The sequence below is a fragment of the Sorex araneus genome, chromosome 2, assembly GCF_027595985.1.
Source record: "Sorex araneus isolate mSorAra2 chromosome 2, mSorAra2.pri, whole genome shotgun sequence".
Lineage (NCBI taxonomy): Eukaryota > Metazoa > Chordata > Mammalia > Eulipotyphla > Soricidae > Sorex > Sorex araneus.
Genome location: NC_073303.1, coordinates 370364079 through 370436167, shown reverse-complemented (window position 1 = coordinate 370436167; position 72089 = coordinate 370364079). Strand labels below are relative to the sequence as shown.

General features: G+C 43.8%; 2 protein-coding genes across 4 annotated transcripts; both read right to left on the bottom strand.

Annotated features, from left to right (window-relative positions):
• Positions 1-23816: 23816 nt before the first annotated feature.
• Positions 23817-40950, bottom strand: SERPINB8 (serpin family B member 8). 3 transcript variants are annotated; one of them, XM_055126604.1, is made up of 7 exons: positions 40787-40950; positions 34986-35169; positions 33206-33343; positions 31217-31334; positions 28550-28692; positions 26203-26355; positions 23817-24340 (listed from the first exon to the last, which is right to left on the bottom strand). In XM_055126604.1, exons 2-7 carry the CDS (start codon positions 35151-35153, stop codon positions 23936-23938), a joined length of 1125 nt encoding a protein of 374 aa, XP_054982579.1. In that variant the 5' UTR covers positions 35154-35169; positions 40787-40950; the 3' UTR covers positions 23817-23935. The 3 variants fall into 3 exon arrangements, with proteins under 3 accessions (XP_054982579.1, XP_054982577.1, XP_054982578.1); XM_055126602.1 differs by lacking the exons at positions 33206-33343; positions 34986-35169; positions 40787-40950 and adding an exon at positions 32404-33125; XM_055126603.1 differs by lacking the exons at positions 33206-33343; positions 34986-35169; positions 40787-40950 and adding an exon at positions 32404-33125 and having other exon boundaries at positions 28550-28611.
• A 6194-nt stretch (positions 40951-47144) lies between these two features.
• On the bottom strand, positions 47145-68121 carry SERPINB10 (serpin family B member 10). The gene is made up of 7 exons (XM_004601688.2): positions 67954-68121; positions 66482-66547; positions 63910-64047; positions 61853-61970; positions 53371-53513; positions 51268-51423; positions 47145-48075 (listed from the first exon to the last, which is right to left on the bottom strand). The coding sequence occupies exons 1-7, from the start codon at positions 68119-68121 to the stop codon at positions 47671-47673; spliced, it is 1194 nt and encodes a 397-aa protein (XP_004601745.2). The 3' UTR covers positions 47145-47670.
• Positions 68122-72089: the final 3968 nt, after the last annotated feature.

Sequence of the window (72089 nt, the reverse complement as noted above, 5' to 3'; positions counted from 1 at the left end):
CTAGGCCCTCCTCTTGAACAGAGACAATGGCAGCAGGTTCCAGGGAGTTGTCGTCATATTGTTGAAATAGACAGTAATCTATGTCCACATCCTCGAGCAGAAAATGAGACACAAACGGCATTGAGAGATGAAGAGAGTGACAACCTGCATAATATCAACTTGTGTTCTTGTGAAGTGTTTCAGGGTCAGGAGTCATACTAACTTTCTTCCCACCTCTGAGCCTCTGGAAGTAGAAAGACTTCTCCACCAAAAAAGACAAAGATGAGTGAGTTTCCACTCACTTGTTCTTGGACATGGCTACTACAAATAGCACTGCAATGAAGATAGGGGTGCAGACCTGCAATGAATATAGGTGTTCACGTGTCTTTCTAAAGGGAGTTTGGGACCCTTGAAGCATAATATACACAAAGGAATACTACTCAGCTACAAGAAAAAATTAAATCATTCAATTTGTGTCTACATGGATGGATCTGGAAAGTATCCTGCATGAAGTTGAGTGAAGTTAGTCAGAAAAAAGGGGCAGATCCACATACCTCATATGTGATGTATAAACTAACAGCATAGAAATAAACACTCAAAGGCAACAGAAACTGAGAATATTAAGCAGATTACTGCAGGGAGGATTGGAGAATGGGACAGGGGACACTGGGATAGAGTGAAGGGAAGATGACACTAGAGTGAAGGGTATAGAGTGAAGGTTTTTGCATGAAACCTTTTGCATGAAACCTGCTATTATCAATATTGTAAATAATAATGCAAAAATAATTTTTAAATGATAAATGAGTGTATTGATACCATCCTGGCCTCCATTCTTGGATCTTTTATATCATTATCTCTGATTTTCAGTCATAAAAGTGAGGATATTGTTAAAAGTCTACTAATAAGGTTGAGTGCAAATGGTACCTAATTCAAGGTTACCAAATTGAAGATCTGGAGGTTATACATTACCTGCTGACCAAAATTCAAGAGGAATGAGAAGAAGAGGTTCATCCTGGGGCTAGGATCCAAGGAAGTTGGTGAACTTTTCCCAAAATGAAGACACCTTACTCCCAGGCTAGCGTTTGATGATTATAATGGCCTGGTGGAGGGAGAGAGAAAAGTAGAAAATAGGGATGAATGGTATGAAGTAAGCCCGCAGCATCCTGCTGAGGATAGCGCCTTGAGAAAGCACTGCTACTCTTCCTTGTACAATCTAAGATGGCACCACTGTCAACATTAACCTTCAGGGACCCTTGTGACATCATCAGACATCAGCCCACGTGACATCATCAGGCATAAGACATTGTTGTTGCTGTTTTCTCTCATCTGTGACTGGCTCCTGCTTAAATTTTAAACACAGTTAACAGAATCATTTGTTCACAGTAGAGAAAAGGCAGAAGAAAATTCTATTAACTCTTTGGGGAAGAAATGGACTTTCTAATAACTTGTATGAAGATTAATTCCATTATATCTCATATGTAAGATTCACTCACTAAGTTTCAAATATTACATGCATTATTTTCTCATAATTCTAGTTATTCCGTATTTGTATATTCCCATAAGTATCAGCATATACACGAACCATTTAATAAACATTGCTCCTCCTAAGAGGGTCTATAGGTAACAGGTCCTAGGATATAGTGATAAATAAAGCTCCCAAACTTCATCACTTCTGCTTCAGAGGAGAGAGTGCTATTAAAACACAGCATGGCCATGGATCTGATTTTTAAAAAATGTGTGTATATGTATATATATAACATATATATGTATAGCAAGAGAGAGAGATATGAAACACAAACTTATTCCAGTGTTGGGAAATGGAAGGCTTTACGCAGGAAGTAGTATGATAATGTGAGAGATGAGAATGAAAGGCTGTAAAATACTTAGAAAAGTAAGATAATGTTTAGATTGTGAAGTATCATTCCAACAGATTAAACAACATTTCTGAAGTTTATAATGAAACATTCATAGCAGACTTCTGGAACTTCTAACTGGCCAAAAATATGATTCTCTATGTAAGGAAAGATGAGGCTGAAAATATTGTGCAATCAGATATTGAATGGTTTTGTACAGCATACAACAGAGTCTGAACTTTCTCTTTGGGGCAAGAGCTGATCCTAAGGATTTCTCAGAAAGCTACAGCGTGATCCTATCAATGGCCCATCAACCGTGTAAACCCATCTATGGTGTAATCCCATCGACAGTCAACATCCAGAGACTGTAAAACCAAACTCCCAGAAGAGAGCGACGCAGAGTCTTTTGCCTCTGCACCTGGCTGTCTTCACCAGGGCCCCTCATAGGGAGTGGGTTGAGTTTCCCTCCCACCCCAAGCAGAGCCCCCGTAGCCGAAGACCTCCAAAACCCAGCCATAGCCATGCTCAAGACCCCTCTCTACACATTCGGATGAGCCTCTTGCATGAAGGAAGCCGCAGAGGAACCCAAGTGTGTGGGACCTGGGACTGAGATCTCCAAGCCTGCTTGGATTGGGACTGGGCCTCTTCTGCCCAGATTCCCCAGTTTCCAGTAGCTAGGCAGTCACATCCACAAACTACTCCAGTGCTAAGTAATCCCATCAATGGCCAACATTCAGAGACTATAAAACCAAACTCCTGACATCTTATAGCCTAGTTCTCCCTCTTGGAGAACCTGTCAAGCTACTGAGAGTTTCCTGCCTGCATGGGAGAGCCTGGCAAGCTCCCTGTGGTGTATTCATATGCTAAAACCAGTAACAATGATGGGTCTCATTCCCCTGACCCTGAAAGAGCCTCCAATGAGGCACCGTTGGGAGGGACAAGTAAAGAGAGGCTGCTAAAATCTCAGGGCTAGGATGAATGAGACATTACTGAGACCGCTCAAGAAAATCGATGATCAATGAGATGATGATGATGATGATAGCATGATCAAATTAGTGTTACTTAGATCCGAATGAAGGCTTTTTCAGTGTTGATAAAGTTTTATTGTAACAGTCACATGAAACTACAATTTTTGTTTCTGCTCTACAAGAGCAGAACTGAGGAACCATGACAAAAACTCTCTGAACATCGTTCCCACTGCAGCTTTTACCACAACTTGAAAAAGTTGCTATGGGGCACTGACCCAAAAGTTGCCCACTCCCAATGTCAGGAAAGTGCAGGGGTCGGAAAGATAATGCAGGAGTTAAAGCACTTGTCTTACATTATCCTAACACTGCTGGTTTAAATCCCTAACACCGCATAGGGTGCCCCAAGCACCACCAGGGGTCACTCCGGAGCACAGAATTAGAAATAGTCCCTGATTACCTCTGGGTGTGGTATCTTTATTAAGGCTTAGCTATGAAGAAATAACCATATTTTCAATCATCACAGCTTAGGGTAACAGACATAATGCTGCAAATATTAACCTTACAAAGATCTCAATTCAACACATAAATAAAACCTCAGTACTTTATCAAAATTCAAAATAGTATCCAAATATTGTTTTCCTAATAAATGACTGTCTGTACTTTCAATGCACGTACACTGGCATCAGAAGCATCCATCGAGGACCTGATGATGCAAGTGCAGATCAAGTACATCATTGGTCTGAATGAAATGAGAAGGCATCGATCACATCACGCCATTTTCGACACTGGAGAAGAACTGTTCCTCAAAACATGCGACAACAGAGGCACTGGTGGTGTCAGTGTCCTTGTCAACACAAACTTGACAATGAGCATTGATTCATTCAAATGCATAACAACCCGAATCAGACAATTACGCTTGAATAGATGTGGCTCACTGCTGGCAGTTTCTATCTTCATTGTCTATGCACCAACATCCAACTACGATAAAGAAGAAATTGAGAAGTTCTACATGGAGCTGGAGAAGTTCTATAAAGAAGACTACACTTTCTACAAGATCATCGTTGGTGATTTTAATGCCAAGATAGGACTGAGAAGGTCATCAGAAGAACTCCACATTGGGACTCATGGCCTAGAATGGAACGAACAAGGTGAGAGACTGTCTGAGTTCATCATGTTGATCAAGACCATCCATGGTAACTCACAGTTCCAGAAGGCCGAATCTAAATGCTGGACATGGGAGTCTTCCTGTGGACAGTTCCACAATGAAATCACCACACCATATTCAATCAAAGGTTTTGCCTGATTAATGCCATTGTTGTCCCAAAATTCCAAATGGGATCAGACCACCGTCTCCTTTGTGCAAAATTCTACTTCACAGAGTGGGAGAAAAGACTTCAAAGTTTAAGTTTAAATGGAGAACTCCCAGAATGAACACCTACTAGGAGCTCTTTGGCATTATTGCAGCAACCTGGGAAGATGCAATCATTGACAACATCGACGAGAAATACGATCGACTGGTTTTGCACCTCCATGACTGCGTGAGGAATGCCGAGAGTGGGAAAGCCACAAACAGACACTTGTCTTCAGAAACTCTCAAACTCATTCACCAACATGGTTTGGCACGAGCCTCAGGGAACCACAAGCTAATGTCCAAGCTCACAAAGCTGTGCAGAGAAGTGATAAAGGAAGACCTTAAAGAGAGAAAAGCAGCAGTGTTGGCCGATGCAGCAGAAGCCGGGAAAAGTATTCGCATCACTTGCCTGTCCTTTACCAACTACAAGATCAAGATGACTGCCCTCCGACATTTTGATGGATCTATCACATCTTCCAAAAGGGCAATGGAGAGGATTATTCACAACTTCTACTTGGATCTTTTTGACAGCCACGTCCACCTGTCCACATAACCAGTTCCACAGGATGGATATGTTTATCCAACACACCATTTTGTTGATAAAGACGGGTATAGCACCCGGTCCAGATAAGGTCAGACCCGAACACCTGAAGAATCTGCCGCCATTACTCATCAATACACTTCACATGCTACCTGTCTGAATGCAAGGTTCTATCCCAATGGAAAACCATCAGGACCGTTCTGTTGTAAAAGAAGGAAGACATCCAAGACATCGGCAACTATCGCCCAATCTGCCTGTTGTCCATCGTCTACAAGTTGCTCACTTGAATCATCATGAATAGAATAGACAGAAAACTAGATGAAAGACAACCATGCGAGCAAGCTGGGTTCCAAAAAGGATTCAGCACAACCAACCATATCCACAAAGTTACCAAGCTCATTGAAGTTTCACGAGAGTTCAAGATGCTGCTTTGTCTAACATTCATCGATTTAAAGGCCTTTGATTCTGTTGAGAATGAAGTGGTTATTGAAGCCCTAGCCAAACAGGGTGTTCAAACTCTGTACATCAAGATCCTCTGTGAGATGTATTATGGATTCACCATCAGGATCTCACCATTCTACAAGGAAGTGATCATTGATGTAAAGAGAGGGGTTTGGCAGGGTGATACCATTTCATCGAAACTCTTCAGTGCCACCCTTGAGAACGTCACGTGACAACTGGAATGGGAAGGAATGGGAGTGAAGATAGACGGTCACCAACTACACCACCTCTGCTTCGCTGATGACATCGTTCTAATAACACCAAACATTAACCAAGCGGCACAAATGCTGGCTGACTTCAACCATGAGTATGGAAAGGTTGAAGGTTGGACTGCAGTTGAATCTCACCAAAATAATGTTCATAAAAAAAGAACCAGTCCCTGACATTCCACTTGCTCTCAGTGGAATGGACATCTCCGAATGCAGCAGCTATGTATACCTGGGTCAAGAATTCAACATGAGGAACGACTTGGTGCCAGAATTGAGCAGGAGGAAGAAAGCTGTGTGGAACGCCTTCAAGAGCGTCAAAGAAGTGGTTAAGAGGACAAAGAACCTCCAGCTCTGGGCATATCTTTTCGACTCCACCATTTTTCTTGTGCTAACAGAGACCTGGGCCCTATGAAAACAGGATGAGAATGCTATTCAGGTATCCCAAAGAGGAATAGAAAGAGCTATGCTTGGAGTATCATGTTTCACTCAAGTGAGAGAAGGAATCTGGAGTTCCAACCTCCATCAATCATCAAGAATCAGGGACACTGTCTCGTTTGCCAAGGCATCGAAAATCAGATGGGCTGGACACGTAATGTGATTTAGAGATGACCGCTGGACTAGAGCTGTTACGGACTGGATTCCACGGGATATCAAAATACTGCATGGCCGCCTACCTACAAGATGATCAGACTTCCTCTTCAAGACCCTTAATGAACAGTTTGAGGTTTTTTGTGTTCCTGGATTGAGTGGATACCATTGGGCTACACTAGCATGCTACAGAGACGAATGGAGATCAACGGGATGACAAGTGATACAAGGTCAGATGGTTCAATATGAGGACAGCATTGGTTCTATAGTGTTGGGGGGCGTCAGCTTGGGAATTATGGGAATTATGCATCTTAAGGAATCAAACGAGGGTCCTTTGCATGCAAAACACGATCCCTTGTTATTTCCTAGTTCTTAAAGATCTTTGTTTATTTGTTTGTTTTTGAACCACACCCAATAGTACCCAACGCCTTACTTCTGACTGTCCTTAGCTATCACTCCTGGCTCCTGGCAGTACTCCATGGGATTCTGTGTGGTGCTGGAGATTGACAAGAGGCTAGCTATGTGCTAGGCAAGTGCTTTAATCCTGTACTACCTCTCAGGCCCCTAATTCTATTATTTAAATGAATTTCATTGCTGTTGTATTAACTCTGATCTTAGGCAAATGCACCAACTCTGTTTGCTTAGCTGAAAAACCACTGTTTTTGTTATCCTGACATCTATGATTAAAGGTCTTAATGATTCCAAATAATTATAACTTTTCAATTAATTTTCAACAAAAGAAAAAAACAAAAAGTAGGTGGAGTGGCTGTAAATCTAATTGGGAAATAAGACATTTCAAGAAAAAGCCATTTTGTAGGGTGATATTATCTAGCTATAGTGGAAAATTCCTTTAAGAATTCTCCCTAGGAGACACATGCAAAAAACAAAAATTGAATGGAAGATAACCCTATAGTTAGTGGTCCTATATTCTTAAAAGATTGAGAATGTAAATCTCTCTTTAGTGGTCTTTCTTTCTGCATTTTCAAATACTTCTGATGCCATGATGACTCATGTCTCTCAAGAAGTTCCATACAATGACTGACTTGCTTCTCTTTAATATGTAGAACTAGTCAGTGAAACTGTCCTGTTAAGTGACAAATAAGTTTACTGGCAACCCTGAAATGTGTCACTCAAGATTTATACCTTGATACACTGCTTTAATTCTTAGTGTTCTAGGGAGTTTTCATCCTGAAAGTTCCCTCCATCTTGTCTTTTTTGTCTTGGTCAAAGAAAAGAGGAAGAATCTTTTGTGGTATGAGATATTGTAAAGAAAATGTTAGTCATTCAGAGGAGGAAATTGGGGGAGCCAAATTTGTGCCATCCATAGTTGAAGCATTGCATTAGCTATTACTTCAGCATTTAGACATTTGCATTTAAGTCCCAGAGCACAAATACTGTGTCAGGATCAATTTTGCCTTAAATCAGTTGGGTAGATTCAGAGCCAAGGCACAGTGGCAGCCAAGGTACCTGTTAAGGGAAATGATGAATTGAGTCCTTAAGTCCTTGGCAGAAGATCTGACTTAGAGATAAGAGATAAGAAAATTAGTTTGCAATAGAATCTTGAATGATTAGTTGGGATGGAAATCAGAAGGTCTGCGTCCTGATTGCATTTTTTAAAAAAATATTATTATCTTGGCAACTTATTTGGTTGATCAGCATATTTTGCAACTTTCCTTTCTCGGTCCCTTCAGTACCATCTTTTGCTTGAGTGAGCAGTGAATAACAAGGAGAACTAGGAACAATTAACTATTATTGTTGTCCTATGACTAATGAAAATTTGTACATTGTACTTTGGGGAAAAATGTACTTATTAACGTGCCTGCAGGAGGTAGGTTAATGTTGCTATTTTAACTTTACTTGGGAGAAACTGAAGCAGGGTAACTTACACAAGGTTATCCACTGGCTAGGACAGGAAGGGCTGTTCAAGCAGAGCTCCTCCCATTAGTGGCCCCAAGATACCTGGTGAAGGAAGTTGACGGAACCTGCCACATCTGCTTGTCACATTCCAGAGCTGTCTAAACATAGAAACTGTCTTTGTATTTGTGAAGCTCCTTAACTAGCAAGTAAAACATGCATATTAATTTAGCAAGTCAAGATACTACCAAAGCTTTTCACAGGCATTCATAGTCATTGATTCATAGGAGTCACTGTACTAAGCGGACTTGAAGATTTCTAAGACCAATAAAAAGGTCAGGGCCCAAAGCTCAAATTTCACGGTGATGTAACAAATTGATAGGGTTGAGTGGAGAGGCCACTAGTCATCACATCACACTGCCACTAATTTCTTTATTAATTCAGTCAAAATTTATTGACCACTTATTGGAAAGTTAAGTGTTGTAGTGCAAATCTTAGTAAGCTAGTGTCAAATAGATTGCAGAAAAAGAAGATATTTCTTACATGACATGAAGAAGAGTATTTTATTCTATTGGTAATGGTTAAGTACTGGAAAGTTCTGATCTGGCTGTGATTTAATGGAATTCTTTAGATTCTTCTCATTGATTCTGGCAAGATCTGAAGAACGGAATAGAAGAAACTGGGGGAGAATTTTTATATGAGAAAGAGGAATAAAGAAATTGATCATTGGTCAAGGATATGAAATGTTGAACAGAGTTCCTAGAAAATATCAGATATCACAGGACATAGAGGTAGAAAAAAGAATGGAGTGGTTTATGAAGTCATATAGACTGAAATCATAGGGAAAAGTCAGGTGGGGACTGGCTGGGGAAGTGTTGCTGAATAGCTCGGCAACCGCCAAGACACTCAGAAGAACAAGGCAAAACCAAATATACTTAGCACCAAACAGGTCCAGGGGGGCCAGCTCCAAAGACCGACTTTCAGGTTACACCTACAAAATGCAGAACACATCCCAGCGTTGGGAAGGGTCTGTATTAGAACCTGCGGGCAGTTACACATGACAAGGCCATACAGCACACACGTGTCTGTGCACAGATGGGTAAAAGCAAGACCAGGAACCAGGTTCCCCAACAATGATGATACGGTGCGAGCCAAATACAGGAAGAGGAAGCAGACCTCCCTTCACGGGAATCAAACCTCCCCTCCGAGAATATACAGGGATCAGCCTTCCCTTCACGACACAGCAGAGGCAGGGATGAAAAATAACTTTATGTTGAAATTCACTGACTTTAAAGAACCTAAGGCTGTAGAAGACAATTTTCTAGGCAGTCTACTGTGCCAGCCCAGGTCCCAGAGCAGAATCCTGACAGCATGAAACGTTCAAGTCCCAATGGAGTTTTCACTCATGAGTCTTATCTGGCCTTAAATCTTCACCCAGCTGAAGCTTGAAGGAAGGTGATTATAGCCCTTTAACTGGACATCCTTTTGGACATAACATTTTTAAACACTGAACAAATCTAATGATTTTAGCAAAAGTTCTAAGAAAAAGCTGCAGATATCAAGAATATGTCTAATAAACTTTGATATACTTTTATCAAGCACAACAGGGGATATAACTCATAGACCTTTTCTCTTTTTTTTTAATTGTTTCCCTAACTATTTTGACGTTTGCCCTCTGCCTCATGGGAGTCATTAAGAGAAAACACTTTGTAAGCTGTAAAACATGAAACAAAACAAAGAATTAAAATGTTAATAACGATAGAGATGGTGAGGATTTACAGGTGTGAGTCAGTGCAATGACACCATATCATAAATATCCCATAAATATATTTTTCTTACCTGCTTCAGTGGATTCAAGTAATTACAATTTCAGCCCAGTAAGACACTAGGATGATACTAATAATCAAATTTTGAAAATCAGTTCTAAACATTCCAATTCACTTTGCATTGATTTTCCTGTGACAAAATTTTAAGTGTTTGTTTCTTGCCTTGTTATTTCTGCTCAACACACCAAATTGACTTGGTATGATAAGTGAGGCTTTTATTTTTAATTAGAGATTTATTTGATCAAGAATGTGTCTACTGAAATAAATATAAAGTTGATCGCTATTAATTTTTGAAAAATAAAATTAAAAGGAAAGAATTACAGTTGAATTATATGAAATCTATACCAGGTTAGCCCAAAGTGTTTTTTCAAAAGGGTCAGGGTGTTATTTGTCTAGAATATGCATAAAGGCAAGTCTCATTTAGTCTAATATTTACAGATTAATAGCGACACCAAGTGGTAGAATATGAAAGAATGTTCCTAGGTCTGTTTTTTTAAACATCTGAAATTACAACCCAGGAAAATGCCTATGACCAATATAATCTGTAACCTGGTTCTAAGTGTGTGTGTGTGTGTGTGTGTGTGTGTGTGTAAAGTGTAACAACCATTGTTTCTGCAATGAAAATTTTGTCTCCAGTTCAGCCTCACAGTCAAGTAAGAGCCACTACGGACAATTATGATTAATATATGAGTGAGCAAAGGTAATTTTGCTGATCTTCTCCGAAAGGAGGAAGTACTGAAAGTGCTGTGAGATTTTCGCATCGTTCAGTGTCTTGGTCCCCCTAACTATGGAAACATCAGTGGGTAGTTCAACCAAATAAAGTGAAATTCTTCTTGTGTATTTTGTGTATAATTTGTAGGCCATTATTTTTAATACCTCATCATCTCTTCCCCATCTCTATACTGGGATGTTCTAGCTTCATTAACTTTTGAGAAGATTCCACTGGCCCAGGTACCAAAAGCATGAAAGCAGAGTCTAGCCAAGAAGTTTCTGCTGGAGGGTACCAAACTTCGCTCTGCTTATCGGCATCATTATGAGCCAATCAGAGTAATGGCTGGATCCACTCCCTTCACTGACAGAAGAGAAACAAAAGCAGGCTGAGCTCCAGGGAAACCATTGCTTAGAATTAGGACTGGTCTCTGCACAGTCTTCTCCAGTGTTCGGGAATAGATTCAAATACCACTGGACGCACAGAGAAAGTCCAACATCAACCGAAGGGAAGAACTATGTCATCAGAATCTAGAGTTCGGCAGCCAGGCCCTCGATTTGTAGTGAAATCCAGAACAGGACGGAGCAGAAAGCCTCTGCCCAGACCCTTCACCCAAGCCCCCAGCTGCTGGGAGCCTCCCAAGGCAAAAGGGTGGTGGAGTATTGGAGGCGCATCTGAACCCTGCCTAGCTGCTGGCACACAGCCCACGTGGGAAGGCTCGTGGTCCCAACCTGCTCGGTTCTCGTCCATGCAGTTCTTGGAATTCGCTTGCAGCATTAAAATGGACAATGGTCCAAAGAAGTGGCGGGTTGTGCAGGGTGAGGTCTACAGGCAGAACGGGAGCTCTCTCGGCCCTCATCTCCCCATGGTGCCGCTGTCCAGCGCCAGGAGCAGTGTGAGAGAGTGAATGAAGGCTCGGACAAAGGGTGTCCACCTCGCTGGCAGAGGGAAGAATCCTAGAGTAGAGGCACTGAGGAGAAGAGCAGTTTCACATTCCCGCATTACCCCTCTCTCCCGGGGCACAGCTCAGAGCTGAGAGATGCCCCAATGGCCCCACAATTTCTCCCACGGGGGAAACACCACGAGAGCCTGGCTCCCCTAACTATGCCAGGGAGACCCATTTCCAGGAAACTGGCCCTGGCAGAGACATAAAGAAAGCGTTCCTTAAGCCGCTGCTGCCAAGCTTTGGGACCCACAAGCAAGGCTGTTCGCAGCAGTTCATGGACTTTAAGCCTTGCTCAGCCCCCAGCTGTGCTTCTCAGCGGGGTAGAGCTATTGCTGCCATTCCACTGCCCCCAACCCAGGCCCCCCAGGCCTCCAGGCCCTGAGCTGGTAGGAGGCACAGTGCTTTGTGAAAATAAATAAGCGTCTTGCAAACAGCAGCTCTAGGGCAGCCCAAGTCACCGAGACTTGCAGCGGGCAGTTTTTCCCTCCAAACCTTGATCCTTTAATCACACACTTTCTTCCTTCTCAAGAAGACAACACCAGCCTGGGACCTGGCTAGACACCGCAGCAGGGCTGCCCCCGTGCCTTTCTCTGGCACAAGCAGAAACCCCGGAGAGCCAAGAGCGACAACCTTCCATCTGATGAGAGAAACTTGAAAGGCCCCAAATGAAGGTAGGAGTGTCGCTGGAAACGGTTGAAACGACAAATAGCCGTCTTTCCGCTGACAAAAGATGAAGATGAAACACACGTTCGAACAGAAAACATGATTTCATGTTGCCGCGCTCTCCCTGGAAATGATCATCAAAGTTTTTAACTGAAATGAAAAAGTTATTGATATAACAAGCCCGCTAGAGCCAACTCAGATTCCTAACAACGAAAATCATCTTTGAAATAACAAAAGCTTACCAAGTAATGAAAAATCTCAATACAGAGAGTCAAAATCGCGGCCCAAAATAGTCTGTGCTTCGCATCTGTCAGAGAGTGTCAGAGCTGCAGGCTGCTTAGGGATCAGCTCCACGGAAGCTTTCATGTCACGAAGGAGGGGACGCTGAACCCAGAGGACTTGAAGCAACTTGCTCAAGGTCATAGGAAACTACTCAGAAACTTCTAAATTGTTAGCAATTGCCTTCTCTGTATCCGCTTCTCAGATTGGCCTGTGAATTCATGTCTGGCCAATTACGGACGGTGCCCTAGCCCAGGCAGGAGTTCAGGCTCCCCAGATGCGACTGCTAGGATCTGTCTTTCCTGTCTTTCATCCTTCCTGTGTTGTGCTCATTGAGTCACAGACTCGGTGAGAACTGCCTTCCTTCCACGGCCCCCACTGCAGATCTATAGGGCTGGGCCATCTGTTATTCAGTATTTCTGATGTACGATACAGGCAAGGCCGAAGGCTGGGGATTCCAAAAGAATTCTACATGACCAGGGAAAGCGTGGGGCATCCTACACAATAGTCTGCTAACTTCAATACTTTAAAGAAGGTGAAATACATTTTTAAATCTCAAAGGCAATAAAATACATTATTTGTTTTTCAAACACTATCTGGTCTGATCCTACAGATCTGCCGATAGAAGAGACATTCTCATAAGTTACCTTTTAGAAATGAGGAAAGTATAATAAAATGGCACTCATCATTAGATTATAAATATTTTTGTGATATATGTCATCCAACTTCACCCAACTCTGTCCCCTCGTCTTCCTTTATCTCTACTGCGTTTGGCTCACCGCTGCATCCCAACACTAGCAACATTTTGGTTCTCAGTCAATAGACATCATTCAATGTCATGATTTCCACATACTACTTCATCCTGGAATGCATTTCTGTTAGTCTGCTCAGGTAACAATTACTCATGATGTCATCTGAACTTCCTTACAAAAAGATCATTGCCAGCCAGACTAAAGTAGTCTCCTAGGTTACTCTGATAAGAGCCTTAAGTTCTTTTTGTAGCACTTAGCATAGGTTTAAGTTATGTTGTTTTCATTTTTTTTGTAATTTGTCATTATAATCTTTTTTCTCTTTTATTTTTTTATTAATGAATCACCATGAGATACAGTCACAAACTTATGAACTTTCATGTTTGCATTTGGTTTACATCCCTCCACCAGTGCCCATTCTCCTCCACCAATGTTCCCAGTATCCCTCCCACCAACCCCACCCAACCCCCCACATAATATTTGCTCTCACAAGAAGGAATGGTACAAATAGACAATCGATCCACACAGAGCTATCTTCTGATACACCAAAAGACTATGTGCCTGCCCATCCCCTCTCTAACTCTCCTCTTTAAATAACTGTATGGAAAGAAAGGCAAGAAACCAAGAAGGATGGGAGAGGTTTAATGTGGATAGGAGATGTGGGTTAATTTCTGGAAGTAACAGAGCATATGGCAGAGTGCTGACGGGTGAGCTAAGGCGAAGGAGCACACAGCTCAGCATATGAGACGGTTGAGGTTTGGGTTCTGTCTGGGGTCAGAATTCCCAGGCCGACTTTGAACTCTGCTCAAGGGAGGCGCAAGCACAAGAAGGTGGAGTTTCAATGGCTCCAACGGGCTCCAACCTCCTACTCCTGTTTACAAAGTGGTCAAAATCCAGGGTCTCTTCCTAGGAGAATAATCTTAAATTGGAAACATTTTCTCTAAAGAAATTGTATTTAATATAGCTTTAGAAAGGAGGAAATTTTAACAAAAATACTAGAGTCAAAGAGTAGAATTCATCTTAATCTGAAATGCGAGAGTTTGGGTAGCAGGAAGGGAGAAAGAGGCAGGAGGGATAAAGGGACCAGGTACCCCAGAATCTCAATTTATACACCCTCTGCAGGCTGACACACTTCCCCCTAAAAACAGATGTCTCTGCCAATCCTGGTTCAATCTCCAGCACCCCATGGTGACTCCAGAATTGGAAGGGGTAGTCCTGGAGAAATTCAAACACCATCAGGGTGGCCCATGTAATTCCCCTAACTCCAAGGCCCCCAGCTGCAGTGCACCCTTACACTGAGTCACCTAGCTGAAAATTCCCAGGAGTGGTCCTGATCCCCTCATCATTGCTTGGGAGTCTCCATCTTTAAAAAGTCTCTAACTGAGCATACTTATTGGCAGAGAAGCCCATGGAGGAAAGTAGACTTACATATATATGTATACCATGACAAAGCTTGCTGTTTACATCAATAATCAAAATTATTCATTATGAGACAGGAGTGGAAATTATAGTGTACTAGGAATTTTGATGAATATTAGTTTACTCAAGAATAACCAAGATGAGATCCGGAGCAGCCGCGCACGAAAACGGCCCCTCTGCTCCTTTAAAGACTATGATCCGGGAGGTCTACTAACCCATGTTGGCACCCAGTGGCTTCTTATAGAAATACATCTAGGGGGCTGGAGCGATAGCACAGCGGGTAGGGCGTTTGCCTTGCACTCGGCCAACCCAGGTTCAAATCCCAGCATCCCATATGGTCCCCTGAGCACCGCCAGGGGTAATTCCTGAGTGCATGAGCCAGGAGTGACCCCTGTGCATTGCCAGGTGTGACCCAAAAAGCAAAAAAAAAAATGCATCTAGACTGTGAACTTAGCTAAAATATCAGAAATCCCAAAACCGCGCGGCCGCTGTCATGGCCGTGCAAGCTTGTATAATCTTCATTCTCAACAATGAAAACAAATTATCAAATGATGCCTTTTCAGCAGGTTTGATTGTTGGGGGAAATTTCCAAATAATAATAGTGAGTTCTCTGTTGAAATATTGAAAGTATTCAAAGTATAGAGAGAATAAAGTGAAGATCATTAGCCACTCAGGCAAGGGGTGGGCATGGGAGGGGACGTATATTGGGGTTCTTGGTGGTGGAACATGTGCATTCGTGAAGGGATGGGGGTTTGATCATTATATGACTGAGACTTAAACCTGAAAGCTTTGTAACTTTTTTCACGGTGATTCAATAAAATAAAAATTTTTTAAAATTAAAAAATAAATTTAAAAAATTAACCAAATTGGCACTGGTCTGGGAGAAACAACTGAAATGAAAATATAATTTAGATGAAAACATTGCACATTCCATATAGTATTTTTGGCTACTTCAAGAAGTTCTTATTAATGAGTATGGGTACAAACACACAGAAAGAAATAGGATTGACATAAAGAGAAAGAAATCTTCAAAAGGCAAGAAAGCATGTTTTTCAAATTTAAAACCATATTGCCGTCACCCACCCCACCAAATCAATAAACTGCCTAAAAGAAAAATAAAGCAGGAAATACCTAAGGATTAAAAAGTAGAAAAGTTGAGCAGTAGATGATCGATTCAGAGGATGTTGATACTCGAAGAACATGCATTCTAGATAGTAAAATGGAAAGGAAGAAATAATCCAATAAATTGAACTGCATTTTTCAAACCCAAAATGACCTCAGCTCCCAAATGCATCACTATTTCATGTATCACTAAGGAAATAAAAGCTCAGTCTATTGAATTACGATACAATGCCTTAATGCACTTGAATTTTTATCTTACAATATGTGAAGAGTTCTTTTGTGTCTGTTTAAATATTTATTTTCTCCCATCATCATTTCTGTGCAAAATAATCATTTGCAAAATAACAAGCACATTCAGACTCTTCTCAATCATCACGAGACTTAAACATACAGATATCTATGAGTTTGCTCACAATATTGCTTATTATGTCATTGAGAAGTTTGGTAGAGGAGCATTACCGAACACTATCAAACACAAGCAAACACAGCACTAAGGCCTCTGTTGTTTTCTTCAAAGAATCTGACCTCCTGTCTGAAACTTTGATCCTCACATGCAGGGGATGGTTCTAGAGCAGTGCTTTTTATTAGGTCCCACAAAACACATGGAGACAAAGCACATCAATCATTCATTAAGCGTAAACTCCAGTTTCTCTAATATCAAAGCCCACGCCACATTTCACTTCAGCAGTTTTCACCATCCACAGTAATTGTTTTAAGTGCCAAGGAAGAATATGATCTTCACAAAAGAAAGGCAACTATACTCAACATATAGAGTACCAACAATAATTTTTAGTGAAAAAAATAGGTTTGTATAGCTAAGTGTAAGCGTATATAGACATGACAGTGACATAAGACAAAACAATTTCAGAGGTATGAGCTGAAAATTTATTGTACTACTGATGTTTATCATGTTTTGTTACTTTTTCTGTCTTCTCTGTATTCAAAGAGGTACATTAGCTTTTAAATTTCTCTCCAATAAGAATTGTTTTCTTTATCCAAATCAAGTAACAGCATTTCTCCTTTTTAGTTTACTCCTTTAAAGCTTATTTTACTGGTACTAATAGCTCGACTTCTGTTGTTATATTTTTCCAGATCTATCTTTGTTCATATTTGTTTGAGATATGCTCATTGAAAACCACATGTGGAAAATACTCTTACCATTTTCAATCTATAAGGTTTTTGTCTTTCAACAGTTAAGGTTTTTGATTATTAAATTTACAAGATACTGTCTTTTATATCTTTTAAATATAAAAGACAGTCTTTTATATTATCTCTCTTAGATAATTATAGTTCTTGTCAGATCATATTATTCCCTGAGTTCTCAATTCTTGGCTTAAATTTTGCTTTATTGTGAAATGAAGCACAGATTTCATCTGTAACATACATCACAATTGCTAGATGTATGTTTATTCAAATATCAATATTATATTGCATAAGACTCTAATATCCATTACCCACCTTAAGAAACAGAGTATTGTGAAGAATTTTGAAGTTATTTGTTTTTCCCTTTTCTAGATTTAAAACTATCCTATGTCTTGGATTATTGGGATCAGAGAAGTGGTACAGAGGTTAAGGTGCTTGCCTTGCACATAAATAAGCTTGATTTAATCCCTGTTACTACTTATGGTCCCTCAAATATTGCCAGACGTGCTTGCTGAGCTTCAAACTACGAGTAAATCCTGAGCACTACTGAGTTTGTCACACCCTCAAAAAATTAAATAAAACTCTATATTTTGGATAACTGACTTGTTTTTTGTTTTCTTGATGCCTTTGAATACAATGACCAATTTGCCCATTTTTTAACTTTGTGAAAATGCAAATTAACATTTGTTGTTTTTTAAAATTATTATTACATATTATGCTGGTAGCTGTGGTTGATTCATTTTTTTCTAATACATAATATTCCTCATAAATTTGCACACCTTTGGGGAGACATCAGTTACTGTGCTCTAGGAAAGGTGTGGCAGTGTGAATAGAACCTCAGGGCTTGAATTGCAAGAGCAGAGCAATAGCCCTGAGTCCCCTACATGAAATGAACATAATTTCTTCACTTTAATAATTCAGTGGTTTTCCTAAGTTTTTGTTGCTGTTTGCTTTACCTTTTTCCGTTCTATGATGAACAGTCTTGCTGTGAGCATTGTTCTGACTCTTTCTAAAACCTACACCCTAGGTTTCTAACGAGGATACAGTATTTGATCATAGAATATGCTTATCAGAAAAATCAAATAAAAATGCTTAATTTTATGAAGTAAAGACACATTGCTTTTCAAAATCACTTCACCATCTCTGCCTCCCAATCTTAAGCTCTGGATAAGAGTCGTTCTTGCTCTTTGCCAAGATTTGATATTTATAGATATTTTTTAAAATCTTGAAACTAAATTTCTAACTTTCGCTTTCTGGAATGAACTCAAATTTATTTAAGGCCTACAAGTGTCTGATAAAGTAGGCTGCATTTTATGCTTGAACATGTGGCCAGAACATCATACAAAGAGGATGTTGGCGAAAGCTTCTATTTCTGCAAACGGGGCCCAAAGCCGGCCTCGGAGTCTCTTCCCAAAACTCAGTTCTTGAGAAATTAAAGGCAGAAGGGTTACAAACATTCCAAAAAACGAGTCATCCCATGATCACAAGAAAGCAAAAGGCAGAAGCAATGCCAGGAAGGCGAGAGATGCACACAGGAAAATATTGCTGGGGTCCATGGGTTTAGGACGACAGAATTTAGCTTGGAACAAAGGAGAGGAGACACGCTGAAGAAGTGGGGCAGCTTGTCGCCAGATTCCATGGGTCCCTGGGCACCATGTTCCTGCAGAAATCCTGAAACACAACCAATGCTCCAACTTTATAGGGTATGTGTCTCGGAATCTCAGAGCTGTGCCAGGGCATTAAGACAGCTCAGAAAAGTGAGCATTTGAAAAAAAAAAAAAGCAGGTGTGAACTGGGTATAAGACTGGGAAGAACTGCTTCAACTATGACCTTATGGTTTTCTAGATGAAAAACAGGAAACTAGAGAAACTACAACTACCCTCCCAAAAAATCAGCCACTAAGAATTTATTCGACCCCTATCAACATGCGAGATCTGGAAACTGTGTCCATCGGAAGCCTCAGGAGCACTAGACTTCTGAGGAGGGTGGACACCAGGAAAGGAACTGGCGAGCCTGAACATTAAAAGCAGAGTTGTTCAAAATAACAGGTAAACACACTGAATCATAGAATATGGTATCAGTGATAAAAATGAAAGCTTACCCAGTAAAATATAAAGGTTGAAATAAAGTAAAAATATGGGGCTCGTGATAGTCAGGAAACATTGCAGAAGAAAGTAGGGGCAGAGCTACCTGGCTGAGGCACTCCCAGTGGGAGGAAGAGAAGGAGAGCATCAGAAATACTACAGGGAGATAAAGACATTTGACACCCAACTCAAGATAAACAGTGCTGGGCTGGAGCAACAGCACAGCAGGTAGGGTGTTTGCCGTGCATGTGGCCGACCCAGGTTTGATCCCCAGCATCCCATATGGTCCCCTGAGCACTGACAGGAGTAAGTCCTGAGTGCAGAGCCAGGAGTAACCCCTGTGCATTGCTGGGTGTGACCTAAAAAGCAAAAAAGGATAAACAGTGCTTCTCTATACCAGAGATATAAGACCCAGCACAACGCCCTACTAATGAAAATAGGTCAGTTTCATTGGAGAACAGATACTTTGATGGGATTATAATAAGATCTTAGAGAAAGAACAATAATGTATAGGAGCTGAAAGTGCTATCAATATGTTTCCACGAATCACAAGGCGGGTGAAGATAGTTCCACCTGTAGAAAAACGTGTTTCTAAAATTAAAAGAGCAAAAGTTGTAATCTTACATGACCCAAACTACTTCACTGGGATTATCTAAAATTGTGTAGTGAAGTTTTCATGTCAGATGGGGGTAAATGCAGAAATTATTTCTGATTGGAAGATAATGAATTCTTCTGCAAAACTTCCCACAAGAATGTTTAGATTTCTGGGGGGATCATCCCCTGTGGGATCCTCGGGGCCACTCAGGGATTTACCCTTAGGTCAAGGTCAGCATCTTTGAGCTTCTACTATCCCTTTGACTCCAGGATTAAATTTTGAAAAGAAAGTGAAAACTTCAAAGTGGTTCTGAGATCAATTTAAAAATACAAAAAATGAAGGAACATACCTTTAGCAGGGGTTGGTTAATGCTCCATGACGTTTGGATTCAAACAATTCTAATCAAAATTCTAGAAGGTCTTTGTACAAGAGAACATGTTACTCCTAAGAAATCCAAAAAGAGTGAAAAGAGACAATACCTTTGAAAAGATCAAGATAAAGTTGGAAGGTTTATGTTACCTGACTTTTAAAATATACTACAAGCTATAGGGATCAAGTTAGTGTGGTCTTAATATCAAGATTGACACGTAGGTCAACAGAAGCCAGTGGAATCCAAATAGAGATTCACACATATAAGATCCCTTGAGTTTTGATAAAAGAGCAAAAGCAATTCAGTAAAGAAGGGACATCCTTTAACCATATGCAAAATGATGAAGTTAAAAGAGATCATAAATCTAAATGTAAATTCTCGTAGTCAAACATACACAGAGAAAACACATGGTAGTAAATGTCACTCTGAACATTTAAGGCAGAATTATTGCAACTAACAGATAAACACTCTAAATCATAAAATACGGTGTCAATGATTTAAGAAAGGAAGCTTATACAATAAAACATGGTTGAAATAAAATAAAAGTATCCTGGGTTAGGCAAAGGGATTTTAGACGCGCATGATTCAGACATACCCAAAGATGTATAAAGTAGACCATCAAAATGGAAAACTCTTAGTATTTTAAAGTCTTTAAGGCCAGGGATGTAGCCCAGTGGGAAAAATGCTTGTCTTGCTTAGATCAGACCTGAGGCTGATTCCAGGCACTGTGCAAAATCTGAAGAAACATGCAAAGCAGTGTTCTTGGGTAAAAATGTGGGGCAGGTGTTGAGCACTTGTTTGCATGTGCTGAGTCCTAGGTTGGGGTTTGAGTCACAGAAGCACATGCCCCGCCCCAGTACTGTCAGGTGGAGCCAGCCACTATTGTTTCCAAGTGCTGCCAGGAGTGTCTCTTGCCCACAAAGGCATTATTAGTTTAAAAAAAAAAAGTTCAAGTCATGAGCTGGAATAAAACTTTGCATATATCATTATTAATATGTATAATACAAAATTTCCCAACCTACAGTAAGAAATGAAAAACAATCCAACATGGATATTTACAAGATAGATATGGATCAGCCTATGTAAATGACACACACGAGCCCGTGAAGTAACTCTGGACGGCGTTAGTCACTGGGGAAATGCAAATCAGAATCACCGTGAGAAGTTAGTCATACACATTCTTCTATGTGTATGGTTAACACATGGCTCTGCCATTCTAGTCCCATGTACCGACCCAAAAGAAATAATCACATGTGTCCATAGGAAGACCAGCACAGGGGTCAGAGAGATCGAATAGGGATAAAGCACTTGCTCAAGCACCGCCAGGAATTATCCCTGAGTTCAGAGTCAGAAGTAAGCCCTGAGCACAGTTGGGTGCGACTCCAAATGCCCTTCCCTCCAAATTAACAAACAATACAGGAATGCTCCTATGAACTTAATCTGTAGCAGTCAAAATTGTGGCGATCACCTAAATGTCTATCAAAAGGCAAATATAACAAAGTGTGCCTTACAATAAAATGTTAGAGACACATAGGAACAAATTATTAATCTGCACACCAACATGGATGAATATCCAAGTAGAGGAACCTTACCAATAAGAGTATGTGCTGTTCTAACAACTGTATTAGGAAGCAGATAATAAAAGACAGATTACATTTTAACAAAAAATAGAGTATGTTCTGTTCTATGATACAAGATTTTATAATTTTTAAATTAATCTATAGTGACAGAAAATTCATCCACTGCCATAGAGGTAAGTATAGAGTTTGGTGTATAAGGGAATTTTGAGGAGTGAGTCTATGTTCATTTCCTTGATTCTGGTGACCAAGATAATGAACAAAGGCTAAAACATATCATCCTTACCCAATTTGCAGGTTAAGTATATAAAGCTTCTTCACATACAAAATACAAAAAGGTTTTACCTCAGTCCAGGTTTTTAACCAGGGAAAGAAAGAAATCACAACTTCACAGACACAAACTTTCTTGCCCTATGGATTATTTTGTGAACACTGATTTGGAAGTCCAGAACCCTGAAATGAATGTGACCTAACAGAGAAAAAAGGTTTGTTTGGTGAATGTTAAAAGGCCAAAAATATATGGTTCCTATAACCATGAACTGTGACCTCAAGAGTCAAAAATCAACAGTCACTAGTTGAAAGCCTGCCTTATGGGGGCGGGATGGGTGTGGAGAAGGCAGCTGGAGTAGAGAAGGATCACTAAGAAAATGATAGTTGGAGGGATCAGTCGGGATGGAAGATGTGTGCTGAAAGTAGATAAAGGACCAAGCATGATAACCTCTCAGTATCTATATTGCAAACCATAATGCCCAAGAGTAGGGAGTATAGGGGAAATTGTCTGCCATGGAGGCAGGGGGAGGGTGGGAAAGCGGGGGGGATTACTGGGGAGATTGGTGATGGGGAACGTGCACTGGTGGAGGAATGGATGCTTGATCATTGTATGATTGTAACTCAAACACGAAAGCTTGCAACTGTATCTCATAGTGATTCAATAACATTTTTAAAAATATATGGAAAAAATCAACAACCACTTTTTGATCTTCTGCCTAAGAAACACAAGTGAGGCAGAAGTTAGTAAGAGTGGAAACGGTTTTGCCAGGGCAGTGTGAGTCCACTTGGGGGGAACTCAGAAATCTCAAAATGTTGACAACTTTTATCTTGATACATACTTTCCAAGAACATTTCTTAGTAAAAGGGTCAAGGTGCTTGCCTGTATGTGCCCAATACTGGCTTCATATCTGGCAGTGCTTAAGGTCCCCCAAGGAATACCGGGAGTGATCCCAAGAATAGAGCCCGGAATAGCCTCCAGAGCAACTTTGGGTGTGGCCCAAGCCCTCCCATGTACATATCATGAATTTTTCATAATCCCTCACAAATACTTAGAATGTGAGCAAGTATTTTGGATGTATAGAACATAAAGTAAATTTAATGCTCTAATTACCTCAAAATATACTTGGAAGTAGAAAATTCGAGCAAAAAAATGAGAGAAAGGAGGGAGGTAAGGTAAGTAGGCAAGAAAATAATTTGTACACTTTCACACATCACAGTGATGATATAAAGATAATGATCTTGAGGAAGGTTTATGGTGAGAACAGAAATGAGTTACAGGTGAGCATGATTAATTTGTGTTAAAACGCTTCAACTCTCCACATACAAAGAACAGGAAAAGATCTATATTACTGTCAACAGAAGTAATTGCTGGGTAGTGGGATCGTGGATGAGTTAAATCATCTTGGTAGAATTTTCAGTGGTTTTCTGCATTGCTGCTGTAACACAATTGGCCCTTGCCTGAGAAAAACTAAACAGTGCCACGTAGGGAAAACTATCCCTATCATAGTTGTGTAGCGGGGCTCCCTGTTGCTGACAGGCTCCTTCGGAGTTGTGTGTTTCAGAGGAAAAGGGAACTTCGAGAACTCCAGGACATGCCCCAGACGTTTGCGCCAAATCCAGTCACTCGGCTGATGGCTGAGCCCGAGCCCTCCCTTGTTCCGAGGGCTGTAGCAAATCAGGAGCATTTGCTTATGGGGACCCCAGGACAGGGGGCACAAAGGGCCATTCGCCTACAGGAACAGGGGGCAGGACACTTGACTTCAGCTGGTTCTGAGACCCCAGGCCAGCTGCAGCCGCCTCTACGGACTGTGACAGTGGGTGGGGTCAGAGTCTTGAGATGGCTGAGGGATGGAGAATTTTATTTATTTATTTATTTATTTTGGTTTGGGAGCACCCCCAGCGGGGTGCAGGCCATACTCCTATCTCTGCACTCAGAAATTACTCCTGGCTGTGTTTGGGGGGTCCGTACGGGATACCAGGGCTTGAATCTGTGCCGGCCGCATGTAAGCAAGGCAAGTGCCAGCCCAGGATGGAGAATTTCAGACTTGTGAATCTCTGGCCTATCAGGGGCAGCTGGCCCTCCTGACAGGCTGTTGAAGCCGAGTCCAGGAGAGCCGGGGAAGCTTGCAGAGCCTGCACCCTCCCATCCCAAGCCTCCCTAACCCTCAGCGGCGTGGGACGGGGGGCGGGGGGGGGGGAGGAAACACAGCCACAGCCACCCCAGGGTGCACGTGCTTTATTTTGGCTTTCCAACCCCCACAGTGACGTGGCCGTGGGCCGTCTACGGAAAGGCAGGCTGGGCGGGAGGGAGAGGAGCCCGGTGAAGCACTCGCGCCTGTTCACGGAGCGGAGAACCTACCACAGAACAGGAGGTTCTTGGTTTTGTGGTGGGTGATGAAGAAGAGGAAAGGGTGGTCGGCACAGAACCTGGGCTCCATCCTGCAGGAGCGGGAGTTCCTGATGACCGCCGTGGTCCCCGCCGCCTCCGTGCCCTCCTCGTTCACCTCCACGAAGCACTTGTGTGCCACCTTGGTGACGGGCACGTTCTTCTTAGTGGACATTCCGGAAAAGTCTGCCTTGGCTTCGTCAAAAGCATCAGTCATGCCCAAGCTGCGAAGGAAAGGCTCCAGATCATAATTCTCCTCCAGCTTTAGTCGCGGAAGGAACACTTGGATCTTCCCCTTCGTCAAATTTTCCGGGCTGGTCCAGGCTCTGAATTTTTCGTATGTAAGTGCTTTTTCCACCTGAAATAACCAAGAGGCAAATTTCAAATTCGAGATTATCATGGCCTGGCAACAGCAACCTGGACCCTGTTCCTCCAATCCACATAACCAACTTGCAAGTTCCAGTCCCAGAAAATTGACAGAGAATTTTCCGCTTATAAACACTTGCAAAATTTCCCTTAAATTCTCATCTTTTCCCCTGTTTTCTGAGGAGAAGAATAAAATGGTTAGAAAACACCTAAAACAAAAGTGGATTTTTAAAAGCCCATACCAAATGCATTTCAAATGTCTGTTGAGAAAATCCTCATGAGCAATTGAGAGAGAGTAAAGAGAGCAAGAGATCAACAGCAGAGCTCAGAACTCAGATGAGGAGTGAAGTCGGAGGCCCTTGGAACCGCAACTGAGTTCTGGGAAGGAGAGAGCAGCAACAGGAGAACTGCATGGGGCCATGATTTCTGGCAACCTTATTTGCCCTCTGCCTGCACTGCAGTCGGCCTGATCTCGAAGGCCCATCACTCATTCCATGGATACAAAAGGAAGTAAAGAATGGAGGGGAAGGGGTTTTCCTTTGCACCTCTCTTTCCTATAGTCCCTGAAGTCCGGTGACCACCAATGTCAGCCTCTGCAGTGCAGCTCATCTCTGGCTGTTAGCTCAGGTCCTAGACGCTTCTCCGTTCTTCTTCTCATTGTCTCAGAAGCCACGGCAGATCTCATCCTTGGGTTATGCCCCTAACTTGCTATTTCAATTCCAGGGAGATTAGAATGGCCCCGCTGCCAGCCTCCTCTGACTGGGTGTGTTGGAGAAGGCAGGTCTCCTTGGCAAGGGTCAAGTCAAAGCCTGGATAGCACAAACTCAGCCCCAGTGGGAATATTTACACCACGGGAATCGGCAGCTTGACACGTAAGTACACCACACAACCAACACCTGACCTTCCATCTGACAGAGGGATTTTCTCCCCTCCTGAATTTAACTCCTTTCCTATCGTGGGAAGAGGTCGGTCGACTCCTATTTAAGAGAAACCTCTGTCCTTCTCCCTCACCCACTTTCTCCTCTTCCTCTCTCCTCACCTGTACTTTTGACCCTTAAAGTGTGCGTTTTATAGAAAGACAAAAATCTCAGGTCACAACACCGTGAATCAAACTCTTCTTTTTAGGAGTAACCATAAACTCCAAAACCACAATTGTCACCTATCAAATAATGGGAAAGGAACATTGGACAGGGGATGACATAGAGATGGGGGTAAGGGGTGGGGCGGTGGAGGTGGGGATGTGGGTCTGGGGTCTTAGGCACTTCAGTGTCAGGAACGGAGCATCTTTGTACATCAATACCAGAAACTTGAACACTACCATAACCCTATTACCTAAACTGTAATATATGTATATATGTATATATACACACATATATACACATATACACACATATATGTACACACTATATACATTAAATAATATATTTAAATACTTATTCAATACATATTAAAATTAAATATATATTTAACTATTCCCCTTAAATAGATGTTCTGGAGATCACATGCACATTAATACTTGGGAAACATTACCCAGATCAAGCCTTACCATTCTCTAGTACTTTGATTCAGTAATCACTGCCCCTTCGTCTAGCTCTTCTCCAGATTCAAGAGAACATTCTCATATTATTTTGAAACTTGTTCCTTCTAGCGTTATCAAACCGTGTCCTCTCATCCATTCCCACTCCTAGAAATACGCTTGACAGAGCTGTCCACACAGGACCACTAAACACCACTCGATAGTTCTCATCCCACACTCAGCATGACAATCTGAAGTTCCTCAACAGTCTCCAGTGGCTGACCTGAAATGGGCTCAGGCCAGGCCCAAGCCACTCGGCTGCCTTGCCAAGGACTCACCACGGCCAGAGGGGTGTCCTCGTCCGGCAGCAGGATGACCATGCTGAGCTCGTCCCCGGCATACGGAAGCTCCAGAACCTGGGTGTTCACCTCTTCCACATAGCCTGTCGGAAACTTCGCTTGCTTAAACATCATCTGCACTGTCTTTTGCTCCTACAGGAAATATGAAATTTAAAAGCAGGAATCTATAAAAATGAAACAAGGACCAGGAGGACTGGTCCATGGTAGGAGGCTGGCCACCAAGGGGCCGGGGGAGTGCGGTTAGGACAGAGAAGGGACCACTATGACAATGATACTTGGAAGTGATCCCTCTGAACAAGAACTGAGAGGTGAGAGGAGGTAGGTAATGGGAGATGCACGATACCCTTTCAGTAACAGTTTCCTAAAAGAAAAATGGGGGGAGGGGTGTCAGCGAGAGAATGCCTGTCATTGAGGCAAACTACAGAAGGGAGTGGGTGATGGGGGTGGGGGGAGGAAAACTGGGGACACTGGTGCTGGGAAATGTGCACTCGTGAGGGACTGGGTGCTGGAACACTGTATCACTGAAAATCATGAACAATTTTGTAACAATCTATCTCACAGCAATTCAATTTAAAAAACAAAATTTTAAATAAAAATAAGTTTCTGGAAAATGAGGTTTCCTAAAATTATGTCCAATTTGCAGAACCTCCTGGTATATTTAATTATAATTTCTGTATGCTTACGCTGATGAGATCTTCATTATTACACATTAGTATTGAGTATATGTGATTATCTCAGGAGATTATGTATTACGAGCAAAGAGGGAATAAGTTGACAATAAGAGAGGGACATAAAACTCATGACACTCATAACATTAGGGAAAGTATTTTTCTTTGAAGAAGATTCATAGAGAATTACCCCCGGGACCGTAAATGAAAAATTATCTCTCCAAGTTAAAAGAAGACTGAACTAGTATTCAGAACTTTGAGCAGAAAGTTCTAGTTAGAAAAATATGGACAGATAAGAGGGAGTTCACATTTATTCTGAGAAGTCACTTTGGCTTTCTTAAAGATGAAAACTTAATAAATGTTGGATTGCTGAATAGTTGGGCAAGAAGACAAAGTTGATGGAGCTAAATTCCAGGCTAATAACTTCTGACCTCCTTCATGAGCATATTCAAAATAGAATGAAGAAACGTGCTTTTAATGTTAGACTTTTAATCTAGAGATATAATATACAACATGATTGACACTATTGAATTCTGACAATTTGCTAAGAATAGATTTCAGGTTCTATCATTGCATAAAAACTGTAACTATGTGAGAAAAAAGATGCATTCATGATCTTAATATGGTCCTTGTTTTAATATGCTATCAAGTCATGGCCATGTATACCTTGAGCATATTAAAATTCTATTTTATTTTTTATAGGAATCACACCCAGTGATGCATGTGTATGGAGGGTCACACTCAGGGCCTCATACAAGTGAAGTATGTTTTCTACATTTGAAATCTACCCAGCCCTACACAATTTTATTTTTTAAAGACTTTTGTTTAAAAAAGTTTTCAACCTTTTCTTGTAAGCCTTCACATGGCTAACACTATTTTCCTGTGCTTAGAATTTTGAAAGTCACTAAAAATGCAATTTTTCTAAAGTGTGTAAATGCAGACAGTGCCAATAATCCAAACCTACATCCAAGGCTTAGCAGAAACTGTCTTTCAATTCAAGTCATATGACCAGAACCAGATCAAGTGAAAAAGGATGAAAAACAAAAATCTCAAAATAAAAACTTCCCTTTTAGATTTTCTCCTCCACCCTCCAATTAAAGATATACTGAGGTAAGAACATGAAATATATTGTGAATTAAAGGTAAAATCAATTATTTAGCTTTTCCATTTGACATGGACTGGATCAATAGCACAGTGGGTAGGATATTTGCCTTGCATACAGCCGACCTGGGTTCAATTCCTCCATCCTTCTCGGAGATCCAGGCAAGCTACTGGGAGTATCCCGCCCACACAGCAGACCCCTGGCATATTCGATATGCCAAAAACAGTAATAGCAAGTCTCACAAGGGAGACACTACTGGTGCCCACTACAGCAAATCGATGAACAACGGTACAACAGTGCGACAGTGCTACAGTGCTTTCATTTGACATCTCCCGGTTATTGCTTTAAGAATGTGGTAGTGGCTCAAAGTGGTACAGCATGTGCCTTGGAGAGGAATATTCAAAGCTCTGGGTTCATTTCCCCTTCCCTGGAACTGGAAGCCACCCCACTCCCCCAGCCTCTCTCCCACCCAACACGGAACTGTTAAGTGTGCCACAACAATAATTTTTTTTTTTTAAAGAAGAAAGCAGCAATCCGAGTGCTGTGATTTCCCTACCTGGTTGACCTTAAAAGGCATCCCTCTGGTGTGCTTCCTGTCAAACTGTTCACTCCACTTCCCTTTGAAATAGATCGCGTTCACCAGGACCAGCTTAGTCAAGGGGTCGATCATCCCAACACTCAGGATCTCTGAAATCTTACCTGGAAAGAACGGGAGAAAAGTTTCTGGCTGTTCGGAGATAAATACTCACTCACCAAATCCACTCCTGCACGCACCCCCTTAACCTAGCAACTGAGACTGAAGATCAGGCTGGCATCCTTCCTTTCTAGGAAGCTGATGGACCAGCATGATGGTCAAGTGCATGTTTGGCTTTCAACAACTTCCGGAAGCCAATGGGGCAACTGTTGCTTTTGCCCTCCATGTATACAAGTAGACATTCAGATGCAGAGCATTTGCCTGACTCTGTGCCAACAGCCCAGGCGAGGCAAGTGACTGAGTCAAAACAATAATCTGAGGTTTGATTCTAATGTAGACTCCATGATTTCTCAATCATGCCACTGTGGGCAGTGGAGTCTGGAAGCTTCTCTGGAGAAGGGTTTCCCCTTGCATTGAAGATGCTCAGCTAACAGCAGCATTCTCCCACTTGTAACCACACAGAATGTCCCCAGCCACCACCACATGCCGGCTGCAGGCTGACTCTAGCTGAGAACCATTGCTTCAGGTCAACTTCCAATCTCATGGAAGTGAAGAAAAGATGGGGGACGCCTCTGAGGATGGGAGAACACAGTCACCCCAAAGAGGAGCCAAAGAGGTGAAGGAATCGGGAATGAAGTCGAGAGTCAACTCTCTAGAACTGCATCAGCCAGTGAGCAAGACGCCACTGGACCCCTGGCACCCCAGAAGGTGAAAGCTCTCTCTCCACTCCTTTGGCCATTCCTTTGGTAGCACTCACAGTAGGACGGGACCACGAAGACGGGAAGGGTAGAATCACAAACACCAGGGTGACACCTGAAGCAAGGTCTCACTCTCCCCACCCAGCGTCTCCATCTCTAGGTCTCTAGATGATGTTTGGTGCTTCATGGGAAGCGGGCATTACCAGCACACCCTCAGCCCAGATAAGATCCGGAGCTGCTGAGTGCGAAATGAACCCTCTGCTCCTAAAGACTATGATCCCAGAGGTCTTCTAACCCATTTTGGCACCCAGAGCTGCTTCTTACAGAAATGCATCTAGACTGAACTGAGCTAAAATATCAGAAATCCAAAACCGCATGAGTTCATAGAGTCTTCATTCTCCGCAATGAAAAGAAATTATTAAATGATGCCTTTTCAGCAGGCCTGATTGTTGGGGGAAAATTCCAAACAATAATAGTGAGTTCTGTATTGAAATATGGAATGTAATCAAAGTATAGAGAGAATAAGGTGAAGATCATTAGCTACTTAGGTGGGGGCTGGGTGGGAGGGGGGTATTTTGGGGTTCTTGGTGGTGGAACATGTGCACTGGTGAAGGGATGGGGGTTCTATTATATGACTGAGACTTAAACCTGAAAGCTTTGTATTTTTTTCATGGTGATTCAATAAAATAAAAACTTAAAAAAAAAAAAAAGAGGAAACCCGAGTTCTTCCAGCCCTGCACTCGAGAGAAAAGGCAGAAGGGTGAAGACATAGTGCACAGGTCAGCCCCTGGTCTTGCGTGCGGCCAGTCCCTCACACTGAACATGGTCCCCCCAGCACCTCCAGGAGTGATGTCTCAGCACAGGGCAGGAGTTATCCCTGAGTATAGCCCAGTGTGCACCCCCGCCCCAAAAGATATATTAAAAATATTTGGCAGAACTATTCCCAGAAAATGGGAATGATTTGGACAGGGGGTGGGGTGGGGTTTCAGCCTAGCTATTCTCCAGAATCAGCAACAGATTCAGAAAAGGTCATGCCCTGAACGCCTGCCTAGTAACAACCCTAGTAACAACGGGGGGAAAGGAAGGACCAGGCTGTGGGGGAGGCAGATGCTGTTCATGCCAGCCCAGCAGGCATGGGGATACCCGAGCAGGAGCACAGGCAGTGGCATCCCCGCCTCCAGAGCACGGTCACGCGCTCCACATGGAAGCAACAGGCTCCAGAGAGGAAGGGCTGGGGACATTCCGCCTGGTTCCAGGGAGAATGGGTCTGAGAACTAGATCTAAGTAAGGAATTCCTTCCTTCCTTCCTTCCTTCCTTCCTTCCTTCCTTCCTTCCTGTCTTCCTTCCTTTCTTCCTCTTTTTTCCTCCTTCCTTCCTTCCTCTTTTTTCTTCCTTCCTTTCTTTCCTTCTTCCTTCCTTCCTTTCTCTTCCTTCCTTCCTTCCTTCCTTCCTTTCTTTTTTCCCTTCTTTCTTCCTTTCTTTCTTCCTTCCTTCCTTCCTTCCTTCCTTCCTTCCTTCCTTCCTTCCTTTCTTTCTTTCTTTCTTTCTTTCTTTCTCTTTCTTTCTTTCTAAGTTTATTGGAAAATAGAAAAGAAAAGGAACTCCCCCAGTGGAGAGGCACTTAGCATAGGACTAAATTCTAAGTAAGGAATTTTCATCACTTTTTTGTGAACCACGAAGCCTCAGGGAAAACAACAGAATTTCATTGCAGGCCCCCAAACCCAGCAAACACATGCAAACAGGTCTGTGGCATTAGGGGCACAGGGACATCCTGTGGCAGTGCTGCCCTGCCAATGCCACACCCCTTCTTCAGTGGCCCCAGTCCCTCACCTTCTGTCTCCTCGGCCACCCAGTGGTTAATGTGCTTCCTGCAGTCCTCCGTGTCTCTGGAGAAGGACAGCTCTTCCAGCTCGGCGTGGTAGAACTGCTTGCACGACGCCTTAAAGTCCTGCTCAAGAAAACGTCCAGTTTGGCCCCAGTGGCAAAGGCTCCCCCACAAAAGTGAAAGGTTTGTTTTATTTTTAAGGTGTTTGGAGTTACTTGAAGTAGCACTGTCGTCCCTTTGTTCATCAATTTGCTTGAGCTGGCACTAGTAACGTCTCCACCATGAGACTTATTGTTACTGTTTTTGGCATATCAAATATGCCACGGGGAGCTTGCCAGGCTCTGCCATGCGGGCGGGATACTCTCGGTAGCTTGCTGGGCTCTCCGAGAGGGACGGAGGAATAGAACATGGGTCAGCCGCATGAAAGGTGAACGCCCAACCCACTGTGCTATCGTTACTTTAAGTAACTCAAAAAAACACAGATGCTTGCCCAGGTCATCCTGCCCTTTGTGACTCCTTCGTGCCAGGTGGAGATGGCCCACGCTGGGCCTGAGGCCGCGCCAGGGCACCCGAGGGGATGGGCCGGTCCATGGAAGACATCGAGTCTCGCCCACAGATGCCTTAGAACGTGGATGGGGGTAGCCAGGCACGACCCAGCAAACAAGCCAATCCCATAAATCCACTTTCTGTTTGATCTCCTGCCACCTCCACCCACAGAACCCTCAAAGGGAAGGTTAATCACCCCCCTTCTGTGGTGCTGAGGATTGAGTCCAGGGCCTCACACATGAAAGCGTGCACTGCACTGCTTGTACTGTATATCCCAGCTATTGTGTTGTTTTTTTTTAATCACCAGCATGAAACCTATATTTGAAATAAATTTGTGGAATGATTAGGAGGTATCATAATAAACTTCTATATTAAGAAATATTACAGGAGTGGGAATTCTCCAGAAGTGGAATCTAATGATGTGTGTGCATATATACATGTCTATATATGTAGACATGTATGTGTGTGTCATGTATACACACATACATGTGCATATGTAAGTACACATGGGTAGATGTGTGCCTGCGTGTGTAAGGGACTGGGGCAAAGACAGTGGCGCGGGGGGTAGTAGATAAATCTTGACACAGAAGCTGGGCTAAGTGACGAGTGTTCTTTTGCCCGGTGCCTCGGGACCCGGATAACTCACCTCTCAGAAACTTGCTTCAGACAGAGCGTTCACTGCCTGACAAGCGGCTCCCATCCTCCGCCCATCTCCTGCTCTCAAATAGCTTAGCCTCTACAGAAGAAAGAAGCAGAGAGAAGCAGCCACACAGCCCACGGAGGTAGGGGCTGGACCCTGACCCCCCACGACTCCCACCTCCAAGGTGCCCAGTGCTCCTTGGCCGGGAGATCCCTGCTCCTGCCAGGCCCGCCAGCCAAGGAGGCAGGATCTGCCCCAGGTCACTGACGTCCCCTGCGGGCACCCTCCTGGGCAGGCGCTTCCCGGCAGTCAGGAGTGGGCTGCAGTGCTCAGAGAAGACCCCCCAGCTCTGCAGCCAGCCAGAAGGGAGAGGCCCTTCCTGTCCAAGCCCTGCACAGCGGCTGCACCTCGCTTGGTGCACTCAGGCCTGGAATTTTATACTGAAGGACTCAATGTTCAAGACCTCCATTTTATTGCCAGATTTAAAATTTTGGGGACACTTATTCTGTGTTTTTTTTTTTATCCCTGCAGAGGGTCCCAGGGTGCTGACTGAGAAGGGGGTGCATGCAAGAGACAGCGGGAGGCCGGTGTGTGGGAACAGTCCCAGAGCCAGAGGGGGGTCAGAGATGGGGATCAGGAGGGCACAGGGCGAGGGGCAGGGAGGAAACCACCCAGCAGAGGACAGTGACTCAGAAGCAATCCCGAGACTCAAGTTCCGGCGGCGTCAGCGTCACCCTAAGCCCGTGTCCAGCAGCAAGTGACACTTTTCCCGGTGTCCGGGCGCGCTCCCCGCGGCGTGCGCACTCACCGGAAGGAAGTCGCACGTCTCCTCCCCGAAGAGCCTGTTGGCGGTCCTGAGCTGGCACTGCGCGCCGCGCGCCCTCACCGCCCCCAGCAGCGCCTGGAAGCCGGGGTGCACCGCGTCCTCCTCGCGCAGACACAGCGCCTGGGACACACGGGGAAAAGAACACGTTTCGGGCGTCGCCGCTCCGAGCCCCCCACCCAGGTCGCAGCGGACCCCTCGGAAGGGCTTTGATCGCACTGCCCGGCTAGGCTGGCTCTGACCCCGCACAGCTGGCATTCGGGGCCCCATTCTCGGGCCCGGCCCGGCAAGGGTGCGGCGGCCCTGGGCAGGACAGAGTTTGCAGCGCTCTGACGTTTGTCCACTAGATGTCAGCAACAGCTCTCAGTTTCCGCAGCCAGCTCGGCCAGGAAAATCTAACGTGGGCACACACACACACACACACACACACACACACACACACGCACGCACGCGCGCGCGCGCGCACACACACACACACACAAGCATACACACACGCACACGCACACGCACACACACCACACACACGCACACCACACACGCACATGCACACACACATACACAAGCACACACACATGCACACACAACACACACACATATACACACACATATACACAAGCACACACGCATGCGCACACAACACACGCAAGCACATGCACAAACACATACAAACACATGTACCCACACACACACACACGCACACATGCACACACAGCACACACACACACACGCACCCATACACATACACATACATATACACACATATACACACAGGCACACAGACGAACACATACATGCACACACCACACACAGGCACACATATATATACATGCACACACACCACACACATACCACACACATATACATAATCACACACACCATACACACACATACATCATACACAATACACGAGCACAAACACCACACACACAACACACACACATACATCATACACAACATGCGTGCACAAACACCACACACACAACACACACACATTCTGATCTACTTGGTTTCTTCCTGCCGTGAAGGTGCAAAGGAACATGGTTCAGGGAGTATCAGGCAGAGCAAGCAAAAGTAAACATTAAACTGTGTTGTCAGTAATTTGATTCAAATTCTTCGGATCAGAGATTTAAAAATCAGAGATTTTAAAAAGTCATGGGATCACAGAGTTTCTTGCTTCTCCCTATATCCTGTCCCAAAGTCTCTCTGAAGAGCTGGAAGGACAATGGCTATGGGGGTCTAACTGCAGCCTCGGAAGCACTTCTGGCAGTATGGCAAGCTGGTGTGACAGAACAGTCACACAGCCGAGACGGGGACAGGTAGCAGGGTGCTCTCCGGAAAGCTCGCGCATGACTTTCAAGGTCATACTGTAGATCCCCTTTAAATAGCTCCGAAAACTATGATTCTTTCACATTTGCACAATCCTGTGCTGGAAGTGACCCATTTCACAAAAAAATGCCTTTGACAGCTGGACTTCCACTTAAAATAAGCTGCAGGCACACAATTACAATGGTAGAGTAAGTTGAAGTTCTCTGCCTTTGGTGAACAGAATGACCGTTTACCCAATCCAAACACAGAACTGACTCTACCGCCGTGATATCTGGTCTAGTGAGAAGATAAGGATGGCACGGTCTCCTCCGTGCCCGGAGAGACTGCCCTCCGCACAGCCCCCTCAGCGACTGCTCCCGCCCCGCCCCCACACCGCCTCCCCCCCCCCCCCCACCCCGCCATGGGCAGGGCACTGGTCCCTGGCAAAGAGAAGGCTTACCTGGAACATCTGGGAGGCCGTGTCTCCTCTGGCCCCCATCAAGACCATGGCCAGGGCCGAGGAGAGGCTCAGGGGGGAGAAGAACACGTTTCGGGCAGCGTCCTCCTCGCCCAGCATCTTCAGTAAGTTGATGGCAAAAGTGCCATTGGCCTCACTGAGGTGATCCATCGGGACGGTCTGCAGCCTAAGCAGTGAGCAGAGAAATGTATCAGCTGCCCCCGTGCCACCCTGGACTAGCAGCTCCCCCGTAGTGGACGCTGGCCGGGGCCGGCAGGATATCACACCCTGGAGATCTCCGCATGTGGCTGTGACCCGGGAACTCCCTGAGGGTAACCTGTGGATCTGTTCCCTCACAGAGCAGCGGGCACTTTGGGGGTGGGACCGGGTTAAGGGTCCTGAGAAGGAGAAGATGCTCGTGCGCGTCCAGGTGGGCTAAAGTGATCAGGGTCTTCAGAGGAGAGAGGCAGGAGACCGGTATCGGCGGAGATGTGACAACAAGACAACAGACGCTAAGGTTAGAATGAGGGGCCGCGGGAGAGGGATGCAGGTGGCGTCTGGAAGCTGCAAAGAGCAAGGGCAGGGACTCGCCACCCTAGAGTTTCCCCCGGAGCTCCAGGGAAAACATGACTCTGCTGACCAACTTGGGGCTTGCAGTCTGCGGGTGCTAATCTTTGTGTCGTGTTTAGTCGCTACGTTTATGTCCAACAGAGAGCTGCGGGGTCGACACTGGCTCACTCACCAAGTGACTCTCAGGGTTAAGGAAGTAGCCACTTTATTTTTATTTTATTTTATTTGTAATTTGGGGTCATACCTGGAGATGCTCAGGGGCTATTCCTGGCTCTGCACTCAGGAATTACTCCTGGCGGTGCTCGGGGGACCATATAGGATGTCCGGGATATAACCTGGGTCAAAACTGCTTCAACTGTGTCCCTGGGCATACAACTATCTCCGTCTCTCTCACACACACCTTTGAAGCTCCTCTGCAACTTCCTCTGAAGATATTCTTCCCAGAGGGATGTCTGTGATTCAGGGTCAAGAAAGTTTGGGGGTGCAAAAAAATGTGAAAGCCACACCCTCGTAGCCCCAAATAGTGCAAATTCCTTACAACTTGGCAGAAATGCAGTAAAGCGCCCATTGAGAAAATGGCTTGGTGCTGTGTCTCGCACACAGGGCTCTGGACTGGGTCCTCTAGAAATGACCATGGTCAAGGTCCTCCCTGGCTCACATCCCGAAGGCTCCCCGTGCTCGAGTCCAGGGCAGGGATACAGGGGGACGGATGTGCCGCCCTGGGCAAACTCACAGCAGAGCGGGCACCGGCCTGTCCAGGCCCCCCGCACTCCTCCTTCCATTTCACACTTGACATTTCAGGAAGTAAAAGACACAGGGGGGTAGGTGAACTTTACAGCACGGGCGGCACCAAGAAGACTCAAAACAGAGCTGTAGTTCAGTGGGGAGGACATTTGCCTTACAGGCGGCCGGCCCAGGTGTGATCTTAGATATCCCATATTGTCCCCCAAGCCCCACTAGGAGTATCGAGTCATCCCTGAGCGTAGAGACAGAAGTAAGTCCTGAGTCCCGCCAGGTGTGAGCCCCCCCAAACACAAAAACACAAAAAAGGAGAGTTGGGTAAACTGGAAAGAGAGAACTGGATCTGAACCAACCAGATCCATAGAACTTTGGGCTGGGGGCGGGGTAGACACAATCTCAGGTGGATATAGGACGTGTGTGTGTGTGTGTGTGTGTGTGTGTGTGTGTGTGTGTGTGTGTGTGTGTGTGTGTGTTCGCCCTGCCTGGACAAGCAAAGAGGTGGAGATAAATGTCACATCAGTTTCATCTAGTCCAGGGGACAATCACCAGTTTCCCATTAGTCTCATCCCAATGCAAAGACATCACGGAAACACAAACATGCACAAGTGACCTAAGACATTTCACAGCTCACACGGGTGGAATCAGAGGCGGGAACAGAACACTAGAATGACCTCCACCCCCATCTGCTTGTTCCACCCCAGCTTATCTGTACATCAGCGTTTGTGAGAGGATTGGAGCTTTAAACAAAAGGATCCTTGCCCGGTAAATCTAAAAAAGGGATGATTTTAGTTTCTTAGGAAAGAACACCTTCAGGTCCAAGAGTGTAGTCCAAGTAGAAAACACAGTCCCAGGGAAAGAATTACTTTTCAGCCTATAGAGTGAACTGGTGCTCAACCATGTTCCTTCTGCAAGAAACAGTCAGAGGCGCTGAATGTTCTCCTCGGGTCTCACAGGAGGGGTGGCAGAGTCACCCCCAAGCCAGCCTGCCGCTTCCAAGCGGGCAAGAGCACCCACCTCACTCCCCTTCCCACAGGTACACTCAAAAGGGGGTTCTCCAGAATTCACTGATGCAGGCCTCCTTCTATAATTTTTTTTTTTTTTTGCTTTTTGGGTCACACCCAGCGATGCTCAGGGGTCACTCCTGGCTCTGCACTCAGGAATTACCCCTGGCCGTGCTCAGGGGACCATATGGGATGCTGGGAATCGAACTCGGGTTGGCCGAGTGCAAGGCAAATACCCTACCAGCTGTGCTATCACTCCAGCCCCACCTTCTATAATTTTAAAGAAGAAAATCATCTGAAGCAGCCAGAAACTCAAACCGTGATCATGCCTGACCTCCATCCCTACCAGAGAGACACCACATGTCTGCAAACACGCAGTTTCGAGCCAAGCATGCACTCTCGCAAAGTGCTAAGAAGAAGCAAGGTGAATTCTCTCTCAACAGCCGCGAGGAGGTGAGAGAGAGCTGGTCGGGAGACTGGGCGCGCACCCCGTGAGTCAGTGCTGGGTGGGAGGTTTACAGGCTGGGCAGGAGTTCTGAAGGGCGACGGTGCGAGAGGTGCTTTAGAGGCCCCGGAGGTCCATATCGGGGCTGGGTGAGGTGCCACGGGGTTGACCACAGACGGAATGCAGCAGGACTGGCTGGGGCGGGTGGGGTCCCCAACATCAGGGCGGCCGGCTTCACACCCTGCAGAGACGAGGTGCACCCCTCCTGCCAGGGTCCAAAATCTGGACGTGACTTCCATTACGGTCTGGGATGTTTTATTATCAATATGTTGTGGACTGAGGAAAAGAGTCAAGTTCACCACTCAGCATAAAGTGGTTTAAAAAGTCGGCTGAAGACAGTAGTAGGATAATCGCTCTAGACAAGAACTGAGGGCTGAAGGGAGGTAAAGGGATATACATGATGACCTTTCAGTATCTGTATCTCAAAGCATAAGGCCCAAAAGGACAAGGCGATGGCGGGGGTGCGGGGGGTGGGGGGGGTGTACAGTGATGAAGGATGTGTGTTAGAACATTGTATGACTGAAAACCCATCATGAACTACTTTTTAACTGTGCATCTCACTGGGATTCCATTAAGAATGTCACTGTCATCCTGTTGCTCATCGATTTGTTCGAGCGGGCACCAGTAACGTCTCTCATTGTGAGACTTATTGTTACTGTTTTTGGTATATCCAATATGCCACAGGTAGCTTGCCAGGGTCTGCTATGCAGGTGCGATACTCTCGGTAGCTTGCTGGGCTCTCCGAGTGGGGTGGAGGAATCGAACATGGGTCGGCCGCGTGAAAGGCAAACGCCCTACCGCTGTGCTATCACTCCAGCCCAATTAAGAATGTAAATAAATAAATAAAAACAGGCTAAAGAGTCTGCTGATAAACTACTGCCATAGACCCGGGGCTTTAGGGTACCTTTGTGCTCGTAAGAGGAGGCGGGAATGGAGTTGCCAGTCGGGGTGACTGATGCCGTGGGCAGGACACTGGGCAGACCCATCAAGGACTGTGACAAAGATGCCGGGGTAATTGCAGGCTAGGACAGTGCTGGGGTAATTGCAGGCTGGGGTGGGCCGTGAGCCACGGGAAGTTCCCAGGAGGAGTCGGCCTGCAGCCGGACAGGAATCCACCCCATTGCAGTGTGGAACCTTCCAGACCAACAGAACCCGTGACACAAACAGGGCAGAGAGGCTGCACCGGGAGCGTAGCCAGGGCGCTTACGGGAGTCGAAACCCTAGAGCAAGAGGCTACGGCCGTCAGCGTTGGGATTCCCTGGGATAAGGACACGGTGACCTGGAGTGTGCCGGGGCCACTCCGGAATAAGAGTCACCTGGTTCTGGGAAGTGTCCAGGACTTGCAGGTGTAGTAAGAGGGGGCTAAGGACCGAGACCCACCAGGACAGGCACCAGGGAGAAGGAGAAGGACGCGCCTGAGGGAGGACGAAGGATGGAAACTGGAAAGTGTGAGCTGGCACAGGGCCCGACTGGCTACAGGGGCAGGGCCCGGAGGTCACCCTGTGGCCGATCCCCACGCGGCACCTCAGCCATCCTGGGCACTTTTACAACTGTCAACACCGAAAGGACACCCCGACAACTACAGTCCACCGTCACCTCCTCACCTTATCTGTGAGCATAAGGCCCCGACAGTCCTCCGAGGCTGGGCAGCCCTGTGGGGACCTGAAGGGGGTGAAACCCTCTCCCGTTCTTAGAACATTCGTGACTAAACCTGCTCCGGATCCACAGGATGTCAAAAACGGTCAGAAAAGGCCGTATGTGGCGCTACTCGGAGACAGCCTGGGCCCAAAGGCCCCTTTCGATAAAGCCTCCTCGGCCCCACCGGAACCGCTTCAAGATTCCTGTCCCCGGGAGCACGGGGATCCCAGCGGGCAGTCTCAGACCTGAGTGGGGGCAGCCCGGGCACCGGGCTGGGCACATTAGCCCCTGTGGGCAAAGAGGAAACCAGGCGAGGGGCTTAGCCTCGCTGGGAAAGAGCCAGTGAAGGTGAAAAGAGGAACATAAAAAGGAGTGAGAAAAAAAGAAAGGGAAGGTGGGCTGGAGCGACAGCACAGCGGGTAGGGTGTTTGCCTTGCACGTGGCTGACCCGGGTTCGATTCCCAGCATCCCATATGGTCCCCTGAGCACTGCCAGGGGTAATTCCTGAGTGCAGAGCCAGGAGTAAGCTCTGTGCACTGCCAGGTGTGACGACCCAGAAAGAAAAAAAAAGAAAAGAAAGGGAAGGCATGGTAAAGATGAGCACTTACACGAAGGGGGAAGGAACGAACTAACGAATGAACGAGAGAAGGAATCAAAAGAGAGAAGGAAGGAAGGAAGGAAGGAAGGAAGGAAGGAAGGAAGGAAGGAAGGAAGGAAGGAAGGAAGGAAGGAAGGAAGGAAGGAAGGAAGGAAGGAAGGAAGGAAGGAAGGAAGGAAGGAAGGAGAATAGGAGGGAAGGAAGAAGGGAGAGAGGACTGCAGACTTGCAGAAAGGAAGGGAGGAAAGGGAAGGGGGAAAGGGAGGGGAAGGCAGAAAGAGGGTAGGGAGCTGGGGAGGCAGGAGGGGAAGGGGGGAGGGCACAGGGGAGGCCCCGGGCAGGGGTGCGGAGGCAGCTTGGCCTTAGCCCCAGCCCGGACCCGGGAAGCCCCTGGCGCGGCGGAGCTGCGGAGCCCGCCCGTGACCGCGCCGCGGCTCCTCCCACCCGCCCCGCGGTGCCCACTGGCTCCTCCTTCCCGGGCACCGAGACCCGCGCGGCTGCGCGCCCGCGCCTGCGCCGGGGAGCCCGGGCGGGCCCTGCCGCTCCCGAGACCCCCGTCCCCGAGCGATCCGGGGGTGACGTCCCTGCCTGGCTGGCCAGTCCCCCCTCCTCCTCTCCTCCTCTTCCTCTGCGGCTCGTGGCCCTCCTCGGCCCGGCCCGCAGCACCCCCGCAGGGAGCCGCAGGGAGCGGGCCCCGGAGCCGGAGCCGGGGCTGGGGGTTGCGCGCCCCCGCGGCCCAGCGCTCACTCACCTGGGCGGTCCCCGCCGCTCCCGCCGCCGCTGCTGCTGCTCCGGCCGCTGCCGCTGCTGTCCCCGGCCCGAGCCTCCCTGGGGCTTTGATTTCCCGCGCCACTTCCGGCAGGTGACTCAGAGCGGGTGGCCCCGCGGGTGCAATCCCAGACTGCGAGCTTCGAGGAGCCTCCCCCCCCCGCCCCCCCCGCCCCCCAGCCTAGGGGAGGTTTGCCTGGGGGTTAGCGCTTGGGGATGGGGGAGGGCGGGTGCTGGAACACTGGGTGGGCGCTTTGTGATGGAAAAGTGCCTAAAGCAAAACCAGCCCCTGCAGATTCCTGGGAGGGGGGAAGAAGGGGCTCCTGGCTTCCAGGCCTGTTTGGGCTGGATGGACGTCACTGTCACTGTCATCACTGTCATCCCCTTGTTCATTGATTTATTCGAGCGGGCGCCAGTAACGTTCCCATTCATCTGAGTCCTGAGATTTTAGCAGCCTCTCCTTACTCGTCTTTCCCAATGCTTGGAGGCTCCTTCAGGGTCAAGGGCATGAGACCTGTTACTGTTACTGTATTTGGCATATTGAATACCTATGGGAGCTTGCCAGGCTCTATCATCATCATCATCATCATCGTCATCATCTAGTTTCTTCCAAGTCCAGTCAGTGGAAACCCAGGACCAGGACAAGGATCTCTGAAGGCTTGTGGCTGGGCCAGAGGTCCCTGTGCCAGAAGACAGGATGAGGGGCACAGCACCGTGTCACGCTCAGGGTCCCTGTGCCACCACCAGGCTCGGCCCAGCAGGACGACAAACAGGCCCCTGTGCTGTGACTGAGTTGCCGAGAGTCACACTCAAACAGTCCCTTCCGGCTCCCGGCAGCCCACTCTAGCTGCCTTGGGAAGCTCAGCACTCCCCCGCCCTCGCATGGACACAGAGGTCCTGGAGGGGGGCGGCCACCATCTTCCCCCGTGCTCGGGGCCCACGCAGGAGCATGTCCCTGCTGGCGGGAAGGACCACAGACCCTTTCACGGGTTTCTCTACCGTCTGTTCTCCCGGTCATGTGCAGCCTGGTACAGCCCCTCAGAGCAGCCAGGAAAAGGGAGATGATGGTGCCCCCCCTTTTTATTTTGCTTTTGGGGTCACACCTGGCTCTGCTCAGGGCTGACCCCTGGCACTGCACTCAGGAATCACTCCTGGCAATGCTCCGGGGACCCTATGCAACACAATTTTTTTTGTGTGCACACATGCCCCGTGTTTGCATGACCTGGTCCATGGTCACGTTGCGAACACTCTACAACACGAAGTTAAGACATGGGAACTTTTTGCTTAAGTTTGGGGGCCACCCCCAGCGATGCTCAGGGATTACTCCTGGGGTGCTGGGCATCTAACCCAGGTCCCACGTTGGCCACCTACAAGGCAAGTGCCCGACCAGCTAGACTATCTCTCCACCCCGAGAAATGGGACTCTTACTTTTTTTTTTTTTTATTAAAACGCTATTGAAATTTTCATTGAACTTCGTGTTCACAAAGATTATTTTAAAAGTGAGAGCAATGTAATTGGAAGTGTTTGTTTTCATCTCGGTTTGACCCTTGGATAAAGTCATTTGAAGACCTACTTTTAAATTCAGTTACTTTCTGTAGATGTATGGATGGCTTTCAAGAATAAAGTTCTCTCTGGAAATGGGAGGATTTCAGTAGAAAAAAACAGTCACCAGTTGTCAAGTAGCACTGTCGTCCCATTGTTCATCTATTTGCTCAAGCGGGCACCAGTAACATCTCCATTGTGAGACTTGTTACTGTGTTTGGCATATTGAATATGCCACGGGTAGCTTGCCAAGCTCTGCTATGCAGGCGGGATACTCTCGGTAGCTTTCTGGGCTCTCCGAGAGGGACGGAAGAATCGAACCCGGGTCAGCCACGTGAAAGGCAAATGCCCTGCCCGCTATGCTATCACTCCTGTCCAGTTGTCAAGTAAGCCTTGAGTTTTCAACTAATAAAAAAATATTATGTAAATATTTCTATCAAAACCTACCTATTTTCCACTTTAAAGGCCAAATAAACATTATAAATCTGATTGTGTTACCATGTTCTTTTCTAAAGATAATTTACCATTAGTCAGGCAGTGTAAAGCTATTAATATGCTAGTTGTCTTGTTTGGTTTTCTTCTTTTTCTTTCATAGCCATAATAAACTATTTCTAGTATCTCCACCTCATTTATTCACATAGATTTTCAGCCTGGGCCCCTAGCTGGTATTTCAAAATTTAGCTCAAATGCAGTGTCCTGGGGGAATTTCTCCCGTCCTCTCAAGTTACTGTTTGTTGTTTCTGTCTCTTACTATCTACAAGTTGAGTTTGCACCCCCAAAAGATAGATCGAGTCAGGAACTGTTGAGACTAAACCCAGAGACATCTTACAAAGCTCCATGAGGCCAGAATCACAGAAAGTTAACACTAAACCATCAGCAAGTTTGTCCTCCAGAGTCAGAAGTGTTCTCATCATTTTTTTTTCCTTTTTGGGTCATAGCCAGTGATGTTCAGGGGTTATGCCTGACTCTGCACTCAAGAGTCACTCCTAGCATTCCTGGGGAACCATATGGGATGTCGGGGATCTAACCCGGACCAGACTCGTGCAAGGCAAACGCCTTTCCTGCTGTACTATCACTCCAGCCCCTGTTCTCATCATTTTATTGTCTGACTTCTCTGAAATTTCCTGTTTTCATGCTCCTCCAATGTTAACTCTGCTGTTTCTCAAATCTTGATTCAGCCTTGACCTAGTGTTTCCCATTCTTCTGCTGTCCTGAGTTTGCAGCCTCAGATAAAGCCCCTGTTTGCCCCACCTCAGTCCTGGCCACTAGCATCTCCAAGTGTGATATCTGCTTGTTCATGAGCAGAGTGGAACCCAGACATGCCGCGTCTGTCCCAGGGAGCACAGAGGTGTTTGTGCTGCACTGGATGGCAAACACCCCACCCAGTAGAGTCCCCATAAACGCCAAGAGCAAGCTGGGTTCTCACAGTGTTTATGTTCAGACTCTGACCGTATTGTCAACCAGACTGCTCCCTACGTGGCCCGTGGCTGGCTCCCACTCTGCCCAGGAGAGGCCTGGCAGCCTGGCAGGAATCTGAGAGTGTCAAGTCAAAACACTTGCCCACAGGAGTAAGTCCCAGAGGAACAAAAGGAGCATCATGAAACTGAGAGCTGGATCACACTGCAGGGAAGGGGGATGAGTTGAGGGACGGTTGCCCCTGCCACTCGTACTTGACAGAGGAGGGACGGGAGAGGCTCTCTGTGTGGGTGGAACTTCCTCAAAGAAGCCAGGCCAGGGTCCAGACAGACTCCTCTCTGATCAGGACACTCAGCCACACCCTTATTAGTAATATTGTCACAAGGCATCTGAAGAGTGTTCCTCATTCAGAAGGGAAGAGGGGTTGAATCATGATGTACAGTTGTCAATAAAAATCACTGTCTGCATCTTGAGAACATTAAAGGGATGGAATTGGGAGCCAAATAAGAGAGGGCATCTCCGTGCGAGTGACCTCTGGCAGTCTCTTGTGGAACAGAATTATTACTTTAACTTGAAAGTTGTCTTGATTACCTTGTCACCGATTCTTTTGGGAGCAGAGTACCTATAAACTTCTGTATATTTATACAAATGTCTTCTCTATTAATATCTCAGGTCACCTTATTCCCACTGAAAATAAAAATCACAAAGCCTTCTTGGATATTATTTGAACTGTTCTTTGGTTTGTAAATTTTCTCTCTAGGATCTATTTCTGTCCTTGTTCATTACTATTCCCCCATGAAAGTAGTGCCTCTCAGCACCAACCGATTGTAAACGATGATCATGGTTATAACATAAATATCTACTTCAGTGTTTCTCCACCCATTTCTGAACATAACTCCATTCTAATTTTGTCTCCTTCTTGTGCCCACCTTCCCTATCAAGTAGCCCCCTAGACTCACGTCATGGACCCCTAAATATGATGTTTCACGAGTTGGCATATCCTGGACACCCACAGGGGGCCATTTGCCCCCAAGTTTAGAAATACTGATCTAGATAACCCAAAATGTATTTATTAAATGGATACACTATTGCCAAATAAATGAATGCAAGTGATTATAAAAAGAAACGCCACAGAGAACTTATACACCAACTTGGAGCATCCAGGGAAAGTCAGTTTGCAAAGCCTGGGTGAGGAGCGCTCAAAGGGGTGGCACACACGTTTGGAGCTGCATGGATCTCCGAGCAAGCAGGGATGACCCCCCAAAGAAGCCAAAAACACCCCATCTTCTTGAAAAATGTTACGGTGCAGTGAGACGTGAGGTGGGGTGTTGTATTTTAAAGAACTTCAAAGGGTTCTGACCTGACCTGATACTATCTGGATGCTGACATCAGCAGCTCCTTTCTGCAAGGTTATTCTTGTCATCAGTTACAACCTCGGCCTGCAGTGCTCAATGATAAACTATGGCCGGGCATTTTTATTAGCAGCTGCTTTCACTTCACCTGTGGGTTAGGTTGGCCTTCACTGAGACCTAGAGTCTCTGCCACAAGCTTCCACTGAGACGCACAAGTAATTAGGCCATCAGGTCCACACAGGAGACAGAAAACGCAAATGGGTTATTTGAACCGTGAGAATAACGGGGAAACTCTAGCTACCGACGGGGAGCCAGGGAGAGCCTAAAGGAAGCAGAGATACAGGAATGACAGAAGAAACTGGGGAAAATGGGCTCTAAAAGAACTAAGGACACAGTGGTGACCACTTAACAGCCTCTTCACTGATGAAGGCACACAAATATCTCCAAGACAATTGTAAAGTATTTTTCCACCATCCTTGATACCAACTACCACTGAGAATCCTTTGCCTCCCACTGTAAGGTCCCTAATTCTAGATCTTAGACTCTGCTTGCGTTCAGAGGTGTGGTCCCATGTCCAAGATATCAACTGATGTATCAGTTGAACACTTTCTAGATGAATGACACCTAACCTTATCAATTTTACTAATCTGATCTATCTAGCATTATTTTCCTTTCTGGTAGCATGTTTGAAAAGACCCCTATGCAATAAGAGTGGGAAATGATCCCTCTGTACAAGAACCGAGCGCTTGAAGGAGGTAAAGGGATATACATGATAACCTTTCAGTATCTGTATTGCATATCATAATATCCGAAAGAAGAGGTGGAGAGAGCGAGTGGGGGGGAATCAGAGGCAGGTTGGGGGGAAGTGACAGGGGGAAACTGGGGACGTTGGTGGACACTGGTGAAGGGACGGGTGTTGGAACATTGTATGACTGAAACCCAATCATGAACAACTTTGTAACTGTATATCTCATGGTGATTCAATAAAAATTTTAGAAAAGAGAAATAATACTTAATATTTTTAAATATTAAGCCTGTGGAATGGTGTTAAAATTGTCTTTTATTCTGACTTGGTTCCTCTACTGTCAGTTGTTTTCTTTTGAGTCCACATGATGCATGCCTTTAAGAACTTGTATACAGATACAGAAGTTTCTGTTGCTACTTTTAACATCACATGTTAGGTGGATAGAAAATGGTTTCATTGAAATAATGTAATTTCTTGTCTTTGAAGTTAAAGCATAGAATTTTTTGATCCTGTAATATCAAATCAAGATTTGAGACAAAAATATGTCAGTTAAAGTCTTTTCTTTAGTAGATGAATATAGAAAAGGCAACCAAGAATAAAAAATTGATCTCTAAAACTAGAGACACTATTGATTATAAGACTAACACAAAGCAATAGTGTTTGAGCATTTTTGAAGGAAATCCTAAAAAGTTCAACAAATTTTAGGGAGATACTATATTACTGGACTGGAGCGATAACACAGCGGGTAGGGCGTTTGCCTTGCACATGGCCGACCCAGGTTCAATTCCTCCGTCCCTCTCAGAGAGCCCAGCAAGCTGCTGAGAGTATCCGGCTCACACAGCAGAGCCTGGCAAAGCTAACTGTGGCATATTCAATATGCCAAAAACAGTAACAAATCTCACAATGGAGACATTACTGGTGGTCGCTTGAGCAAATCGATGAACAACGGGATGACAGTGATACAGTGATACTGTATCACTAAGAACATCATTTTATAATTAACAATAAATACTTACATGTTTTAGAAATGTTGTTTATATTTCTTAAAGGAATGATTTTAGTGTGCCTAAAGTTTTATACAGAATATAAATACTATTATTGTTGAGATAGCATTGGCTTACATGAATATTTTAGGGATACAATTTCACACTTTTTCAAAATATTAATAACCATACACAACCACATTTTTAGTAAAATTTTTATTTCAGAAAAAATTTTAAATGACAAAGGTTGAAACAATCATACATAAAATCCTAGTGTATGCCAAATACATTTCCATCTGACAATACTAGGATATATTCTTTAAAAACTAAGAAGCCAACATTACTAAATTGCTACTAAATTCTAGATTTTATTCAGATCTTTATAGCTTTTTCATTTTCCACTATCAAAATAGAAAAGGAGAGTGATTAATTTTAGTACTTTATGAACCATCAAAATATTATTCTTGGGAAAATTCTTGTTTGTCCTGATAGCCTTTTAATAGAGTTGATGAATGTGAACCTTAAATGACAATGATAATACCAGGGAACCACAGCATCACTTGGCATCACAAAGAGCAATGTAATTTCTAAAACTAAAACAAAAATCACATTAAAAAATTTAAGAATAAAAATTAAATTTTCCATGTTCTCTGGCTACTTATATTAGATAAAATCACTACAAGTAAAGCAATGTATATGCACTTGCTGATGTTTAAATGTGAAAAAGTCTACCAACTGTTTTTTATAAATTGTGGGTTTGTTTTATTTTCAGTCTGATGAACATGGCTTACACTATAAATGGTCTTGTCTGATAAGATAGATCTGGGATCTAAGGTGAGCAGAACCTCCCATAAAAGAGAATACTATTGGTTTTATTGTGCCTGATGAAGAAGATAAATGGGTGGTCTGCATTGATTTCAATGGTGGGGAGTTTAATTCGTACACTAATCTCACTCGCAGAGCCAGCTGCAGCCTCTGTACCTTGTTCATTTATTTCCACAAAAGACTTGTGGAAGACATTGGACAAATATAAGTTTCTTTCATCGGACATGCCCGAGAAATCAGCTTTGCTCTGGTTAAAGGCATCACTCATGCCCATACTGGCTAAGGTTGTCTTGAGGTCATAAGACTGTTCCAGCTTGAACTTGGGAAGATGAAGTTCGACGGTGTACATCTCCATCATGTCTTCGCTGGTCCACTCACTCAGCTGATCATACGTGATGGCCTTCTCCAGCTGCAGGGTTGGGACCAAGGAAGAAAGAGTCAGTACATTGCAAAGTAGAGTGAGAATACCAGTTGGCTGCACCCTTTGGATATTACACAGACAAATGATGATCACTCCCACTCTCCAGTGTAGCAAGAAGACACATGAGCAATCCTTTGTGTACTGAGATTCCTTGCATTACTGACCTACAAGGTCACTACTCTGCAGATTCATTGTCCCTAGGATATAGAAGAGTTTGTCACTGCTTCAGAAAGAAGTACTTCTAAGAAGAACACGCAAAGTATCAATTATGCATGTAAATACATTAATCCAAATATTTGGATATGATTCACATAAGTATACTGCAAAACAAAGACTGGAGTGATAGCACAGTGGGTAGGGTGTTTGCCTAGCACGCAGCTGACACGGGTTTGATCCCTCCGTCCCTCCGTCCCTCTCAGAGAGCCTGGTAAGCTATCGAAAGTATCGCACCCACACAGCAGAGCCTGGCAAGCTACCCATGGCGTATTTGATATGCCAAACACAGTAACAACAAGTCTCACAATGGAGATGCTACTGGTGCCCACTCAAGCAAATCGACGAACACCAGGAGGACAGTGCTACAGTGTGTAAAACAAGTTGTATGTTAGAGTGTTTGCAAAAGTATTCATTTTGGGGCTAGAACAATAGTACAGCGGGCAAGACGTTTACCTAGCAAGCAAGCAGCTGATCTAGGTTCCATCACCAGCATCCTTTATGGTCCCCAGAGTCCGCCAGAGATGATCCCTGAGCACTGAGCCAGAGAACTACCGATGTGGGACAAAACAAATTAAAAAATTTATTCTGAAAACATGGGATGTAGTTCTTTGGAAAAAAATAAACAGATATAAAATAAAATGTCTGTAACTCCTCAACTGCCAGCAACATGAAAGTCGTAAATGCGAATGATGCAAAGAATAAAAAGGAAATATCAGTGTATCACTGTCATCCAGTTGTTCATCTATTTGCTCGAGCGGGTGCCAGTAACATTTCCATTCATGCTAGCCCTGAGATTTTAGCAGCTTTTCTTTATCCATCCTTCCCAACGGTGCCGCATTGGAGGCTTTTCAGGGTCAGGGGAATGGAACCCATCATTGTTACTGGTTTTGGCATATCGAATATGCCACAAGGAGCTTGTCAAGCTCTGCCATGCAGGCAGGATACTCCTGGTAGCTTGCCGGGTTCTCTGAGAGGGGGAACTAGAGAATAAGAGGTTGAGCACTTCCAGGAGCTTTGTTTTATAGTCTTTGGATCTTGGCCATTGATGGGATTACAAGGCACTGGGGGCAGTTTGTGGGTATGAATGCCTAGCTACTGGAAGATGGGGGATCTGGGTGGAGGAGGCCCAGTCCCAATCCAATCAGGCTTGGAGATCTCAGCCCTGGGTCCTGCACACCTGGGTTCCTGAATCCTTTAAATACTAAGATTAATACCTATAATGCTTTGAATGTGTTTTTGTCCTCTTTATAATTTAATTGTATAATAAGAAATCACTGTCACTGTCATCCCATTGCTCATCAATTTGCTTGAGTGGGCACCAGTAACGTCTCCATTGTGAGACTTGTTGTTACTATTTTTGGCATATTGAATATGCCACAGGTAGCTCCGCCCCTCCCAGAGAGCCTGGCAAGCTACCTACAGTATCTCGCCGCCCACACGGTAGAGCCTGGTAATAAGAAATATGTTTTTACTATCTGCACATATTCATATGTATATATTAGAAAAAATGATTTTTTGAATCAAAGTAGCTTTCATTTACATAAATTTATTTACAGAGGAGATAATGAGAGATGCATGATTAAATGAGAACTTGGGCTTCTCCAGTGTGGAAAAAGCCACAGTTTGATTTTTAGTAGTATGAACATGTTTTTGCTACTTTATGCAATTTCTACATGAAAATAGTGCCATGCATAAGTGTCTTGCAAATCATGTAGATTAATAATATGATAGTACCTTTGAAAGCTCAGCCACCTACACTCTCTGAAAGACAGGCTTGTGTTACAAAGGTAGAACTCCAGTGGGTCAGTGTGCAGCTTTGGGATTATTTTACCACTCTCTCTAGCTTCACCAACCTTATGCTACAATTCGAAAAGATTTCTTCACACATGCAAAGTCAAGTCATGAACACTTACAAATAAAAAGAATCTGGCACACTTAGGAAATGAAGCGCTACATGAAGAAAGACAGGTCACTCTTGTGTGAGAAACCAATGTCCAGCGCAGACACTGACCAGAAAGCTGAGCTACCAACGTCATGGCAGAAACCCAGCTAAGTAAGTTAACTCCATGGTTATGACTTAATGGAACGTGATTGGTAGCTTAGTGAAATCTCACCCTTAAGTTAATACAATTTGTAGCTGATCAAGACACAAACTATTTTTCCTGAGGCTTGTGGAGTTCTAAAAATGTGGGCATTTTTAAGTTTTCGAAGTCAGTACAAAGTATAAAAATATATCAATTGGGATAGATAGAAAAGGGACCACTATGACCAAGATAGTTGGGAGTGACCACTCTGAGTTAGAACTGCATGCTGGACATAGGCAAGGGAGCAAACAGAATAGCCTCTCCTTACCTGTACTGCAAACTAGAAGGCCCAAAGGAGAGAGAGCAGCAGAAACGTGCCTCTATGGCGAGAGGGAAGTGGGGCGCACTGGTGGTGGGAAACGTGCACTGGCGGAGGGACGGGTGCTGGAGCACTGTGTGACTGAAACTCAGCCATAAACAGCCTTGTAGCTATGTATATCATGGTAATTCAATTATTTTAAATATTAATTTTTAAATGAACATCTAACTTCACATTATTGCAAATGATTAAAAACTCTAATCACCAGTTAGGCAGGTCCTTACCAGAGAAAGAAGTAAGATGTACACTGCCAGCCTGTCCATCCATACAACTTTGATAGGGACAAATAGTGTGTATGTGTGTGTGTGTGTGTGTGTGTGTGTGGTATGTGGCTATTGTGAGACCACATTACACTGGAGGGGACTACAGATAAATTAACCGTTCTGAGCAAAAGGCACATCAGCCCAAAGAGTTCTGTGGCTCTTCAATGGCATTGTGAAAGTAAATGCTGTTTTTGTTTTCTTTCTACAAATCAAGGAACATGAAAACTGTGTCCTTCTTTTTCATCAGCATAGGGGAGCCCTTGCCTCATCTTCCCATCAGACAGCTTCCCGTCTTTACCTGGTCCAGCCCACAGACATCTTCTGGCAGTATTAGGAGCAAGCTGAGATCCCGGTTCTTGTAGTCAAGTCGAAGGCCCGTGGCTTGTGGCTTTTCTATGTGAAAAACTTCAAGGTTTTTTTTCATCGACATCATTTGCACTGGTTTGCTTGAAGTCTGTAGGAAATGGTTTGCAAAGTCACTTAATATCAGCATTGAGTCTAAGTATATCAGGACACTGGCAGACTACTGGTGATCCTTTGCAATATGTTGGATCAGGTTATCAGATCTTGCTTTCCAGAAATATGTGCAGCACAGAATAACATTGTGACAACATGAGTTGCTTTCTCTAGCATTATTGTTGGTTTCTCTCTACCTCACAACAAGCTAGAGTTGGTAAGCATTTCAAATGTTGTTCAAGCTCTAAAATGCCAAAGACACAGAAGCAGAATATGGAGTATTTTGCATGCAAATTTTGACATAGTACCATGAAACGGAGATTTACTAAAACAATGAAAAGGCCAGCAATAGACAAGAGATAATATTTGAAAAATAACTCTGAAAATGAGCCGATATCCAAACTTAGCCAAGAAGCCTTAAAACTGAACAATAATTAAAGCAAACCACGCAATTATTAAAACAGGCTAATGATAAGGACCAATAGCTGCCCAAAGGAAGGCATACAATGAAATAAAATATTACCATAAATAAATAAAATCATACATCATTCAGGAATTGCAGTTAAGAAACAATGAGAACACTACCGTGTGTGTGTTATTTTGTATTATTTTTTGGCTTTTGGGGCCACACTGGCAGTGCTCAGGGGTTATTCCTGGCTCTGCCCTCAGGAATTACTTGTGGTGGTGCTCAGGCGACCGTATGAGATGCTGGAAATTGAACCCAGGTGGGCTACGTGCAAGGCAAAAGCCCTACCCGCTGTCCTATCACCCTGGCACCTACCCCAACTCCCAGCAGACAGACTGAAGACAGACGTGGAGGAATGAGCTGTCATTCCCTGCCCACTAGAGGGCCAAGTGAAACCACTATGGAGAATGATCTAGCAGCTTCTTAGGACATTCAACACAGTCTACCTCCTGCATTAGCTCACTGTGCTCCTGAGTACTTACCAAAAGGAGGGAAAAACTCACATCACACAAAATCATACATATAGATGACTCCAGCAGCTTGCTTGACAATTGCCCCTATCCAGAAGCAACCTTCAAACAGTAAGGTGAAGAAAGAGCCAAACTATAGCATGTGGACAACTATCACTCGGCAAATGAGTGAACTGGGCTATTGAGCCACAAGACATGGAAAAACCTGAAATACATAATGAGAAGTGGAAGAAGCTGGTCCAAAAAAGACAGACAGTTGCTGCATGTTCTAATGAAATGCACTTCGGAAAAAAGCAAAAGTACAGAGTACATTGGTAGTTGCCTACTACAAAAAGACACTATTGCAAAGGCAGAGGGAAATCTTTGCTAAAGCATCAATTGGAACATTTTGTTTCTTGTACTTTGGAAGGCCGAGGGTTTGGCTGAGGCTGGCACTTGGTAGTATTGGTTCAGCAGGAGGTGGTGAAGTGTTTGGGAGTCCGGCAGTGGTGAACTTCTAACTTAACCATGGCCCTGCTCTACATAGCCACCTTGTATTTCTCACCCTGGAGATTAATGTAAGGACCCCCACCTACTCTGTCTCAGCCTGAGTAAAGAGTGACTGATAAATGGTGTGCATAGTCTTTTTCAGAGAAAGCACTGTAGCACTATAGCACTGTCATCTCGTTGTTCATTATTTTGCTCAAGCGGGCACCAGTAATGTCTCCATTGAGACCTGTTACTGTTTTTTGGCATATCGAATATGCCACAGGTAGCTTGCCAGGCTCTGGCCTGTGGGCGGGATACTCTCGGTAGCTTGCCAGGCTCTCCGAGAGAAACGGAGGAATTGAACCTGGGTTGGCCACGTGCAAGGCAAACACCCTATCCGCTGTGCTATTGGAAAGGGATTGGAAACTTTTGGTTCAATGATCCATGCCTATCTGCAGAAATATATCTTCACAAAGAAGAGAGAATTTAGAATAGAAAGTTTTTTTACAATGTCATGTGAATGATTTTTAATAGGCCCTACCTTGTTGATTCTGAAGGGTTTCTCTGTGGTGTCTTGGACTGAGAATTGATGTTCCCAAAGTCCTTTAAAATAAAGGGCATTCACCAGAACCATTTTGGTTGCAGAATCCACAGCATCATCAGGTAAGAGATTCGGGATTTTACCTGCAAGAGGAAAAGGACAGATTTCAAATGGTCTAGTTAAATTCTAGTGGCTTGTCATTCTTATTAAAATTATATTATTATATATTATTATCACATTATTTTATTTTATTTTATTTTATTTTGCTTTTTGGGTCACACCTGGCGATGCAGAGGGGTTACTCCTGGCTCTGCACTCAGGAATTACCCCTGGCAGTGCTCAAGGGACCATATGGGATGCTGGGAATCAAACCCGGGTCGGCCGCGTGCAATACAAATGCCCTACCCGCTGTGCTATCACTCCAGCCCCTATCACATTATTTTATGATAACTTCTCATATCCACCAATAATCCAAATCAAAAATTTAGCATTGATAGAATACTATTCGCAGGCTCTGCTTAAATTCCCCTGATTATTCCAACCAAGTCCTTTGTTCTTGAACCAGAAATCAGTACAAGATCTCAAACTGCTGGTAATTGCTATCTCCAGTGTGTCCCCTTTAAAATTTGGACAGTTGCTCATTCTCTGACTTCCACAATTTTGACACTTCCACAATTTTGACACTAAAAATAAAATGCTTTTAGACCATCCTTCAGTGCTCAGTTCAGAATTTATTTGGTGTTTCCTGAATAAATATTCAGTTTGTGTTTTTGTGAGAATAGCACTGTTTGGGGTTTAATTATGCCCCCCCAAAAGTCTGTTGTCATAACCCCTCATTTCTGTAAACGTGGTCTTATTGAAAATGGGGTCTTTGTAAATATAACTAAGATGAGGATTGTATGGTGGGCTCCAAACTAATGGTTAATGTCCTTATTAAGGAAAGGAAATTTGGACTTAGGCACAGCGAGGGGAGAAAATTGTGTGGAAACATAGACACAGAGGAGACCCAAAGAAGAGGTCATGTCCCACCAAAGCAGACTGGAGTAATGCATGGACCAGACAAGAAAAGATAAGTATTGTCAGGACCCATGAGAAGCCAGACAGAGGCCAGGTGAAGGCTAACAAATAGGAGCAAAGTATAGTCACTAAGACTCAATATAGTTTTTTTTTTTTTTAAAAGTCATTCACAGCATGAAGCTACAATACCAGAAATAATATGATGCAATGAAAGAATAGTAGGAAACAGTATTAAAAAATATAGCAGAGGGGCTGGAGCGATAGCACAGTGGGTATGGCGTTTGCCTTGCTCGTGGCCTACCTGGGTTCAATTCCCAGCATCCCATATGGTCCCCTGAGCACTGCCAGGGGTAATTCCTGAGTACAGAGCCAGGAGTAACCCCTGAGCCTCACCGGTGTGACCCAAAAAGAAAAAAAAAGTATAGCAGAAAAGCGTTTTAGAAAAATGTAGTAATCACTTCTAGGCCTTTTGACTAAGATCAAAAATAGAAAAGTGTAGTAAAAGTGTGGTATTAGTAGTTAAAAAATGTTTCATTCTGAACAAATAAAGGAAATGAATAAATAAAGGAAATGAGGGAATAAAAGGAAGGAATTCTAGATGAACTCCAGATATTTATATCTATGCTACATAATGCTATGCATATGTGTGTGTATATATATAGTCTCTGTGTGTAGCACATAGTATATGTGAAGTTTTTATATGTAATATGTTTTACATAAAAGTATAACCATTATAAAAAATAAAAATAAATTTTCTAATATACCAAATAGTAAAGAAAATATAGAATAAACTATCGATCAACAGAGATAATACAAGAGAGGGGGAAGTGTTGGGGGGAAGCTCAAAATAATAAGTTAATAATAATGTCACATGCATAATACTCATTTGAAAGTGTGAAGAGGTTAACTAGCCTTTGATAGGAAAGTTGCAGCACTTTTTATGACATGGTTCCTTCTGTGTTAGGAAAGCACACGAGCATGGGATAAACAGAAATCAGATGTCTTGGAATCCTTTATATCACTGTATCACTGTCATCCCGTTGTTCATCGATTTACTCAAGCAGGCACCAGTAATGTCTCCCAGCCCTGAGATTTTAGCAGCCTCTCCTTACTGGTCTTTCCCAACGATTGGAGGCTCTTTCAGGGTTTCATTTCAGGAATAGATCTGTTATTGTTACTGTATTTGGCATATCAAATACACCACGGGGAGCTTGCCAGGCTCTGCCATGCGGGCGGGATACTCTCGGTAGCTTGCTGGACTCTCCAAGAGGCGAATACGATAGCGCAGCAGGTAGGGCGGTCGCCTTGCATGCAGGCGACCTGGGTTTGATTCCTCAGCCACTCTTTTTTTTTTTTTCTTTTTGGGTCACACCTGGCTCTGCACAGGGGTTACTCCTGGCTCTGCACTCAGGAATTATCCCTGGCGGTGCTCAGGGTACCATATGGGATGCTGGGAATCAAACCCGGGTCAGCCGCGTGCAAGGCAAACGCCCTACCCACTGTGCTATCGCTCCAGCCCCTCCTCAGCCACTCTTGGAGAGCCCAGCAAGCTACCCAGAGTATCCCGCCCGTATGGCAGAACCTGGCAAGGTACCTGTGGTGTATTCAATATGCCAAAAACAGTAACAACAAGTCTCATAATGGAGATGTTACTGGTGCCCACTCGAGCAAATAGATGAGCAATGGGATGATGACAGTGATGATGTGTATATGTATATATACATACGTATTATGTATATATATAATAATATATATTTCCCTCTATGATTTTATGGAAAATGGGTAGAGAGTGTCTTATGATGTGTCCAGGAATATGTTCACGCATGCGTGAGACTCAGCCTGAGCATGTGGAAGGCAGCCTGGAGCATGGTGGCGGTTGGGTAGTGGATGGAGGTCGGCTGCTGGGGCTGGGTCCCTTGGGGCGGGGAGGGCTCTCACCTGCCCCCTCTGTGGCGACCCGAGTGGAAACAACCTCTGGCACGGAGTTCGGAGGCATGGTTATGGGAGCCTCAATTTATGCTCCCATCCAGGAGAAGGATTCCGAGAGAACCCTTTATATCCTTTATATATTACAAGTTAATTGTTAAAATAAGGATTATATAGAACTGAGGAAAACTTTTTAATAGTTGAAAATAACATGTTGGTTATTATGTATATTAAATGTTTTTATTTCCATTCTAAAAATATTTAAGTATGAAAAAATTAGTGGGAAATATAGTAAAACAAACAAACAAAAACCAAGATGAAAGGAACTCCAGTGACCTGGTTTCCTATTTCTCGTGACTTTCTGGTAAACTGGGTAGGAATGAGATTGTGGAGAATGAGCGTCTACATTTTAGCGTATTTATCTGCTGTTCAATTGATTTTAAACTTGAAGTTGGTGACATTGTTTTAAGTTGTATTGTCTTACTCCCTGGGATCATTTGCTTTTAAAGAACTTAATCTGAATCCACAACTAAGCTAGGACACTTAAAATATCTTTTGTTGCAGTAGGACAAGAAAAATGCTGAAAATTCAGTTTCAAAATATAAATTAGACTAATTCTAGGGATATTTTAGTGTTCTCTGGAGAGCTAATGCGCCCCCTTCTGGCCTAAGAATCACATAGCACCTTGGTTGTTTAAGTATTTATATAGGTAAACACTGTAGATTTAAGTTCTGGTGGCCACCTGTTAATACAATACTAAAATGTATTGCAAGAAATGTGCAAGAAAATCATAGACTGTTGTATTGTAAGAATATAGAAATTATATTCCCCAGCTCCCCTGCCCCCAACCCTGAAGGAGCCACTTAGAGCATTGTCTCAGGGCTTACTCCTGGCTCTGTGCTCAGGGCTCACTCCTGGAGAGCTCAGGGGCCTCTGTGTGGTGCCAGGAACCAAACCAGGATTATGCATGTGTGAGGCAAACACCTGAATCCCTGTACTATCTTTCAACCACCACCCCCCGCCTCTTTGACAGAGCCCATAGACCAAAGACAACAAGCCAGAAAATAAATGGCTACAGAGGGACTGAGCTCATCATGGTGAATTTGACATTTAGAGGATCAACAGTCTAGGTGACTTCCTGGGGAAAGTTCTGTTTGAGAGAATAATGGGGAAAAATCTCTTTCAGGCAGTCCGTCACATCCAGGAGTTCTAACAGCCTTTTCTTAATGATGCTCAGAGCTCTATGGAGAAGGCAAAGGTATCAAAGAGCTTAATGTCCTTATTTGGGTGTTGAGTACCCTCCAAACTGTATCTATTCGTATCCAAGATGTAAATGAAATTAAGGAGTACCGTTCTCTCCCTCAAGGGAAGATTTTACTTCCGTGGTTAGTCAGTGGCCGGCGGAGGAATAAAGCACTGGGATCGAGAACTCGAGACTTGTTCAGAGATTCTGGCAGGCCCAGTGGGAGCTCATTTGCTGCCCTCCTCAGCTCTGAGCACAGATTTCTCAAAGTGTGGCCAGCTTGTACCTTGACCATGAAGTCACTCATGCAAAGACAGTCTTTCCTTCCTGAGTTGCTATTGGCACACTTCAGCACAAATGCAATTTTTTGTTGTTTACTCTGGAAGCCTTTTACTACACGTGACCTATTAAATTAATGGTAACTCAAGTGAAAATTTTAACTCGCCTATTGAATTAGCCACATTTCAAGCCATCCAGGGTCACATATGAGTAGAGCAGTTGAGTATCCAGGGTTAAACTGTTCTACACTGGGGAAGCATAGCAAAATCTGAAAACCCAGACTCAGGTGCCCTCAGACTGTGGTTCCCTGTTAGGATCTGAAAATTGTGGGGACATGAAGATGGCGGATCAAGATCTCCAGTCTTCCTACCTATAAGGTCCTGCTTATTCTCCAGACAAGCAGGTGCTGTCTATGTGTTTGAGACACCAGAGTTAGCTCCAGCATTGCTCTTCATCTTCCTTCTACTCCATCAAATTTCTCTTGGACATTAGGATATGTCTTTGCCCATGCAATCATACTCACACTTCACACAACCTGGACTAGTACAAGTCCTAGGTCAATGACAAGTGATCTCTGTTTGTGGAAAATATTACTTTGGGGTGACTCCAACTCAGGAGAAAGTAACACGACCACTCTTGCCTCAACATGACTTTTGAGTCAGTACTTCAGTTAAAAAAGGAACTGAGAATTTAGACCTACCAAACTTCCTCGATTCATTGCAACAAACCTGAGTGCTCAGAACAACTGGATAAGCTGCCTGTTATGGGTGATGGATTCAAAGCTGAAATCTAACACCCTAGTGGACCTGGAGCCAACTTTAATTTCAATAACAATGTTGAATTCACAGCTTCCAGAGTGTTCTATGGAAGTCAAGGTGAGGCTCTTATTTGAGAAAGGGAGTTGCAACTTCCTGGAGCCCTGAGGGAAGCCCTGAGGAGTTATGGGTGGGGGGAAGGGAGCATCCTGCAAGGAAAGGTGCTCATGCAGAGGGAGTACAGTGACCCAGGCACCAGCAGTGAGTAACACAGTCTGGAGGCGCTCAGTCACTCAGACTATGGGAGGCATAAGCGGGAGTCCCACAACTTAAAACCAAGGAGGCAGTCCAAATCTCCAAGAGGTCCCGGCCGCCGGAAGTCACGCCCTCGACCCACCCTCGGCGCCATCTTGATGCCACAATACACAGAGAAGTGGCAGACATTCTGGTGAGCAACGCGGCCCGGACAATGCTCCGGACCCGAATTGGCGCCAGCAACACCGGGGGGCTGGAAGGAGGAGGTGCCGCCAGCACACCTTCTCCAGATGGAACCCTGGCGACACTGAGCAGCAAATAACACGGCTCCAGGATTCGGGACTGGGACACATCCGAGCCACGCGGCCACTAACGCGGCCGCGAGACCTTTTCTAAAACCTGAAAACATACAATCTTTTAATGAAAACTAATTATCAAATGCCTCCTTATTAGGGTTATCTTGTTTGGGGATATAACTCCACAACAATAGTGAGTTTTGTGTTGAAATATGGAACGTAATCAAGGTGAAGAGAAAATAAAGTGAAATTCATCAGTTATACAGTTGGGGTGAGGGGCGGGGAGTATACCCGGGATTTTGGTGGTGGAATATGGGCACTGGTGAAGGGATGGTGTTTGAATACGGTATAACTGAGACATAAACCTGAGAACTCTGTAACTTTCCACATGGTGATAAAATTTTTAAAAAAATAAAAATTAAAAAAAAGAAAAAAAAGAATAAAATATTAAAAATGTATGCATAAAAAAAAAACCAAGGAGGCAGGCAGGCTCCATTGTTCTGAGTTTGACATGTCAATTGAATTCACCCCATAGGTCACGGGACACCATGAGTGGTTCTGAGTACAGGAGTGAAATGTTCTACCGGGTCTGATTCATATTTTAATGAAGTCATTTGGGCTGTCAAATGGATGTTGGATTTAAAGAAAGCAATATTAGAACAAGTCTTGGTGGAGATAAATGGATGACAAGGCTTAAAAACAGTGGAGGAAGAGATTGTAAGGCGAAAACTACCCCAGAAACATGTAGACAGAGGCAAACGAAAGGAAACTGACACTGTAGAATACCTCAGATTTCTGGTTTGGGTAAATGAGTGGAGGTGCATCCACTCCCCGTGACGTGAATACACAAGGAAGCCGCAGGTGTGAGAAGCACTGAGCACACTTAAGCATGTTGAACATGAGTGATTAGAGACCCTGAGTAAATTTTTGATATATATTCCATATATATATATACATATATATGGTTATGGGCTGGAGCGATAGCATAGCTGGTAGGGCATTTGCCTTGCACTCAGACAACCTGGGTTCGATTCCTCTGTCTCTCTCAGATTGCCCAGCAAGCTACTGAGAGTATCTCGCCCACAAGGTAGAGCCTGTCAGGCTATCCGTGGCATATTCGATACGCCACAAACAGTAACAAGTCTCAAGATGGAGACGTTACTGGTGCCCTATTTGCTCGAGCAAGTAGATGAGCAACAGGATAACAGTGATTCAGTGATACAGAGATAAATGGTTATATAATACAAATATATAAAATATACAAATATATATTTGGTGTGTACCTGTTTAGAGATCTAATACAATTCATGTAATTCATGTACTTTGTAGCAAAGACTTAATTCACTGAGTTCTATTCATGAACCTTAAACTGTCTGACCTTGATTTCTTTAATGTCTCAGATTCCTTGTTTCTTAAATATTCCTCATTAATTCTTTGCTTTATAAAGGACTAAGCCGCCTCTAAGAGTTCCTCAATTTCCCCTTCGAAGCAGAATGTTCAAATTTAGCGATCATGTGACTATTCTGCTGAAAACTGTTTTTTAGGCTTTCAGAAGCAAGTGGGGTGTGGCCATCCCTGCTTGCTTACATCAAAGACAACAGTCATTGCAAAAAAAAAAGTCCAGGAAAGAATTGGGGCAAATTATCACCCAGCAGGAAGAGGCGAGGCGTGGCATGAAACTAAGTTTAGGCCAGTGGGGTGTGACAAGTAGAAATGAGCATGAAATTTTTCCCCTTCAAAGAAAAGCTGTTTTCACTGGGCTTTTTCCCCAAACTTCCTGCTGATCTACAAAGAAGCAATTGCAGGCATCATCTTGAACTCAGAGATTAAGGTTCTAATAGCAATTTTCTTTTTGTCAGTTCTAATAGTAATTACTGACTACATTGATATTTGATGAGTTAACCTGTTCTGATGTTAGGTATTTTGTTTCCATTTTTCATGTTATATGCAATGTTGTTATAGATACCTTTAAACAAGTATGTTTAAATTTAAGGAAATTTACTATTCCTTGTAAATTTCTAGATATAAAGAATTGGTATTATTGGGTAATAGAATTGTGAATGCTTCCCTAGATTTAAATTTGTCTTGGTGTCCTGGTTAGACTTCTAGAAGTAGAAAAAACTCACGTGAGGGTGAACTGATTATAAATAGGGAATTTCAGAAAAATTCAAAGATAGGAATCACGATTCCTTTGGATTATCTAAACGTTCACTTAGCCACCTGGTATCAGAATATTTTGGAAGAGTTTATAAGATACTTTTATCTTGGCATTAAACCTACTTATTTGGGTGGTTGTTACAGCATACCCCTTTCCCTAGCAAATGAATGGTCTTATTTTCAAAAGTACTTAGATGATCAAGAATATTTAATGCCCCATGAATTGATGGGATTGGTAGCATTTTTTTAAAAGAAACCATAGAGGCAACAGAATTTCTCATTTCCTTTTTTTTTTTTCTTGAGTTCTCCTCGTTTTTATCCTTTGTCTCCTCTTCGGAATGAGTGGATGTAGTAATTTGTTGGTCTACTTAGTAAAATGAGTGGCCTTACTTGCCTGTTTATATAAGACTTAGTGATAAATGTGTGTGCCTACTAATGGGAGATTCTAATCATTTTTTTTTAAGTCTGCACATTTAGAATATTTCCACAGTTCTGCTTACAAAAGTCATGCATATAACATCAAAATAATCCCATGACGCTTGGAGAGAGCTTACCCTCCGTCTGACTTTCAACCCAAGAGTTGATGTCTTTTCTGATCTGGTCAGAATCTTCCACGAAGTTCACAGACTGCGGTTTTGCACCAAAATATGTTTTTATGTCTTCTATATATTTCTGAAAGATAACAGTAAATGTTCGCTTTCACAGAGCTGTCCCAAAACTGAGAAACCAAGTCATTTCTATTCTTTTTACAAACCCAGCGGGGCAGATGGACACTCGTAAGTACCAACCCCCTCACTCTCTTCCCTCCACACTTCAGTTCTGAGCACATTTGAGAGGATTCCTGAGCCCTTTAAACTAAGCTGGGCCTGGGCTGGCCGTGCCAAGTTGCAGACCCGGGAGGATGGCATTGCCTCCCGCAGTGCTGGAGTTTCTGGAGTCCCTTCTGTTGGCATCCACACCCAGGAATTGGGACTGGAATGAAACAGAAGCTCTAGCTGTGAATTCCAGAAGAATTCCGGCTGCCAAGAGGCATTGGGACTTGCTCTGGACTTTCTGCAGCAGAATCAGAGCCAAAGCGAGGCCTGTGGGTCTGGCAGCTGTCCGCTGTCCATGCCAAATCCCCCCAGAATCTCAGCAAAACTATCTGCCTTCGGGACACTGTCAATGCATGGGCAATGATTTGATCAGGTAACCTGAGAGAAAATACTAGTCCCTTCCTCCAGGACTTGTGGAGATTTCATTTATTTACTTATTTATTTGCTTTTTGGGTCACACCTGGTGTTACACAGGGGTCACTCTTGACTCTGCACTCAGGAATTACCCCTGGTGGTGCTCAGGGGACCATATGGGGTGCTGGGAATCGAACCTGGGTTGGCCGCGTGCAAGGCAAATGCCCTCCCCGCTGTGCTATTGCTCCATCCCCTTGTGAGATTTTAGAAGTGTCATTTTATAGCTGTGTCCTTCTAACTCTTCAGTGACCTCATAGCTCAAGAGAACTAGAAATCGATCAAGAGTTCATGAGACTGCCCATAATAAAAATGTCTTTGGGCCGCCCCCACCCCCTCCCCAACTGATATTTACACCGTTTAAAATATGAATTAAAATCCCAAGTCCTAATTCACCAAACATGGTCATGAAGAGACACATGAAACCTCAAGGCAATGTAACTGCAAATTGCTTGACCTCTGTACTTGTGAATGTCCCCAACCCTTGCTCTCTGGGTACCTACATCTGTATGCTCTCTTCCAAGATGGGTTAAAGGATGTGATAGGCACCATGAGAAGAAAATGCTTGGCCTGGTTCAAGGTGCATCACCCTGAGAAGTCAGAACTTAGGATGAGGTCTTGGGAGTTTAACCATCAAAGGGAAAATGTTGATATTATTCCATGTTAAATCTCCTAGATCCTCTAAGTTATGATGCAGAATGATTGACTAGCCCATCATTATCTTTTCCTTTATTTTTTTTTTTTGCTTTTTGGGTCACACCTGTTAATGCACAGGGGTCACTCCTGGCTCTGTACTCAGGAATTACCCCTGGGGTGCTCAGAGGACCAGATGGGATGCTGGGAATCCAACCGCAGTCAGCCGCGTGCAAGGCAAATGCCCTACCCACTGTGCTATCCCTCCAGCCCCATCATTACCTGTTTCGGTCAGACTCCTAAAACCATATACAACCTCTGTCCCTAGGACCCACCCTGCTCTGTTATTCTGTCTCCTAGGTTCTATTTACTATGAAACAAAGATCATATAAGTCACAATTTCCTTTCTTTAATATGAACAAAAATCAGATCACAGATCTTACTTGTGACCTGTTACCAACTTCCTTTATGATCAGATATGTATTGATCCAAACCAGAAGCTCGCAAATTTGTTTGGCCTACTTTACACCTTTTCAGGAAAAAATAATCACTCAGTGTTCCCTGAAAATCTACCTTCCTTAAGCAAACAAATAAAAATGCCTCCACAATTGCTCCAAACACTACCACTGTCATGGGTAGCACCCACCTTGCTGGCAACATTATGATTGTCCCTGGTACGGACAAAGAAATGATTCGCTAGTCTCCCGGGGCTCTGTCTTTCTGTAAGCTTAAAGTGGTATGTTTGCACTCACGTTGTGAAATGGGTATGTTTTCTCCCCATAGATCCCGTTGGCTGTTTTAAGAATGTAGGTGTTGCTGGGATTGTTGATTTCTGAAATTAGTTTCTGGAAGCCAAAATGTATTTCTCCAACCTGGTCTGAGTTGAGATCCTATAAAGAAAGGATTATTCAAATGAAAATATTGAATAAGAGCTATGTATGTGGGAAAATCTCATAACTGATCAAAAGAATTTTTGTGTACTATAAACAAAAATTGCTATTTATTCTAAGGCAGATAACACTTTTCTTTGACGTGACCCATGTAAAAGCTTCAAAGCTATGATGGCTTTAAAGCCTTCAGTGGTAGGGTGCATGCCTTGCTCTCAGCCATTCCTGATTCAAGCCCTGGCCCCTCATGGTTCCCTGAACCCCGCGAGGAGTGAGTCCTGAGTGCAGAGCCAGGAGTAAGTCCTGAGCACTGCTAAGAGTGTCCCCAAAAAACAAACAAGCAAAGAGTTAAGTTACTATTATTCTCAGACTTCACACTAGGGGCGCTCCAGAAGGGGGCGGGTGAGAGCCCTCCCCACCCCAAGGGACCCAGCCCCAGCAGCCGACCTCCACTACCCAACCGCCAACACGCTCCAGGCCGATTTCCACACGCTCTGGCAGAGCCTCACGCATGAGTGAACTTATTCCTGGACGTGACACATCATCATAGAGGGAAATAAATATATGTGTGTAGGATATCATTGGTTTGTCCTTTCTGCCTTGTCACAAAGAGTTTGGGTTTATCTGGTAATAATCTCTAAACAATTTTAGACAACATTGGTATGTCCTGTTCCCCTTGCTATAGGGAGCTTAGGTCACACCCATCGAAGTGCTCCCGAGTCACTCCCATTCCTTTGTCTATCTGTAACCACTTCTCTATGCTTTCTTCCCCAACCAGTTAATCAGCTTTTCCCCTAATCAGACTCTGTTAATTTGTAAGGTCAGACCTTTCTAGGACACTGAACTTGTATCGTAAGTTAATATTGCCTTTCTCCTCTCCTCGTGTCTTTTGAATAGTTTACTTTAAAGCAATGCCCTTTTTGTATGGACAAAGAAAGATAGTTGTTAACATGCTTTGGTAACATGGGATTTAATTGGCTTCGAATATTATTCAGTCCCAGGCATCTGCTTTCTCTACTTAAGCCTCAGCTGCCCTTACTTCCTAGCACCTCCAAAGCAGGGTCCCAATGAGGGACGGGACAGACCTAGGGCAAGCGGTGAGTTATGTGCTACCTTGGCATCGAGATGGGCCTGGCCAAAGTGCCTAATACTTAACTACATGTTAAGAGCTTGGTCATGGACATGTCATGTCATGATCCAAAAGTCACGACAAGACTAGGGCCCTGCTAGGGATAGGAAAGACTAATCTGGCCTGAGAGCACTGTAGTCTGAGATCAAGATGACTCCAGGAGAGCAATTCTATAAGTTTAATGCATCTCTTGCTGTGTGCATACAAAATGACTGATATTATGAATGCCTATATGTTAGTTGGACAAGGAGAGGAGAAACACACCCATGGGATTCCGCTCTTGGGTGGGTGTCCTGCTGAAAGAGAATCTGTCCTAGAAGAAGCATCCCCTGAGGGAAAGAACTTTACCTTATTGATTGTGATCACACCTATGTGTAAGCCCCAACTCATTCTTGGGGATTTAACTAGGCTGAAAGAGTGGGCTGGGGGCGAGTTCCAGTGCCAGATCTGAAGAAGCCAGATCGAGATCCAGACCCAGAGGTGAAGGAGAATGAAGTAGCACAGGGGAGGAAGAAGCAGGAAGAGAATCGGAGGAGAATGGAGATGGGAATGGAATAAACTGTAACTGAGACCAACCAACCTGGCCCTCGTTCCTTCCATCGCCTGCCTCATCATTGCCATCAACTTCCCCGAGGTGGGGGAAGCAGCTGGAGACTACCGAACGCAGGCGGTGGGAGAGATAGAGTGCCGATGTCCTGTGCCCGGTGTGGTGCCCGGCCCCTCTCCTCTTTTGTGTGTGTTTACACATATGTGTCTCTTGGAGAGCCCAGCAAGGTAAGGAGAGTATCCCGCCCACACGGAAGAGCCTGGCAAGCTCCCCATGGCGTATTCGATATGCCAAATACAGTAACAATGACAGGTCTCATTCCCCTGCCCCTGAAAAGAGCCTCCAAATCCCTGGGAAAAACGAGTAAGGAGAGACTGCTAAAATCTCAGGGCTGGGACGAATGGAGACGTTACTGGCACCCGCTCAAGGAAATTGATGAACACTGGGATGACAGTGATACAGTGATTATTATTCTCAATTGTTTTACATTTATTTTGCATAAAAGAGCAAGTTCCAAAGTGAAATAGATTTGAGAGGGAAGGAAAGGAGGGGAAAGATAATAGGATACATTAAGAAATAATAGGATGTATAAAATAAATAATAGGATCCTTTAGAAGTATTTTTATTTTTTAAAATATTTATATAGTCTGAATATACTCCACAAAAAAGTATAATTAAAGGTTGCTTAAATCAGTCACTTAAGTACATGTGCTCAAAGGGATTTCTCAATAATAAACCAAAAATTAAAAGGTAAGGCATACCACTTTTCTTTTCTTTTCATTTTCAGGAGAAGATTTGACATCCTGATCTGTATCAAATTGAAGTACCTGTCATTTTAATAAAAAGAAAATATGAATGAACTTTACAGAGAACAGACATAATCATATGAAATTCACATATGCAAATGCTTGTCTGTCTAACAGCTATGGAACATATTAATTAAGCAAGATAACTCTTATTTAAATTATTTATTAGTTGTAATATGATAAATCAAGTATTGCCTTTAAATAATTTTTTCTTTCTCTTTTTCATTTGGGGGCCACACCCAGCAGTGCTGAGGGCTTGCTTCTGACTGTATGCTCAGAAATTGTTCCTGGCAGGGCTCAAGGGACCCTATGAGGTACCATGGATAGAACTTTAGTGGGCTCTGTGCAAAGCAAGAGCTTTATTTGCTCTACTATCTCTCCATCCCTGCTATAAATAAAGATTCTAATTTCTGTTGTTAGTCTCCACATTTAATACTTTTATCTGTTTTTCGAGTGATATTAAGACAGTGTGATCAAATTCTCTTATTTTTCATGTCCATTTTTACCCATAGTTGTTTTGAAAAGAAGTCATCGTGTTCAACAGCAAACATTAACACTTTAAGCAAAAGCTATCATTGTCCCAATTTTCTGGAGAAACGTGGGGATTATTGCTGCTTTTTCTATGTTGGTGTTTCAGCTTCCTTTGCTATAGCTTGACATAGATGCACATTTTCTTTGTGTTGCCCCAGCATTTCGCTTGCAGTTACCAGGAAGGATGCAGATAGCTATGTTTCCCCTAAATTACACAACAATAGAAAGCAAGCAATGATACCATCTCCCACATCCTGGACTCAGCTGCCATGAAGAGGACTCTCTTACCAACGGGCTGCTCTGGCCCGTGCTGATAGCAGATACCATCTGCACTGGAAACAGGCATTGAGGACCGAATCCTTAGTTTTAATTGCATCTGGAAGCTGTCAGCACTTAATTAACATGAACTGAAAGAGGACAAAATAACACCTAGAAACATTTGCATGCGATGGACCCAAGTTGGAATTCACCTAAGATGAAGTCTTCCAAACTGGAATTAAACTTTAAAGTAATAAAATATTTTAACTAGTTGTAAACTGGGATTTTTTTCTTTCTTTCTTTTTTTTTTTTTTTGACTACACAGTATCTCATAACCTACAAGAACGAAAACAAAACTCTAGGTCCAAACTGGTAGAATACATACTTTGCCTAGCTCACTGAAAATTACTGGCTGGGACATTTAACCACAGTTGGAACTGAAGGTCTACTGTTGGACAGAAATTTCATCACTTGTCCTTTAACGGCATATAATTATAAAACATCATATACAAATTTGTATTTATATTTGCACATATGTTGCTGGTAGTTACATTATGTTGAATCAAACGTTGTCACCTCATCATCTATTTGATGTGACATACTTAAAGGCACAAAGGACACTGACAGTCCCCACTCACCTGGGCCATCTGGGTTGCAGTGGTACCTTTGGTGCCCAAATATACCATGGCCAAGGTAGTTGAGATGCCCCAAGGGGAGAAGAAGATATTTTTACCCTCATCAGTTTCAGCCAGTTTTTTGCTGAACTCCAGGGCAAATTGGTTGATTGAGTTTGCTAGGGAGTCCATTGGGAAAACCTAAGGAAAATGAAACAGAGACAGAGCGCATAATATTATTAGTATTAATATTAATTAATTTATTAATTAATATTATTAATATTAATAATATTTTCTGGGGCTGGATAAGGTGCTTGCCTTGAACATGGCCAACCTTGGTTCTATCCCCAGCACCATAGACAGTGCCTGAGCAGAGAGAGCAGTAAACACTAAGCACCACCCGGGATGGCCCAAAACACAAAAACATTTGTTTTATTTTATTTTTATTTTTGGGTCACACCCGGCGATTCTCAGGGCATTTTCCTGGCTCTGCACTCAGGAATTACTCTTGGTGTTGCTCGGGGGACCTTATAGGATGCTGGAAATCGAAACCAGGTTGGCCACGTGCAAGGCGAATGCCCTACCCTCGATATTATTGCTCCAGCCCCAACAAAACATTTTAAAGATAACGCTTTCCATTTACTTTATTTTTACAGAAATATCTGTTAGCAATTTATTTGCTGTCCTTTCCTCTAATTGGGAATATTTAGAAAGTGTCCCTCCAAGGGCTTTTTGCTTTTTCAAACACAGAGAACAGTACAGGAGATCGTAAGTAGAGGCAGTTCTCTGCGAGCCCATAAAAGCACTGAGGCACTGCGAATAGTTCTGTTAGAGCTCATGGGTTTTGAATTTCTTTTACTGAAGGATTTGACTTCTAGGAAATTTCAACTTTGATACCTAAAAACCAATATATTCAATTAAAATCCTTGTAGAATGAGATCATCTGGTTTACGATTTTTCATGACCATGCTCTGTGCTTATTTTCAAAATTGGCTTGCTGAATTTATATAATGCTTGTTTTCAATAGTGGGCTCTAAGTGGGAGAAATGGACGGCCGTTTCTACAAACTAAGCAACCAAATCCTAAATCCTGACTTAACATATATGAAATGTAGAGCCTCAAAATCTACATATGCTACAAAAAATCAAAAGTAAATAAAACTCATTTAAAGTTAAAAAAAAAAAAAAAAGAAATATCTGTTAGCTTACACATTTAACTTTGTAAAATCATCCCGTATAATTTTGCTATCAATGTTTATGCAGCTATATTTATTTTCTATATATAATTATATATAATTATAATTTTAATATAATGATAATAGTGTACTCACATATAAGCATATATATTCATAAGAATTGAGTAAAATTCGGGAAAAGACTGTTCCAACATCGTTATTTTACATATGAGGAGAGAGAACTGCTTCAAGTCTTGGTGCTAATGCATTTCTGGTAATACCAGATCCTGCTCTGCTGGAAGCACTTAGTGAGAAAGTCAGAGTAAGGATGAGCTGCAAGCGAACCCCTCCCTCAGTCCAAGCGAACCCCTCCCTCAGTCCAAGCGAACCCCTCATTCAGTCCCTGCGAACCCCTCACTCTCTCAGTCCAAGCGATCCCCTCACTCTCAGTCCAAGCGAACCCCTCACTCTCAATCCAAGCGAGCCCCTCACTCTCAGTCCAAGCGAGCCCCTCACTCTCAGTCCAAGCGAACCCCTCACTCTCTCAGTCCAAGCAAACCCCTCTCTCAGTCCAAGCAAATCCCCACTCTCTCAGTCCAAGTGAACCCTGCGCTTAGTTCAAGCAAACCCCGCGCTCTCTCAGTCCAGGGCTCCTTTCAACGAAGGAAGCAATTACTCTTGACTTCACACAGCCAACGAGTAATAACCATGAATCTTTTCAACTGTGAACTTTTTCTTGCTTATCTATCATCTCTATTTTAATTTCTTATTCTTATCGATTCACTCACATGTTTAATATATTCTTGATTCCTGGAATGCTTTTTTCCTCCTGTAGAGAAATCCAGTTCTGTTCTGTTCCTCTTTACCTGGGGAGCTTTTCCTGGCCTTCAGAGTGAACACGGGCCTGTCTGCCTTGGAGATTCCACAACGGAGTTCTATATGCTTATCTAATACCTACACAAAGGGACTTCTATTTCTTCTGTTTATATCCTTCCAATTTCAAGGTAGGTTCCTTGAAAGCACAACTTTCTCATTCTACTTTCTACATCAAACATCAATAAGCTCAGGACTTTGTACAAAAGGAATATTTGCAAGCACCATTTATTATTCTTTTACAGTACATCCTGTCGTACTTATTAAATCTTGGGACTGGAGCAATAGCACAGTGGGTAGGCTGTTTGCCTTGCATGCGGTCGACCTGGGTTCAATTCCCAGCATCCCATATGGTCCCCTGTGCACCGCCAGGGGTGATTCCTGAGTGCAGAGCCAGGAGTAACCCCTGCGCATCATCTGGTGTGACCCAAAAAGCAAAAAAAAAAATTCTTGAAATCATATGGTTTAGGGAATGCTTATGAAAAAGTTGAGAAGCCAATATCTTTGGCTTTTACTTTCACTTACTGGAGACCCTCTAAAACTAGTTTTCTTGCATAAAGAAATAGCTTTTTTAATCCATTGTCATTGTATACCAAATAATATCTTGAACTGCTTAAATGATCAAAAATAAATCAAATTTTAGGCTTAACCCCCCCATAATGCCAATATTATAGAGAGCTTGATCTTGCACTTGCTTCATTTCACCCTCTGAGACATCCAGACAATGAACTTTAAAAAATATAGGCGTTCTCTCTGTCAAATAATTGAATCCAGGGAGAGGCTAAAATAGTTGACTCAGGGAGAGGCAAGTGTAGACAATTTTGTTTGATCATGGCTTGGATTAACAGTGATACTATGAAATCCCTTCTTGCCACAAGTTTGCACCTAACCAAACAACTTATCAATCTTTAAATAATGGTCTAGTTGAGCTCAGAAACTGATGATAATCCTAGGCTAACTTTATTTGATTAAAGAAAAAAAAATAGCAACTCTTACATTGAAATAATTCTACACCCTCATAGAATGTTCAGAACCTGCCTGTGACTTTTTAAATTTTCTCAGCAGATCCAATTACATTTCGAAACTTCCCTCCCTGTTTCTGTCTTGGCCCATTCTTCAAGTGACATACCCTTCCATTACCATCTATCTATGAATTATGTATTTTCAGAATTTATGGATTACATTAATAAGGCAAATGTTTACCTCCATGCTAACACATACTTACCAGGAGGAAGGAAATTGTACATTATGGTCTGGTATTTTTACTTATTTCTTACAGTTTTTGATTATCTTAGAGATTATCCTATAAATTTCTGAAACAATAATTTTTTGTAATGAGAGATACTATTTCTTGAGGAGCTTAAATCTAATAATTTCAGATGCATTGATTCTGCTATTAAGAAATCAAGTATAATTCAGAATATTAAAGAAAAAACGTCTTATCTTTTATTATTTTTATATATATCTTATAATATTTCTGTACCCGGGATCAAACTCAGGGCCTCAAACATGCAAGGTATATGCTCTTGCACTGCACTGCCTCCTCAGATACCTGCTATCTATTTTTTAAAGAAGTGTATGAAAGTCCTAAGAGTATTGTTATTGAAATTTAACCCAACAGTGGAAAAATTTAACCCAACTGGAAAAAAGATACAGAATTTTGGTTAGAGATTTTGTAAAAATAAGCTGGGCACTTTGACAGTTATGAGATAGTAACTGTGTGCATCAAATCCACCAATGCAAATACTATTGTGAAAAAAAATTAAATTAACAAGTACAGGGACAATAAAATAACTTCTACATTCCCTAAAGCTATTTTTCCAAGAGTGTTATGATACACACTAAGAGTATAGTGAAGGAGCTAGAAACTTAGATTTTTACATCAGAAAGAAGAAAGCTCACAACTTATGAGGTGGTGTGCCTCAAGGGATCATGTTTGGGCTGAGAGGTTGGAACCCAACTTTTAATTTCACTAAGTAATAACCAGAATCAAAATTGCCAAGCCCCCTCTTCTATAGGGTCAAAAGATTTGGGTTCAAATTCTGAGATATTCTTTGATATAAGTTTCTTAGAAAACTGTTTCGAGAATATTCTGTTTCTCTTGCTTAAGTAC

What these genes read in the sequence shown, in the direction of transcription:
- SERPINB8 (XM_055126604.1), bottom strand. Translation starts at nt 35,153, where the DNA reads ATGGATCACCTCAGTGAGGCCAATGGCACTTTTGCCATCAACTTACTG. An exon ending in GGTGGCCGAGGAGACAGAAG is followed by an intron (nt 28,693 to 31,216) that starts GTGAGGGACTGG and finishes CGTTCTTTCCAG; the next exon opens with GTAAGATTTCAGAGATCCTG. An exon ending in AGGACACCCCTCTGGCCGTG is followed by an intron (nt 24,341 to 26,202) that starts GTGAGTCCTTGG and finishes TGGTTATTTCAG; the next exon opens with GTGGAAAAAGCACTTACATA.
- SERPINB10 (XM_004601688.2), bottom strand. Translation starts at nt 68,121, where the DNA reads ATGGACTCCCTAGCAAACTCAATCAACCAATTTGCCCTGGAGTTCAGC. An exon ending in ATGAAAAGAAAAGAAAAGTG is followed by an intron (nt 64,048 to 66,481) that starts GTATGCCTTACC and finishes CTTTCTTTATAG; the next exon opens with GATCTCAACTCAGACCAGGT. An exon ending in ATGTCTGTGGGCTGGACCAG is followed by an intron (nt 48,076 to 51,267) that starts GTAAAGACGGGA and finishes CCAACCCTGCAG; the next exon opens with CTGGAGAAGGCCATCACGTA.